The 63721-nt window shown below is 37.5% G+C and overlaps 2 protein-coding genes and 1 long non-coding RNA gene across 3 annotated transcripts; 2 read left to right on the top strand and 1 right to left on the bottom strand.

The window, feature by feature from the left end:
• Positions 1–4448: 4448 nt before the first annotated feature.
• LOC100888086 lies at positions 4449–6958 on the top strand. Its single transcript, XR_143734.3, has 3 exons — positions 4449–4706; positions 6033–6097; positions 6661–6958. It is a non-coding gene; the product is annotated as an uncharacterized LOC100888086 (long non-coding RNA).
• A 12541-nt stretch (positions 6959–19499) lies between these two features.
• LOC578140 (cytochrome P450 1A5) lies at positions 19500–22659 on the bottom strand. The gene has a single exon (XM_003729978.3). The coding sequence runs from the start codon at positions 22416–22418 to the stop codon at positions 20847–20849; it is 1572 nt and encodes a 523-aa protein (XP_003730026.2). The 5' UTR covers positions 22419–22659; the 3' UTR covers positions 19500–20846.
• A 2948-nt stretch (positions 22660–25607) lies between these two features.
• LOC100891729 lies at positions 25608–41723 on the top strand. The gene is made up of 15 exons (XM_030984353.1): positions 25608–25752; positions 27771–27878; positions 28716–28797; positions 29768–29819; positions 30670–30777; positions 31758–31806; positions 32745–32803; positions 33902–34051; positions 34887–34958; positions 35589–35645; positions 36733–36914; positions 38428–38473; positions 38927–38995; positions 39949–40091; positions 41515–41723. The coding sequence occupies exons 1-15, from the start codon at positions 25716–25718 to the stop codon at positions 41618–41620; spliced, it is 1320 nt and encodes a 439-aa protein (XP_030840213.1). The 5' UTR covers positions 25608–25715; the 3' UTR covers positions 41621–41723.
• The last annotated feature ends 21998 nt before the right edge of the window (positions 41724–63721 follow it).

Raw genomic sequence — 63721 nt, 5'->3', positions numbered from 1 at the left:
TGGGAGCATAAAGGAGGTCTAGTAAATTTTGATGCCTCGTTTAGTGTATTATAGTAGAATGGGTAAAATACGGCCCAATTGCGAAATGGTTTATTCCCATTTACATCTGACCCCTGGGTTGCTCAGAGATAAATTGGAGATTGATTTATTGCAATATTGGCAATAATTGAGCCCTGTACTATGTAAAACCAATAGATCTTAAGGTCAATCAGTCTACATATCGTATCATCAATTACTAAGCCTTATATGGCAGTGGTGGATGGGAGGGGGATGGGGGAGGGGGGGGGGCAAATATAATTTGCAAAGGTACATCATTAAGCGAAAACAAATCTGAACTTTTGGCTGCCTTACTAAATTGCTCAACAATATATTCTCCTGGGTTTTGAGTTTTGAGCATCTATTTAGTGAACAGAAAACTGTTTAGCGAAATTCGATTGAAGTTCTCCTATGCAAACTTTCCTCCGTGAAATACATAATAAATTCGTGGTCGAGGGTTGGCAATGAAAATAGAATAAATAGTAGGAACAGACCCTAAATAATGAAATAAAGCATGGTCGATTTGTTTTGAAGCATTATCTCCAAAGACCCAGACAGCTTAATCCTTATTATCCATATAAATAACGTCTAAAACCACTGAGATGGAAAATAATGCCAATACGAAACGCATTAGGCAACGTCTAGACATAAAGGTCGAATCTCAACGTGATTTTTCTTATTCTTCTTTTACATTTCGAAACGTTTCATGGGATCTTAATCCTGTTTTTTTCTACATACATCAATGCCCCCATTTAAGCATACTTTGAATCTAGTCACGTTTCGCAAAGTTCGTGGCCTAGAATTTTGTTTCTGTTGATGATCTAATAAAGAAAGCACCCTTTATAGATCAAGGAGAGTGCGAAAAAGCACACTATAGGAGCAGTGCAATTTTGATATCAAGGGATGGATTAGAGTTTATTACTAAAATAAAATGAAAGGGCTATTTGACTTTCGAGAGTCCTTTCATTTCAGAGATAAACTCTCTTTCTCTCTTAATAAAAAAAGTCAAATAAACTCGAGAGCATCCTGGGGCTCCGCCCCGGAACCCGCAGCATGGGCTCTGCCAGGCCCCTCAAGCTCTGCCATATTGTACGGATGCATTAGAAAGCAAAATAAACCCACTAAATACTTCATATATATCTATAACTCACTTGTAACTCATGGGATGGATTAGAGTTAGGAAACGAGGTCAGTATAGCTCATGCTTATTATCTTCGGCCTTTACCAACCCCCTTCAGTATTAAAACTGTTTTGCCATAGAGGCCCCGTACAAATTATAGGTTTAAGAAAAAAGAAATGGAACAAATTTTAATTACATACATAATATATCATATCTTGGATTATTATCATTCTTTTTTTATACACCATGATATCAACACAAAAAATAGTCGTTTTCCAGCTTATACAATTATAATATACGTCCTTTCAAATCGAGTAATAGAAAACTAAACGGGAAAGCTTTAATACTTTTCAGGTGGGCTGTATAACGTACAGACCACCTTATAATTTCGTTAGAATTGCCTTTATTTATTTATTTATTTATTATTATATATTTTTCTTATTTCTAACCACTTTTTTGTTGGCAAGATAACTTGGAAATGGCTCAATCAAATGCCTTGAAATTTGGCACACATATGTATAGGCATATGTACAAAGCACAATAAGGTTTTCAACATTGACCTTTACTGATGACGTCATCTAGGCGCCATTTTGTAAAATTTTACGAAAATCAACTCATGATCATATCTTCATAACCAAAAGGCATTTCTCATTCATATTTATCATGATCAAGGTCAATATCCGTCCGGTCAATTTGAGGTCAAATAACGCGCGCGTGCGCGTATGTCCGCGCGTCAATGCGCGCGCAAAATTTTGAAATGCTCAAAATCGTCTCAAAATCATTTTGCATACGTTTTAGGCCATTCTAAGCATTTTATAAAAAATCGCGCACGCGCGCATGCGCGCGCGTTTTCGCGCGTAAAACTATTACACAACATAGAATCGCCATTTTTTTCTTTAATAATATTGCACCTATTTTTACAAACGAATTGATACAAAGTTTATTTCTTTATGACTATTAATAACGGAATGATCAACCGTTTAACATAAATTTCTGTGCGCGCGAGCTCTTGTAATACATAGCATATATGGGCAAAAACATGCCTATACAAAATCCATTGTGGCTCTTTAGGATGCAAGGTGACCCCAATTTGTTTTTAATATCCTGATAAATTATAAGTCGGAGATATGATTTCATTTCTCATTTGGCCATTAAGTGTATCGTGACATCATCATATTGGCCTTGGAACTCAAAATACGAATTTGCATATTATGAAGTCAGCATATTTATGGAAAATTGATTGTATCTCTGTAAATATTGATCGATTTTCTTCCAAATTTTGATATGTTCTAGCTGAGACAATTTTCTACAAATGCAGTTTTAATCATTCATCATTTTGATAAAGGCATCAGTCACTTTTTCACATTTTGCGTGTATTTTCTATGGGACATGATTTTTTCTCAAAACTTGATTCTACATTCCCATCTTTCGCGAGCAATATCTACGTTGTTTTAGTTTCGTTTTCGCTGAACTTCGAGTATGTTGTAGCTGAGACGAAAAGCTATCTCAAATGAACCCTTTATTTTCTCTCAATTTTTTGTTGGATCAGCCCACCTATACTTGTTCCAAACAAGTATTACAAATCTAGTTTTGGTTTGTTACTACTGAAAAGAACAGACTCTGATATTTCTTAAATTAAAAATGTAATTTTCTCAAGTACAGATTTGGAAATGACTGTTTAGACTGGGCCTGTCTAACACTAAATGGGGGAGTTGGTTTTATAGTGCGGCACCCTCATGAGGGAATGAAAGTTTGCGTTCGTTATTAATAATCGATGTTAATAATAACTTTATTACTATTTAGTGGTAGTAGTAGTAGTAGTAGTAGTAGTAGTAGTATTGTTGTTAATAATATTATCAACATTATCATCATTACCTTCTTCATCTTCTTCATCATCATTTCATCCCTTCCATATAGTCGTCCGGTTTGGAGGAGTAGATAAGCAAGACAATCTAGGGTGGGGCTTAGTCAAGGTCTACCGCGATGGAGAGTGGGGAACAGTGTGTGGCATTGGATGGTCGCAAGAGGACGCTAATGTCGTCTGCAAGCAGTTGGGCTTCACTGACTTAGCCTTTTATCACCCTTTTTTTAGCAGATGTTTCTGCATTTATTGATAAATCAAATATAAAACATTCAAATAACAATAATAGTATATAATATAATTGATTTACATAAAGAGTGACAACTGAATACACACAAATAAAAATGTATAATTGAAAGCTTGAAAGTATGGGGGTAAGTAAAAATAATCAAGATAAATGCAGAGGCCAACTATCATAAGCAAATATGCTTGAGTCGATAGCAGCCGGGAAGAGGGGGGGGGGGTACATGGCGCTGTAATAGGAGTATGTAGGTTAATAGAGAGTCACGTATAAAGATTTTGTTCAGAAAGTATCTGAATAAAAGTGGAAAGAAATTAAAGAAAGAAAAAAATGTGCAAGTGTGTGCAAGTGGGTGTGTGTAGGTGAAGTAAGTGTTCGATTCGTATTGTTAATGAACTGGTCATCTAAAATTAATTTAAATAAACAATCAAAACCTCTGAGACCCTTATGATGTTTTTGAATATGTAGATAATAAATATTTTTCATCGATGCTTTGAATGAATAAAGAGTTGCAGAGTGTTTAATAGTGTCAGGTAAAGCATTCCAAATGTCTGGACCTTGATGTCTTATCGATTAATTTTAGGGTTGGTTAAGTGGAAATCGGATGAGTGTCGTGTGGGATAAGAATGTATATCACTATTGTAAACAAAAATATGCAAATGTTGTTAATATGACTATTCCAAGTTAGGTTTGAATCAATCATTACACCTAAGAATTTTGTAACTTCTTTTTCAATTATGGGCATGTCATCTATACAAATATCATAATGAAGTACATATAATAAATACAATTAGTCTTATTCATATTTAAAGAGAGTTTATTGGATTTGAACCAAGACGATAATTTATTTAATTCTAAATTGAGGGTTGTAATAAGAATGTTTAAGTCTTTATGCGAATAAAAATATGTTGGTATCGTCTGCGAACAAAACATGTTAGGAGTGGTGATGCATTAACAATATCATTCATATATACTAAAAACAGTAGGGGACCTAATATGGAGCCTTGTGGTACTCCGCATTCTATGGTGGAAATATTAGATGTTGTAGATTTAAACATAACATATTGATGTCTATTACGCAAATAGTTTTCAAACCAAGAAAGTACAATCCCTCTAACTCCATATGCTTTTAATTTATATATTAATATACGATGGTGCATGGTATCGAATGCTTTCAATTCAATAAAAACACCTACAGTGTGTTCTTTTTTAGAAAGGGAATCAGTTATTTTGTCACATAATTGTAGAATAGCATAATCAGTAGAGTGGTTCTTTCTTTGATGTTGCTGATTGGAAGCTCTTTGGCTCAGGAACTGGATCGACTCTGCTTGCCGATGTTAATTGTACGGGCGACGAGCCCTCAATCATGGACTGTCCGGTCCGTTCCTCCGGGATTCCTTCCTCCTGCACCCACGAACAAGACGCCGAAGTCCAGTGTTTAGAGTACGGTATGTTCATGACAGGGACCCCCACGACAACCATTCAGACAAAAAGTCGGTAAACCTTTACAGTCAAATAGGTTCAAGTTCAAGTTCATTAATTTTCCACATATTGGTATTTATCTTTCATACAGACATAACATAACTTCTGTGTAAAAACTAGCCTAACAAACTAAAACGATACAAATGGTTTTGTCGTAATAGTATTACTAAAGCATACAAGTCAACTAATTCAATCCAATTCAAATCAATTTGTTTCTGGTTTCAACAGAACATTACAAATCAATTATAAACATTTACAAAAATTAGCGAATACATAACTGGAAACAGAGGGGTCCACTAAAAAGCAATGCTTGTACAAATAGGTTGAAACACTTCATCATTTTCTATAGCGATTAGTGGAGGGGCCTACGGTAAAGCAAGGCTTGTTGTGAATATGCCCGGTGAATAAATAATTTACAGACAGCTAATTGAAACGAAAATAATAACAGATGGGAGAAGGGATGAATTATATATAAAGAGGTGACGGGAAGCGATCATTGGAAGAAATATTTATAATGGGAAAATGGAGAACATTACAAGACAAATACTTAAAAAACGGCGATTATCGCACGATGAATATGAAGCCCTCAACGAGGCAATGTGTACAAAAGGTATAAGGAAGATTATGTAAAATCATCGTGCGGCCGGTAAATATTTTTTGAAAATGAATACTGTAGGTCAATTGCCTCCAAATTCCTGAAATATGTTCATGTAAAAGTACCCTCCTAAATGTAATCAATGTATACACAACATTATTTGTTAAAAATATGTTTAAGCTATGGCCACAACACCTAAAAGTAGCCTGCTCGGCGGCCGGGCGGCCAGTTTTGAGCCAATTTCGCCTGGGCAATTTTTTTCGGATAAATATTAGAAGTACTTTCGTATTTGTCTGTTTTTGTAACTTTTCAATAATATGCTGTTGTTTTTTACGTAGTGTTTTGTTTGTCGTATTTTTTTCTTTAACCTTTCGATAATGTGATTTTTTAAATTCACTTCTAGAATTATTTTATCGTCATCAAAGCTGAGATTGCCTGGTTAGACATTTAATAAAAAAATATGTATAAGTATAATGATTGCTATAGGGTATGTAGAAGGTATTGATGGATATAAACAAGACTAAGGTAAAACAACAATTACCACCTGATCACTATAGACGGAAAGTAGTTCTCATTCAGACGCAGGCGTTATGCATATTCGATGAAAGAATGGAATCTTTTTTTAAGTATAAATAATGCAACAGGAATGAATTGAAAACGTTTTTTAATCTCCCCTTTTCTGTAAATATTTTATCAGATTTTAACAGGAAAATGGAGGATTTGGAGTTTTATGAAAAAGGAGACATGACAGAAGAAGAAAAGGTAAGGATCATCCTCAAAGACAGATAAGAATGGATGTGACAAAATGATGTATTGCTTTCAACTACATGTAGTAAATGCACCATGTTTGTGTGTGTATGTATATTATGTACAGTACATATCAAAAAGGTGTGATCAATTTTAGTAGCTTCCAATTCAAAAGTTGTAACCTATGTGACATTTAACCATATTTAATGGTAATGGGTTACAAATACCCTGTCTAATGATACTCTATGCTGCCACGGATATTATCAGGCTGTTCCTGTATCGGGTCAGAGAAGAGAAGATGATAAATAGAAAAATGATATATGTGTGAATAATTTATTGCAGCATTTTGAATTTGACCGCGTTGTTTTGTTAATAAATTGGTCCCATTTTACAAGTCATGTAAGTACGTCATACATATGGTACATATGGTTATGTGTTATACTCGACTGCAAAGACCCTCAAAAAGATGTTGAAACGTAAGCTCTTAGTGAGCTTTGCTCACGCTGGCAGAGTATCATCATCTTTTTCATCATCATCATCATCATCCTTATCATCGTGTTTTATTTTCTTACAAACAGGTGGCTGCTGAAGAACGATCCAATGACAAAATGGATTCTAACTTGAAGAAGAAAGATATCCTCCAGGCTCTAGCTGATCTCCTGGCCGAACTCAAGGACAAATAGATATTATAATGCAGCGGACACACTGAACTTGGGGCGGACTGGGAGCTAAGATATTATATAGAGGCTTTTTCTGCACGTTCGCTCGGCCGTTTATTCATACACGGTTGGGTTTGGCCGAGCTGAGACTACAGGTGGTGTCACTTCATATTGAAAGGTGTGACGCGTGATCGTTACAGCCGATTTGAAAATTTCCCCTTATTTTGCATACTTTCAAAAACATTTTCCTCAACAAAATAGAAAACATGATCACTATTGAACGAGAGTTGGTACACATATTAGGCTCTAGATAAAATAATTGTGTTAAACCTATCGAGTACAAAGTCATAAAAAGACGCATTCACATGATTGCGACCAGACATCACCCCCTTTTTATCAAATGTTATGCTCTTAAACGATAATCCCTTTGTTCCACTTCAAATCCCCGAATATTCTCTCAAATTACCCATTTTACGCAAAATTTGGAATGACCATGTCCCGCACACGATGCCAATGAGAGGGATACCACTGCGTATAAAGATTCGACACATTTTGACTGAAGTGGTATTCCAGGGTCGTCCCCGAGTCTATACCCCCAAAATGATGGACTGTCTAAATTCTACTAACCCTAGGTTTCATATCACTGTGCTAACTTCTTTAACCCAAAACTTATTTTCTTTGAAGAGATATCATCTTCATTAGGCCTCGTTAGGAAACGACGCGGCAAAACCGGATGTTCTTTATGATGACGTAAAATAAGAAATAAGCGTCACTTTTCTGTACCTCATAACACGTAGCTCAGTAAAAACGCACAGCAATTTTTTTATATTTTTGCTGTTTTTTACCGTATCATATCTGAACGAGCCTTCATTAAAAGAGAGATAGAGAGTGAGAAAGAAATTATTACTCAGTATTCTCAATCCACCTGGGGTGGGGAGCACATGTCTCAAAAAGTGCTAACAAGCTAGCTCCCACGTTCTTTCTGTCTCTCTCTCTCATCCTTTCGCCGTTTCTTTCTCTCTTTTTTTAAACCTTCATCATACAGTTGTATAAACACGGTTTTATCGTGGTGATATTTTTGCTATATAGATGATATCATTCTTTAATTTGTATTTGTAGAGGTTCATCTCAAACGCACATGCTTATTTAACTGAGCAAACTCTCCTACCCTGTGTTTACGAATTCTTTCATTAAAACATATATTCATTGCAAGAAGAACAATTGTTTGGTTTATTATTCTCTGTTGTCCTCACATGCGTAATGACTGATAAACTCAAAGGCATTGAGTTGATACAAGTGTCTTTTTATATTCTGATTATATGTCATTATTTGTTTATTATCATTATTATTTATCTTTACTTTATTTATAATTACATGATAGCAAAGACTTATACAATAGACTTGTGCGTCACCTGTTGATGCGTTCAATACAGCTGATTGAATGGAAAACCGTCACGCGTATATTTCTCCCTGCTTTAACCGTGAATAGGGAGTGCCGAAAAAAGCAAATTTTGCTAACTGCAATGTCTTACACAAATACCACTAGAATTAAAATTTCCTACCCGAAATGTATGATCTTGGCTTCATCTTAATGGGGTAGGATTTAAGTTTCTCAGGAAAACAAATGTTTATGTATTATATACACACACGTACGCACGCACACACACGCGCAGGTCTTTCGTTGTCTCTGATGACATTTTAAACCCTCTCCAATTGTATATGTTCAATTCCTGGTTTATCATTCACGGCATTATTTATATAACAATTTCATAAGACCCCCATGCTTTTTTACGCAATTCTTTTTTTTTTTAACAATGTGGGCTCGCTAGTCCTACTCCCAGTCCGTCATTCGATGTTTTCGAAGCATTTGGGGGTTCTCGGTTTTTATAAGTTTTCATTTCGCTGTTCATGCTATTGGAGACGCCGTACGCGTCACATTTCTTGGCACATCGAGGTGAAACACGGAGCGTTTACAGCGAAATGTGATCTCAAGATGGCCCTAAGCAATTCGGTGTGAGCTCTCCCAACGAATGGACAGTGAAACAAAGACACCACCATTACTCACAACCCGCTCATCTGGTTCCATGACACATGCTCCGCCGACGATTGCTCCGCCGACATTTACTCCGCAAAACGCGATAATTGCTCCGCGACATTTGCTCCGCGACAGTTGCTCCGCCGACAGTTGCTCCGCCGACATTTGCTCCGCCGACTTTAGCTCCGCCGACAATTGCTCCGCCGATATTTGCTCCGCCGACAATTGCTCCGCCGACAATTGCTCCGCCGACATTTGCTCCACCGACAATTGCTCCGCCGACAATTGCTCCGCAAAACGCGACAATTGCTCCGGTGACAAATGCTCCTCGAACGACAGTTGCTCCGCCGACAATTGCTCCGCCGACATTTGCTCCGCAAAACGCGACAATTGCTCCGGTGACATTTGCTTCGCAAAACGCGACAATTGCTCCGCCGACATTTGCTCCGCTAAAAAAGTGGCCCGTAAAATACAAAGGCTACTACGACAATAATTGTTGCTCCTCCCTAAAAGTACCCCCGGCCCCCCCACTCAGAGGTCGGAATGACCGCATGCGTGTTGCCAAAATGTCCGGTAAAGGGGTACTTTTCGTGCGACAAAGTCCGGCCCGAGAATTGTAAAAAAAGGGGTGTATTTGACTTTTCACCCGGAGATTTCTTTAAAAAGGGGGTGTTTTTCTTTTTTCCTCTCATCTCTTTGGACCCCTGAGAAATTATTCCGAATTTAGGGGGGTACATTGAGCATTTTTCCTGATTTAGGGGGGTCTCCAAGGCAGGAAAAGCCCGCGAAAAGCCCGCGAAAGGGGGTTCGGAAATGTTGGCAGTCCTCAGATAGGGGGTGCTTTCAAAAAGAGGGTACGAGCATATGCGTACCCTAAATAACACTGAGTGGGGGGGGGGGGGGCCGGGAAAGTACCCCAAAAAAGACAATGCTCCACCGACAATTAAATTGCTCTCTGATCCAAAAGTGCTGCCTCGTGGAAGACATGAATGCTCCTCTGGCAATTAGTGCAATAAATGCTCAGCCGTTTTTTGCTATTCCCCATAATGTTTGATTTAAAAAACATCAAGTTTTAGCTCCTTATGCAAGTTCTCCGGCGAAAGATAATTAGTCCGCTCAAAATCTGTTTCATTTATTACTCATTAGCCGATCAAAAGCTCAAGGCTATCTCTCTCTCTCTCTCTCTCTCTTGCACTTCCTTTTCCTTTTCCTTTTTACACCCTTTTCTTGTCTTCTTAGCTCTTTTCTTTCCTCTCATGCTATTAGTCTTCTTTCATTTTCATCACTTCTTCTTTTCTTCCCCTATCGAGTTCTAGTTCTCTCGTGAAATTGTAACGTAATGTAGTACATGTAGTACATTCTTGTTTAGAATAGTATTTTCAATAATATCCAGTCCGTTTTCTATAGGTTTCTTTCCTTCAGTTAAGTGTATGTAGCTTTACTCTCTCTATATATACTAGTGAGTAAAATCTTTTGAGCTAGTGCTATTCGGTGTGGCGTACACATGGCAATCACATGGTAGATAAAATTATGATCATCAGTACTGGGTCAAATAAATTAAAGAGAACTGAATTTGAACCCGGGCCATAGGCTACCCCCTCTCGTTCTCTCTCCCTCTCTCTCTCCCTCTTCGTCGCCTTACTTTTCCCTCTCTTACCTCCCTGTGGATTTGTATGCCTCGATAATACAAAAAATAAACAATAAGATTCTTCCTCTTCCCCTTCTTCTTCCTAGTACATGTAGTAGGAGTAGTACTAGAAGCAGTATCACAATAATAATGACAACAATTATTATTATGGTTGGTGGTGTTACTAATGTTATTTTTGTAATTATTATGTTTGTTTTTGTGATTATTATCCTTATCATGATTATTATCGTTAAGATAAGTTATTATTGTAATTATTATAATCATTATTATTGTTATCATTATGATGAATATGAACATGATGATTTTGATGACGATTAGTATAAGTATATAGTATTATTATAATTGTTATCATATCATTATTATCATTTGTATTATCAGCATAATCTACAATGGTAGTAGTGTAATATAGTACATGTAGCATTAGGCCTTATAGTAGAGGTATCATTCTGATCATCATTATTCTGATTATCTTTTGCAATACGTCTAGACGATAAACTCATGACAATTGACAATTGTCATGAAGCATTGTCTTTAAGTTTACCATTTAATGCATCTGGTTCGAATTTTGCTCAGGTATTTGGTACTGGATGATTTAAATGGTAGAAATTAACTTGTGTCCTATTCATTCTAGTCTTATTCATTTGCATTATGTTTTATTCATTCAAGTTCTAATGTTTCTGACTGTTTTCAAGACAATATCTTATGTGTCGATCATTATTCTATGTAGCTTGATATCTCACGGTAATTTTGAGAGAAAAGCAATGCAAGCAATGATTTCTGAATTGTAGCGACTATCGCGTTCGCCTTTGCTGTTCTTCAATAATATTTGACAAGCAGTATTAATTAATTTTTCAAGGACTCATGATAAATTCGTTTAACAGTTGATTACCCTCGGTTGATTCTTTTGTTCGGATTATTTGGCGGGGAAAATAGAAGTGAATGTATTATTATTATTATTTGTTCATCGTCTCTACGATGCTCTTTGAATCAAAAACAGCTTTTAGTGTTAGGCTTCCTGAAAGAAATTTCAATTGTTGTTAAGAAATTTTTGGTTGCACTCTGTAGATTATGGTGATGTGTTTGATCTTTTTTTCAATACAAGATCAAACACATGATGAAAATCTACTGGCTGGATGCCAATAAGTTCTTGACAACAATAACAAAATGTGAGCTAGTGCTATTCGGTGTGGCGTACACATGGCAATCACATGGTAGATAAAATTATGATCATCAGTACTGGGTCAAATAAATTAAAGAGAACTGAATTTGAACCCGGGCCATAAGCTACCCCCTCTCGTTCTCTCTCCCCCTCTCTCTCCCTCTTCGTCGCCTTACTTTTCCCTCTCTTACCTCCCTGTGCATTTGTATGCCTCGATAATACAAAAAATAAACAATAAGATTCTTCCTCTTCCCCTCCTTCGTCCTAGTACATGTAGTAGGAGTAGTACTAGAAGCAGTATCACAATAATAATGACAACAATGATTATTATGGTTGGTGGTGTTACTAATTTTATTTTTGTAATTATCAGGTGGGCTGTATATCGTACAGACCACCTTATAATTTCGTTAGAATTGCCTTTGTTTATTTATTTATCTATTATTAGGTGGGCTATATATCGTACAGACCACCTTATAATTTCGTTAGATTTGCCTATATTATCAGGTGGGCTGTATCTTATACAGACCACCTTATAATGTTGTTAAAATCGCCTTTATTATTCTTTATTGTTAGGTGGGCTGTATATCGTACAGATCACCTTATAATTTCGTTAGATTTGCCTTTATTATTTATTTATTCATCAGGTGGGCTGTATATCGTACAGACCACCTTATAATTTCGTTAGAATTACCTTTATTTATTTATCAGGTGGGCTGTATATCGTACAGACCACCTTATAATTTCGTTAGAATCGCCTTTATTTATTATCAGGTGGGCTGTATCTAATACAGACCACCTTATAATTTTGTTTAAATTGCCTTTATTATCAGGTGGGCTGTATAGCGTACAGAACACCTTATAATTTCGATAGAATTGCCTTTATTATTTATTTTACTTATTTCAAACCACTTTTTTGTAAGCACGATTACTTGAAAATGGCTCAAATTTGGCACACATATATGTATAGGCATATGTACAAAACACAATTACGTTTTCAACTATGACCTTCACTGATGACGTCATCTAGGCGCCATTTTGTATTTTTTTCTGAAAATTAACTCATGATCATATCTTCATAACCAAAAGCCATTTTTGATTCATATTTATCATGATTAAGGTCAATATTCGTCCGGTCAATATAAGGTCAAAAAAATGCGCGCGTACGCGTACGTCCGCGCGTCGGTGCGCGCGCAAATTTTCAAAATGCACAAAAAAAACTCAAAATCATTTAGCATACGTTTTAGGCCATTTAAAGCATTTTATAAAATATCTCGCACACGCGCATGTGCGCGCGTTTTCGCCCGTTCTGACATTTTGCAAAACAGAATCGCCAAATTTTCTTCGTCATCATATTTAGCACATTTTTTCAAGCATTTTGATACCTTGTTCACCTTTTTCTGACCATTAAAGGTAATACAAAGTTTTGGGAAATTTTGAAAATTGGGTGGATAGTGATTCTTTACAATTTTGTTATATTTGGATGCCCCTGTGGATGTATTATAAGCACTAAAAAAATTAGCCACTAAAACTCTTCTGTTTTCGAGAAAAATTGAATATAAACATTTACCGGTGCTCCCGGTAAATTTTGATAAATTTCAAATAGCGCCTATGGCCGTACAATGGTAGCTGCGACCATGAAAATTTCAGAGTATGTAGTTGTGATATATAATTTCCAAACGGGAATAGCTAATCGGTCGATTTCAGTCAAGAAACATTGTTTAATAGCTAAATTAATATCTTGACCTTGAGAGGGAGCTATACAACATTAAGAGTTTATTATTTATAATTTCATAACTTTAGACTCGATTTCAACCGCGACAACGATCAATGAATATTGTAGGAACACTATGCTTCCGAAATTGTTAATTTGAACCAAATTCATGACCCCATACCAAAACTTTGTAATACCTTTAATAACGGAGTGAGGGTCCGTTCAAGATACATGTCCGTGCGTGCGAGCTCTTGTAATACATAGCATATAAGGGAAAAAATCATGCCCATACAAAATCCATTGTAGCTCTTTAGAATGTAAGGTGACCCCTATTTTTTTCATATGTTGATAGAGTATGAATCGGAGATATGATTTCATGTCTCATTTGACCCTCAATTAACTCACGACGTCATCATAATGGCCTCCGAACTCATAATTTCAATTTGCATATTATGACGTCAGCATATTTTTTGAAAATTGATTGTATCTCTGTAAAATTAAAAAAAAATATTGATCAATTTTCTCTTCAATTTTGATATGTTCTAGCTGGGACAATCTTCTACGAATGCAGTCTTCACAATTTTTCATTTTGACAAAAGCATCATGGCGTATTTTTGCGATTAAAGGAGGAATATCAGTTTTTCACTTTTTGCGTGTATTCTCTATGGGACATGACTTTTTTCAAAACTGGATTCTACATTCCCGTCTTTCGCGAGCAATATCTCCGTCGTTTTAGCTCCGTTTACGCTGAACTTCGAGTATGTTGTAGCTGAGACAATAAGCTATCTTAAATTTGCCCTTTATTTTGTCTCAAATTTTAGTTAGACCAGCCCACCTATACTTGTTCAAAACAAGTATTACAAATCTAGTTATTATCATTATCATCAACATTGTCACCGGAGCAAGTGTCGCTTCAGGCGGAGCAAATGTCGGCGGAGCAACTGTTGGCGGAGCAATTGTCGGCGGAGCAAATGTCACCGGAGCAATTATCGCGTTTTGCGGAGCAATTGTCGGCGGAGCAATTGTCGGCGGAGCAAATGTCGGCGGAGCAATTGTCGGCGGAGTAATTGTCGGCGGAGCAAATGTCGGCGGAGCAAATGTCGGCGGAGCATATGTCGGCGGAGCAAATGTCGGCGGAGCAATTGTCGGCGGAGCAAATGTCGAGGAGCAAATGTCGCGGAGCAATTGTCGCGTTTTGCGGAGTAAATGTCGGCGGAGCAATCGTCGGCGGAGCATGTGTCGGGTTACCGCTCATCTATCATACATGTGCGCGCGTGTGTGCGTGCGTGTGTGTGCGTGTGTGTGTGTGTGCGCGCGCGCGTTTGTGTGTGTGTAAAGATTATTTTTGCAATGATATATTGGATATATTAATATAGAAGCAGGGGATATTATTGTCTTTGGGTGATTTTTAAAAAGAACTTTTGGAATTTAGGGAAGAAGAAAAGAATATTGCAGGGAGGGCAGGTAAATAAGCCTTACATTTACAGAAATGGGAACAAGTGATTTTTTTTTTAATGAACTTATAACACTGGGCTATTGTAGCCTCGTTTGTATGATTTATTCAATTTGTATTTAAATAGATTATTTCTAATATTCTTTCGCTCCAATTTTGGGTATTCTGAGGAGGCTAGGAACAGTGTGTGGTACATGTGACTGTGGTCGGGTGGTGTGTGTGTGTGTGTGTGTGTGTGAGTCGCATGGACGGGGTAGTAGTGTGTTTGGTTGGAATGGGTTATTTGTTTTATGTTGCAACTGATGTTTTTTTTTTCATCAATCGTACGATCTATGTAATGAAAATGTTTTGAATCATGTCAAGATGAAAAACAACTGTATCATATTTCTAAGATTGATTTATATTGTTTGGAATCAATACAAAAAAACTATTGACAAGAAAAAGTGTGTGTGTGTCTGGTGAAAGGTGAGAATGTACATGCCAAACAAATGTGATAAAACCAATGATTCAATGGCTAAAAAGATTGAAAAGTCATAACATGACGGTTCATATAAGCGAACAGGGGCCAAAATATTCCATTTGAACATTTTTCAACCGGGGTGCCGCGTGAGAAATATAGCTTTATTACAAAAATAATTTGGAATGACGTCGATTTCGTGAAAACCATATTTTAGAACCGCTAGACTAATTCCATGAGGAAATAGAATTTCCAATACAATAATGAACCCTTCATCCTCTCTCGCTCGCAACAATTATAATGTAAAGCGCTTAGAAACGTAGTATTAAGCTATATACAATGACTTAATGTGACTATCTTTATACTTTAGAAAGAGGAAGATTTCAGGCAGAAAAGTATTAAAATAGCTCCATATTTAGGCAACGAGGTGTCCGAATATCCTTATACTTTTACATTATAATTACATTTGTACCATGTTTGTTTGCTTCAATCACTAGCAACATTTAGAAACAGGATAATTCTGGACAACGAGATGCCGGATCATATCCTCATTATTCATATATCAAGGTGACCGAATAAATGATTTCTGTCTTCAGTATATTCGGCGGCGAGTTGTCCAGAATTAAAATGTCCTCTTACCCCCCCCCCCCCCCCCCCCCGCTTATTCAGCGGCTGGCTGAGTCGTTGCGATTTTTGGGGACCAAAAAATATATATATATATATATATGTCCTCTTACCCCCGTGTGCCCTCCCGTGTGCCCCCCCCCCCTCCCCCGGAAAGAAATTCCTGGAACCGCCCCTGATATTTAACATTGGATTGATACGCCTCGCTCGCAAGGTAAAGACGACAAAATATGTCCGTATGTGTGTATATGGCACTTGACGAGTGCCAGAGCGATACAAAATGAATCTTCTGTTATTAATTTGGGATTGGGGTGACGTGAAACTTTTTATTTCCTAAAAGAGTGTCTTGACTTGCCTTGAAAAAAAGTTTGAAATCGCTGGTCCAAGATATTGATTAAATATCATACTTTGCAGTTTGGTGTGATGGTCTGAATATTCGTTTGCGAGTGGGCAAAAAAATTAAAGATTTATGAGGGCGCATTGCAACCAACGAGATCTTATTAAGAGAGAGGAAGAGAGTGAAAAAGAAGCACAAAAGCTCACCATCAAAAACTGAAAAGACATTTAATAAGTTACATAATTACATCAACTGTAAATGCGAGCGAGCGTAGCTAGCGATGTTATTAGAAAGGAAAATAGGCATTTATCGAAGGAAAAGGGGCTCCTATATGATTTTAACGAATAGGGGCATTTACCAGAGGTGTGAAAAGGTATTTATCAGAAGGGGAAGGGGCTCTTTTTAAAAACGGGAATGAGCTTTTATCGAAAAGGAAAAGGGGCATTTATCAGAAGGAAAAACGGCACTTATTAGAAGGTAAAAGGGGACACGTGTCAAACTAAAAGGGGGCCCTTATCAAAGATGAGAAGGAACACTTGTAATAGGTGAAGAGTCACGTATCAGAAGAGGGAGGGGGCACTTATTTCAGGTGATACGGGGCACTTACAAGAATGTGGAACGGGCACCCATTACAAGTATTAAAAAAGAGGCACTTATATGAAGTTAAAGGAGCACTTTCGGGGGTACTTGAAAAAGAAAAGTGGGAGCACTATGCCCTACCCCCATCCTCTACCGTGAGCTATGTCACCGATGCACTTCGGAAACTAGTGTCCACCATGACAAAATATTTTCTTGATTGTACCCCTTTCCCGTTCTTAGTCAACCATTCTCTTTCTACTGATCACCTCCTTTTTAATCGATCGCTTTCCCTTCTCTGATTTCTACTCCTTGACTTTTACATTATTATTTTGTGATCTCTGCTCTCAGTGGCGTACGCAGGATTTTTTTCAAGGGGGGGGGGGGGGGGTTTTTAAAATCGGGTCCAAAATTTCGCAACGACTCAGGAAAATTTGAAAATCGCGCCGGCCAAAAAGTCGCTCAGTGGGGGGGGGGGGGGGGGGGGGGGGGGGGGGGTAAGCGGACAGTTTTTTTTTTTTAGGAGTCCAAAAAAAAATCGCAACGACTCAGCCAGCCGGAAAGTCGCTCAGTGGGGGGGGGGGGGGGGGGGGGGGGGGGGGGGGGGGGGTAAGCGGACATTTTTTTTTTTTTTTTGGTCCCAAAAAAATCGCAACGACTCAACCGACCGCTGAATAAGCGGGGGGGGGGGGGGGGGGGGGGGAGGGTTAAGAGGATACTTTTTTTTTTTTTTGGTCTCAAAATTTGAAAATTTGACATTTTACTTCGCTGGGGGGGGGGGGTAAGGTCACCTTTCTTAGGTCAGCCATGGGGGTCATTTTTTTTTTTTTTTTTTTTTTTTAATAATTAAAAAAAAAAAAAAAAAAAAAAACCAAAGGGGGGGGGGGGGGGGAGGTTTAGATTTTTTTTAGGGGGGTTTACACACTTTAAAATACCAAAGGGGGGGGGGTTTAACCCCCCCCAAACACCCCCTCCCCTCTGCGTACGCGCCTGTCTGCTCTTTATAAATAATGCGAAGAGAAAAAAGAAAACAAATCAGCCATTTACATTTCTTGTTATATCCGCACTCTTTATTTTTTTTTACACTCGTCTGATTTCCCAATTCGGTGTTCGAAAACCGTTGACGATCTGAGGGTTATAATTGTGTTTGATTCCCTCCACAATTATAAACTTTATAGTATGTCATTATGAAAGTAATGTCATTATGTCTGTCTATTTCCCCGCAATCAAAGACGGAACCAGGATTTGCAAGGGGGAGGCAATTTCTTAAAAAAGACTACACGACTTTAAAGGTTTTTGTTTTCTTGTGGCTTTAAGATATGCCGATTTGGTTTGTAAAAAAAAAGGACACAGGCATGTTGTGCCCCCCCCCCGACAAAACCCCACCGCTACTGCCTTATTTCTATTCTGACATTTTTTTTGTCATAATTATTTATTTTGGGTCACCTTGAATTGGAGGAAATATAGGAGCACTAAACAAACCAGAACATTAACCTTTTATGATTACGCTTCATTAACCGACAATATATATTTTTAGCGATACATGTAATGCCATTCACTCGAATTTCCAGAAGACATACGAATATACCATGTAAACTAAGTAAAGGTTTTATAATAATGCGATTAAATGTAGAATATATAGTGATTTTACGGCTATAAACTTTAGACTTTGAATTACAACAGTTTTACGACAGTATACAACAATATACATTGCTTAAATCAACTACATATCTGAACCGACAATATATATTTTAGCGATACATGTAATGCCATTCACTCGAATTTCCAGAAGACATACGAATATACCATGTAAACTAAGTAAAGGTTTTATAATAATGCGATTAAATGTAGAATATATAGTGATTTTACGGCTATAAACTTTAGACTTTGAATTACAACAGTTTTACGACAGTATACAACAATATACATTGCTTAAATCAACTACATATCTGAGCCAACTACTATGCACTACTACCATTGCATCACAACCATGTGTTAATGTATGGCAGAGCGAGGAAAAAGATATTAACCCAACATCTTATACGGAATTATACGGAAGTATTCTGTTGCCTCTGAATTTTGAATTTGTTGATAAATATTCCCACAAGTTTGTTTGTAAAATCCTGTAGAAAAAGACAGGAATAAAATCGATGAATTAACGGACTAAACAATATTTGTTTATTTTGACATTCTCCAATTTGAAAACAATTTTGAGAACATGTTCTGCACAGAACACCTTTATTTTTTAAGGCCCTAAATTTTGGGACACTCTGCATAACGATTTGTACACTTCCCCTTCACTAATTGCTTTTTGTTTTAAGTTGAAATTTTCCTCATTACTATCGTATATTATTAAAAAATTTATTGTGGTAGAATTTCTCCTTCCAAATGTTTTTTCCTTCTCTTTTCTTCTGCCCATCTCTAAAAATCCATACTACTTGCCATCATGTTCTTGCTCTTTTTGTTTCAGCTATATCAAGGATTTTGTGCGCTCCCTATTTCGTGCTCGATCTCTACAATTTTCCTTTTCTCTCCTCTCCTTCCCTCCAAACGTAGCCCACATTATTTTTCTGTTCTTTCTTCGTCATGTAATTGTTTACGTCTTCTTGTTTCCAGTCATTACGTGTTTTAATAAATGTTGTCTCTGTTGGCCGTTATTCTTCTTTTATTGTTTATGTATTATATACTCTTTTCACACTCACTATTATCTGAGGGGTCCACAATTCACAAGCTTTGCTTTTCAGTGGACCTCTTCATCTCCTAAAAATATAAATGCAGTTAAATTTATAATTCAATTTTTGTCTTCCTCAAATGCATAAATTACCGTTAACTATGTTTTGTATACATTTTACATTGGATTCGTTATTATGTATTGTATTTTGTTGGAAATGAAAAAATAATAATGAACTTAAATTAAATTTGTTTTCGACGCATTCCCAAATGGTATATAAAGTTTATCTACAACTCACCGCACTCACATTTAAATTTTGAATTACTAGTTTATCATGGCGTCCTATTATCTTGATGATTTTCACCAATACACACAGACCATAATTGTCAGTGACATAACGTACTAATGGTTACTTTGAATTACTACAGTACTCAACAAAATATATATCATATAAAGCAACTTTAGGCGATGATATAGCCACAGCAATTTTACATCTAATAGCAAAAACAATACCAATGGTATCAGAACGGTAATTCTACTTTCCCTGAAACTTATCTATCCCATCCATATCTGTCTAGATGTGTGTACACCAGATAAAAAGTATGATCATAACAAAATATTTACACACACACACACACACACACAAACGCATATATATTTAGACAAAAACTTGATGTTAAAAAAGGATAGAGAAAAGGGAAGAGAGACGACGTCATCAACTCGCTAATTTGCATACAGCCTTGGTGATGTATATCACTTTTTTGTAAAATTATGCGACCGTTTTAAATTCCATAACTGTCTTTTTTTCCGTCCAATTTTGATGAAAATTCCACTGTTTTGTTTGTTTAATTTTACCCTATTATTCTATTCAACTAACACATGGGCCGGACTTGCCCTTTAACTGGGCGTCTTCCCTAACAAGAAGTTAAAATTTGTTTGCAAATTATGCACAATATTTTCGCTTTGCCTATGAACAATAGCTTCTTCAAGCCCAATTTGCTGGACTATCTGTATACGAATTCGTACATTTCGAATTAATATTTAGATTCTAAGAGTATGTACAGATACTTTCTACTTTAAACCATTAACGGCTATGCAGTCTTACATTTCGACAGAATAATTAATTTTGAAGAGAATAACTATTCGTACTTTCATGTAAAACACTCTGGAAAATCACCAGGACCATGTAAGGGCAATAACAAAGTGAATTTAATTACATGTTTTAATCCAGCAACTAACCTCTATAAACACTATGAAGCTCGTGGTTAGATTTTTTTCACTTCACATCACAAACTATAAAGATATTCAGTTACAATAATGTTAAACTCAATATTAAAAAAAGTCAGGTAGATAATGTAATAATCAAAGAGTCAAAAGAAGAATTGGGTTGTTACAATGAGATTCATAACATGCTGCATCGTCTTCTTCTGTTGCTTATCTGGATTCAATGTGCACGTTTAAGTTCTTGGGATGTAAAGTGATCCCAAACTGAAACTCCAAGTTGACTTCCCCACCTTCTGGACAACTGAACCTAAGTTGGTGTAGGAGTGTGCTGAAGTAGATGAAAAGATTAATACTCGCCAAACCTGATCCGACACACCGTCTGCGACCGAGACCAAAGGCTTTCAACAGTTTCATTTTTTCGTCATCAAGTGCCCCGTCCTGAGCGAGGAAACGACGTGGGTTGAATACTTCAGGCTCGTCCCAAACCTCTGGATCAAAGTTAGCTGAGTAGAGGTTGACGAAGACTACCATGTCCTTAGGAACGAAATACCCGTCGAGAATGGTATCCTTAGTCGTGCTGTGAGGAATGCCGAAAGGAGTGACTGCTGCGTAACGCTGGATTTCAAGAAGGCAGGACTGCGTCAACGGTAGATATTCACGGTCGTTTAAAGTTGGCAGACGATCACGACCGACAACCTTATCAATCTCGCATTGGACTTCATACTGAGCTTTTGGGAACAGAGCCATGTGTACCATTGCCCACTCCAAGGTTGCCGAAGTAGTTCCCAATCCTGCTCCAAAAAAGTCAAAGGCATTTTGTAGAACTGTACGTCCTGCCAAGCCCAAGCGTTGGAACTCATCCTCTTCACTGACGTGGCCGAGAGCAATGATTTCATCCATGAAAACATGTTGCGCAGATTCTGGATCATAAAGTTCATGGCGTTCATCAATGAGCCCACGTACGCTTTTGTTGAACCTCTTTTGTGCCTCCAAAAATCCTGTCGATGAATCGAGAGAAAAAAATCTCAGCCAAGGTAGGAAGTCTACAAGGTTTCCACTTCCGGCCTCCGACAATCCGTCCAAAATGTTGATAGATTCGATGAACTTCTTGTCGTCGTAGGAGGCACGCTTCCTGAACATAAACCAAAGCATTAAATTACTAACGGACAGACGTACAAGACATGGAATGTCCACGCTTCTTTCACATTTAGGGACTTTCAGATAGCGGACCAGCTCTTCTGCTTCGCCTTTGGCAACACTTTCAACAAACGGGACCTGACTGCCTGCTGTAAAGTGCCGGAGGGACGTCTCGGTAATCTTTCGGTGGAGCTTCCATTCCTCGCTGTATTGACTAAAGCTTAGGCTTGGACCGAACAAGTTGGCACTGTTAATAGCTTTTAGTGTTAACAGGTCAGGGCGACCAGCAAATACAACTGCCTGTTTTACTAATGCGTTACGGATAGCCTTTAGACCGTTCAAAACAAGTACAGGTCGGCTGCCCATCTGAATCTTGAAGACATGGCCGTAGACCTTTGCTAGCTTCATCAAGGATAGATGTGGGCCGCTTGGATCCAAGGACAGCATGCTACCAAAGACAGGGAGTCCCCAGGGACCAGGGAGTGGACGCCCTCCACTTTTAGCCACCTTATCACTCTCTCGTTTTGCATTAATCCAATATCGAGTAAAGAGAATCGATGTGATGATCAGCATTAAATATGTTGTGACTGAAACGGCATTGATGAGGACATCATCAGTCAATACGTCGGGCAAATTCTTATCCATGGTGACAGTTGAAACAAACGAAAACTTCGATTAATGTGTAATAGCGCTTCACATAATATCGTCGATTGCAGTTGATCATAAATGGCGGTTTGCGGTTTGTGCTGTACTATGATAAACTCATGAACACAACTGAACCGTGACGAGTTGAAAGGATTTTTTTTCCCTCTGAGGTCGCGACCTTAGACGTGACATTACCGACAACCATTTGCGCTCCCGCGTAGCCAGGATTTGGTTTTAGGAGGGGCGGTCTGTGATCTATTGCGCACCAAATTATGCACTCTTGTTGCGGGGGAACCTCCTCCTCCCCCCCCCCCCCCCATCTCGCGCGAAGTGAGGAAGCTTAAATATCTGTTTCGATACATAACTATTATTGCTGTGGTTATTACGTCGAGCTAACTTTGGAACTATATATAGGCAGTGGCTTGATGAGGAAAAGAAGAAAAAATTAAGGTGTTGATCGAGCCAGTATTTTTTTGTAATAGAAATTGAAATAATCTCAGAACGTACATGATTACGTACACAACTGATATACTAATAGCTAATTTTCGACTGCGGGGAGAGTGGCATTGTCACTAGTCTAAGATATAGTAAAGGAATTGAACGTCTTCCTTTCCTTTCTAATGCTCTTTTTTTCTTCATAAATCTGTTTCCTTCTCTCCCTTTCTTTGAGGGGGGCGACCGCCCCTTTGCCCCCCCCCCCCCCCTGGTTCTAGGCGCCTGCGTTCGTGGTTGAGAGAACGGGAAGAGAGAAGTACGTTAATTTAATTTGCATTATGAAGTCGATACCGATCACAGAAGTGTTTCGTACATTCGCCTCTACAGTGAGTTAAATATGCCACCGATGCACTTTGCGGGCACTTTGCCACTTGGGGTAAACAAAGGCTTAGTGTATTGTATACATACAAATACTGAATAGTCCAAAGTTCAACTTGACAAAATGCATGAGCAGACAAAATGAATGAGCTAGCTAGTCTTTAGACTCACTACATTAGGGTCGGTGATTTCTTTTCATGACCCGGGGGGGGGGGGGAGAGAGACGAAATGCGAAAAGGACGAGGGAACATGGTGAGCAAGAAGGGCCAGTTGCGAAGTGAGCAAAAATGTTGGGAGGGGGGGGGGGGGCTAACGTATTTACGATCAGGTAGAGTAAGGGGATATGTATGGATGTTTAAGTATATATATATATATATATATATATATATATATATATATGTGTGTGTTGTATGCATGTGTATAATTATGTAAACATACATACTTTATATGTATATTTATGTATAGGCCTATATTGTATAAATGTATGTAGGCCTACTTGTAACGATTATTTATATGCAGTCAAATATTTCAACAATATATCCTTCACCTATATCTTGCCATTATGTTGTTTATGCATGCCATACACTCCATTGCTACCATGTTGCAGTCCTCTTCTTTTCCTCTCTTCTTTTCTCTTTCTCCAAGCTCTCTATCCTCCTCTCCTCCGTGTCTATCCCTTTCTTCCTTTCTTCCTTTCTTCTATTTATAATGTATATTATGCATTTGTGTATTCGGGCCTACCCATTACAAGCTTTGCTTATCGAGCATTTAATTACGGACAGAAGAGCATTCAGGAGCCTAGGGCGGATCCCTTGGACCCCATTAGGAGTTTAAGGCTTTTAATAACGGTCAGATGAGCATATTTTGATACCTTATTTGTGATACTGGCAGGTCACTTATTGGAGTGAGGTCTGAGGAGGGGCGCCCCAGAAGCTCAGGGGTTTAGGCATTAAATTACGATTAGACCGATGAAGATTTAGGGGCCCGCCTTAGGGCCCTTGGTGAAGTCCGGGGGGCAGAGCCCCTGGAAACTCAAGGGAAAATAATGCCATTTCAGGTTGTAAAGGTTGTAAATATTTAATAGGTAAATTGTATTGAGTGGGCAGGAAGGGACTTTTTAAAAGAGCAAGCTGAATATTCAATTTGTACGTAGCACTGATCTATTTCTATACCTCTTAATCTTGTAAACATACAGTGTAAAATGTGCTTACGTGATACATGTACCAACAGAATATTTACTTTTACATTTAGAAGGATATTATGTGAGGGAGCGTAGCGACCGACTGGGTTTTGGCATTTTTATTAGTCTAAACGCTGCGCTCTTGCATGGGTCCTCCAGAGCCTAAAAGTGAGTTGCAGTCCTTAGTCAGTATTTGCTATACATTTTTTGTTGCACTTTTTCACATTTTCCGGGGGGGGGGTACGACCCCCCCCCCCCCCCCCCCCCCCCCCCCCCCCCCCCCCCCCCCCCACCAATGATCGGCGCCCCTGCTTTACATACATACTTTTTCTGGGTTTAGTTTAGCAGGGTTCACCGGCTCTAATGACAGATGGGCTATAATGACTGCATATCATCTTTCATGATATATTCCTAGCTGTTTCCCTTTTAGATATAATCTAACATAATTCATCGTCTTCCTGGCTATGAGTGGCTGCATGGTAATAGAAATGATTGGTTTAAGCTGGCAGACATTATTTCCTTGTGTATGTACGTATTCATTATAAGGCCTAATTATCTTATTTGTAAATGTAGATTGGATTGTTTGTATTAACATTTAATTGAATTGGAGGGACACCTTTCGTGATTGTTACAAAATATGGGAGAAGGGTTTCAACCATATCTTATCCGTTGTTGAGAAGTATACTTGAGCCTTTATTTCATATGAGCAAAACAAATAGGCCTATTTTTGTATTGTATTTTATTTATTATATTGATGTACATCAATATGCTCTTTATAAACATATGAATCAATTTACAATTTAATGTAACAAATCTAAATTCTGTTTGTAGACATAAATATATATATATATATATAAATTTACAATGCAGTGTATATAGCAAAACAGAAGGGAAATTATATACAGCAGAAACACTCTTTTTTTTTCTTCTTGTAATAACGTGACATAATTATAATGCATAAAGCAAATAATCAGTGTACAATAATAGGCTACATCCGAAGATTTAGATATAAAAACCTAATATAGCAATTTTCTAAATAAATTATAACTCATGCTATACACAAAAATTAAATGAGTTACATGGAATACCTAAAATAAACGACGTAATAGTACTTAATACATGTATTAAATGTATATTGGACAATAAATCAATAAAACAATTAAATTTTTTAAAAACTTACGAAGACCGGCGTCTGGAATGAGGCTACATTGCAGAAACAAGCGTCAAACGTCAGGGACCCCAAACGTCAACAAAAAGCTGTTAGCTGCTGGTATCTTCTTACTTTGCCAGAGATATTTACCGCCATGTCTATTAAAGATCCATTGCTTACTGATTTGAAAGGTAATGTGTTACTGCTATATTACTTTGAAATGTATATGTGGACAAATTTGGATTGCTAAAACGAGAGCTGGGGCATGCTCAATGTTTTTTTATTTTTTTATCACAGTCCCACGTGCTGTTGTATTTGTTTGTTGTGTAGATTATGTCCCCGCCCACTTTTTTGTCCGTCAAAATATTACTTGTATTATTGTAAACTTATTCAAATTACTGTTTAAAATCAAATGCCTAGATAATTAATCTGTCTGGAGACACAATGTGTGTATCTAATAATTCATATTTTTAACATGCGTCGTAAACCAGTAGGGGCGCTCATCCGAGAATGAAGATCGTCCGCATACATGCATACATGTAGCTTAGCTGCATTACTAAACTATCCTGGCTGTGTATTAAAAGCTGTGTTATTGATTCTCAACATTTCAAACACCATGTACAAAACTGAACTGATGTCACTCAAAATCGGTACTTTAGTGACGATTGATGACACCTAAATAACAGTAAATAACAGTAAAATACAGTATTTCCAACTTTCCGATGTTAGAAAGAATAATTTAAAAATTCAAATTGTAAGTCTACTGTCAAACTTGCCAATCAGCCGCATCAGCATGATTGTGTGCATTTGTGTGTTACAAGTGTATTGACTATTCATGTATTCAAATGCTGCCTATTAACACGTAGTGCAGTGCTAGAGGTCTATACGCATTAGCATCAATTGAATCTATGCTTTGCTGGAGTGCAGGATATCCTGGTAAACGCTCGCATCCTGTAAAAAATAAGGATCGTCCGCGAAAATTTTCGCGAATTTTTTTTCTTCAGTGCCCAGCAGGTGTAGGGTTCCCCGATCCGCATGCTGGCTAGGCAATGCAAAAATCAGATTCTGCGTATTAATAAAATACCCCCGGGTCACCGTCTACTTTTATGGGTTGTACAATGTATGTATGTCTTCCCAAGGATTTATCGTTCATTACGTGAAAGTCTCTGTACAAAGTGTGTGAAATGCATCAAGGAGCAAAATTGTGGAATTTGTTTCTCGCATCGCCAAAGCGCAGATTCTTATTTTTTCTGACGCGTCTGTCTGTGTTTATGAAGACTATCCTCGTTTATGTGGAGGATCCAGGGGCCCAATTTACCAAGCACTCAGTGGACACTTGAAGGGCCAGAAGACTGGCAAAGACACTCCAATGTATCACAAATCACAATAGACCAGTTCACGGTTAGCACCTTACTGCAATGACCCCGAATATCCACAGATCTTCAACACATGAAGAGGTCCCACTTTGTACATTTTGAAATAATCACTCCTTCAGCGATGGAGGTGCTTTATAAATAGCCTTTGTTCCCCCTTTTCAAAGAATACTTCCACCTGTGTACAATGGAGTTCACTGAATGTGCATGAATGAATAATGTTACATAACTTTCATGTATTTCGTCTCCGTGTATTTCAACATTAGTTCTGCAATGACCTTTATCTGCTCATGCTCAGACTGCAACCGTGAACTGGCTTATTGAGCTGCGCAGTAAATTTGAGAGGTACAGTATCTTGCAAACAATGTGAAGACAAATCTAAAGGCATTCTGGATATATAATCTACGCTACAGACAGTCTGAAGACAAGAGGTGGGATACCTGACCTCAGAAAGACAGATGGAACCTTCACTATATCAGATAAGGAAAAAGCGGATATCTTGAAGGCTTTCTTTGAGATAATCTTCACTGACAAGGACACTTCTGCTATCCCAGTTCTGGAATCAAGGCAATCTTCTGAATTTTGTCGGCCTGTGACATTACTGCAAAGGATGTACATAGCAACATCTGCCACAGCACTAACGTCCTTTGGCAATCTTCACTTGCCACTCTCTAACCAGGGGATGTAAGTGAGTTACCAATAGGGGACAATTCTGTAATTGCCGTGAAAAGAGTATCACAGCACTATTTAAATTTTACTATTATTATTATTATTATTGTTATTATTATCATTATTATTATCATTAGTATTATTGACATATTTATTATATTTCTCAGGAATATTGCTGAAGCTAAAGGCAGTGACAAGACCAGTTGATGATGCCCATCAGGAGACACTCCAACTTTTCACGACAATAGAGGATATCTTCAAGAAGGGGCTGAAAAGTAGGCCATCACACATAGTGCCTGTTTAGAGCCAGAAGGGCATTAAAGCCCCACTGTCCTACTTGTAGCTACTTGCTCCCTCTATATAGAAAACTTCCCCAATCGGTGCCTGTTGGTCCCCCATGATCCTCTTTTTCTTATGTTAGTTGAGAGCTGAGTTAATGAGATAGCCACCTGTCAGTGACCTCGCTGTGTGGTCTAATTCCTTCTGGCCCAGTAGTATTGATGCTCTTTAAATGAATTAAATCATATACCTTTAATACCTAGAGAATTGTCCTTCTGGTTCTGAACAAACACTAATTCAAGGTTATCATACAGACATTGAAAGCTCTTGCATGTATTTTTAAGCGGCACTTATAAGATAACAAATGGGTCCCTTACCACAAGTTGATATTCCATAAACATTCATGTTTCCACAAACTGCTGGAGATCTGGAATGTCAAGAAAGGGGGGGGGGGGGGGGGGGGTCACCAGAAACATTAGGAAAGTCGCCATTTGAGAAATTCATATACTGCAGTTTTGTATGTGCAAATTTTTTATATAACATACCTGATGTTTTTTAATGACATTATAGTATTCTAAATATGTTTTCCTTTAAGCAATAGTAATAATAAATAAAAATTAAACAAATGACTGAGTGCTAAATTATCACTCAAGACCCTTCTTTCATTTGGTTTATATGTAATTGACATTGATTTCTTGCATTGACTTCTTCCGGTCAATGAAAGCCAGCAATGTACATGTATGAAGTAAAGGATGAGGAACTGGGCTTCCCTGAACAGCTACATGTAGAGGAAACTATAAACGTACCACAATTATTTTCTCGATGATATTCAGGTGTCAACACAGTATTCGGGCTGTCTAAAAAGGACTACTGGAATTGGATAGAGCAGATTGAACAGCATTTCAAACATGGCAGGTGCGGTATTCAATGGATACTTAATGTATAGGTGCATAATAATTGCATATTAAACTTCAAAGAACATAACCATATTTGGTTTCAGTGGCTTTTTCAAGCTGCTCTTATGCATATTGTACATATGGAAAAGAATACAGTATATCAGAACATTCATTTAGGAAGGCATCTACATGTACCAGCAAGTATTTCAATTCAATTAAATTCCATGAAGGTTTATCTAAACATGTCTCGCAGTCACAGACTGAATTGTACATGTTTGTACAACTTGCAAGTAAACTAAAACAATAATACAAATTGCAACAGTAATACAACATGTAAAATAGAATATAAATGATACACAATATAACTAAGTTACACTAATATAATTGAAATAGAAATAATTCATTTATTCTCAACATTAGATTGTTGAATATTTGCCATTTTTACAGTATTGATGCAGGTAGTTTAGCAAAATGTAGCAGTACAAAAGGATGTGCCTGAAATTCAAAAGACATAGTAGTCAGAGATGTTTGTTGATTAAAAGTTCTTTTAGTTGAGGTAAAATGAAAACTAATTGAGATAGTAAGTGTATTTACCAGCTCCACATTGTAACAATGTAGTTCTATCTCTGTGTGATGAAATCATGATTTTCAAAAACTATGCACTTTGCATTCAGGATGCATCCTTTTGTGCCAAGCCACCTTATATTAATCCATCAATTCTAAAGGTTCAGTGACACAAAGACCTAACTCCATTTTGAGAAAAAGTGGTTTATGTGTCACTGAGCACTTGGGCCTTCAGATTTAAGTCTATGTTTCACTAGCCATTGAATTCAATGGGGTATTGGGTGGAGTTAAGTCTTTGTGTTTCCTGGAAAGCCCACATTTTCCTGAACATTTTGATATCAAATACTCATTTTGGCAAAATATGGAGTTACGTCTTTGTGTCACTGAACTCTCGAATTGTACTTCTCTTAACTCTTTTCCATCAGACCGAGTGCAAAATTTTCACACATGCTGGATGCAGTCCGGAAATCAAAGAAGGTAAGATAACTGATCTTCTGTTCAACCTCAGTCAAAAGGGACTTTTAGATTTGCACGGCGAGAATGTGGACTGCTACTTGTGACATCCTGGCGGGCACTGCCATTGCCTTAAAAGGATGTCACACCTAGCAGTCTACGTTCTCGTTGTGCAAATCTAAAAGTCCCTGATGAGAAATCGTCATTACTAGATTCAATTTCTAATTTACAGAGCTAGATCTTGTAATGTTTGCATAGCTTTCACTTAGAAGACAAAGTCTGAAGTCTCACTATGTGAAGTCGCTGGTAGCAAGATGACCAAGTGGTCAGATCCTGGAATTCATCAATTGAACAAGAAGGTTTAAGGAAAGATCTTGAATCTTATCTTGTCTCATCCGGGATCATATCCTGTCTTGTCTTGAGAAAGAAAACTTGTCTGCAGAAGGTGACTTGACAGCAGGCGCGGATCCAGGATTTCTTAGGGGTGGGGGCCCAATTTTTTTTTTTCCTCCCAAAAATTTGGAAAATCGCGCCGGCCGAAAATGCACTCAGTGGGGAAGGGGGGTAGTGAGCACTTTTTTGGGGGGGGCCCTCAAAAATTTGAAAATTTGAACCCCCCTCTTGAGCGCCAGGGGGGGGCCCAACTCCCCCAAAAAGTTAAGATTTACGTGTTTTAACACATTTTTTTTAACCCACCCCCCACCCCCCCCCCCTGGATCTGCCACTGCTTAACAGTACATAGAGTGTTGTCCTCTTGTTTTCTTGCTTCACAAAAGTCAACTATATAAGAAAATCCTCTTCTTATCCTGAAACCATTCTCCGCGTAATGAATTGTCTTTTAATAACACGTTTTCCTATCTTCTATTGGATGTAGGTGAAGACCAATCTCGGTAGGGGGAGACTGTTTATTCGACTGGCCCTCAACCAGGGGTTATTGGGCATTCCTATTGAAGTCATCACCAGCAACACAAGATTATTAGAGGTAGGGAGAAACTTACAACTCCAAATCCAGGAAATTTTAGGCTTCCTGTTCAATCAAATTCATCACTGAAAAAAAACTGAATTTCTGAAGATAGAGACACATATGGTATGTAGAGGTATCGTGGTATAGTGGTTCACTCATTTGACTCTCAATCCAAGCGTTGAGAGTTTGAAGCCCAGCACCTCTAAATGTCTTTTGGCAAGTCATTAATCCACATTTGCCACTCTCCACCCAGGTGTTTAATGGGTACCTGGCAGGATATATTCCTAGCAATGCACAGTGCGCCGATTACCGCTGCCAGGGCTAAAGCTAGGGTAATAATAATTAAAGCTTCTTTGGAAGCAACAGGACATTATATTTTTATGTGGTACATGCTGTACAAGAACAGTTTATTATTATTGTTTAATATTATTACATAATACCTAGATATAAATTGTGAGAAATACATGTATGATTACCACTTTTCACGATGTATAAGTTGTGAAATGATAACAAAGAAAGCACTACTCTAAAGTCCTACAAGTATTAAACAAAAAAATTCAAAAAGGAGGGGGGGGGGGGTCCTTGGCACTCCCACACCCTTTAAATCATTTCTACTCTCAATTGTTGATTTGTTGTCGTATTTTTTTTACAGAAATATGTTTTTATCAAAATAGCCCTTATTAATATTTTCATGGTTCGTGGAATTACCAACTGTATGCATAATACTGTTTTACTTTAAGCTTCATCGGTAGCATAGAAAGAGCCTATCATTCATAATGTAATCTCACACATTTATTACATTCCACCATTATTATGCAAATCAACTATGTCATGATTAGATCAAAGCGAAAAAGCCTCTTTTTTAATACTTCAGTCTGAGAAAAATTATCTTGATCCATCTACACCTCATATGAGGATCGTTCCTCTGTATTGGTGATCACTAAGCCCTCTCTAAATTGGCAAGACATCAGTGAAGATAACATTCTTGTTCTCTCTAGACATGTTATGATCCTCTGGAGTCCATCATTGGCAGTGAGTTATTAGTTGGTAAGTAGATACATATTAGGCCTGTCCTTTGTCCTTATCAGCTCAAATCAGCCAAATAACCTGCTATTTTAACTATCCAAATCGCCATAATTGGCCAATATCCAGAGAAATATTGGTTTTGTTTCCAAAATAAATGATCCCTCTATTTCCCAAATAGCGGGCTAATTTGCCTGTCCTAGCTAGTTTGTGATGAGCGAATCGGTTTGGTGAAATCAAAATTTCCGAGCTTCGGGATAATATCCCAAGTCTGAAAAAAGCGGGTTATTTGGCAAACTCGAGCTGATGAAGACAGGCCGATAGTCTTCTCTTTTTTCCAAATACATCTGGGAAATGTGGCTTTATTTGCAACTTGCAAAAATTTATCTGCAGAAAATGGATCTGCACTTGACTGTATATCTCAAGTTGTTAAAGCAGGTTTTTTGTTAAATTTTTTTCTTTCTTAAATGACTGAAGTTGTAAATTAAATATGCCTAGGTAAAAGTTCTGCAACTTCACACGGGGTATGTTGATAAACATTGTTTGCTGTAGTGTACATATAGTAGATGCGCGTGCACATTGTTGGCCCTGGTTTTCACCAATGAAATTATATAAAATTCCATGAAACAGAAGAATCAAATTCAATTAAATGTATTTAAACACCAATTGGTCTTGGAGTCTTTGACATTCATGGAGTAACGGTACTAATTCTGCAATTTTGAGATCTTATTCTTAGCATATCACTTGGCCTAGACTAAATAGTTATTTCAGTCGGTCAGAATTTTAAATCACTGTTCACCTGTGATAAGGCCCGGACTGTTTTTATTTTATTCACACCAGCCTTTCTTGATTTAAGTTTATAGAGAACGAGACACTAACAATGTAATATTAAAGCTGTGTAATTCTGTTCCTCCTTTGGGGAGTAATATTTGCTTCATTATCTGATATCGTTCATCTTGCAGAGAGTCTCTCATCGCTTCTCTTCTGGGCATCAGAAATCAAGTTTGACCTCAATATTAAAGTAAGATATTTAGATTATTCTTATGGTTTAAAAATCAATATTATAACCCAAAGGCTGAAATGCTCATGATTTCTATAGTGACATAGAACCTGGGGGTAAGATCATAACTACTAAAATTGCTTTCAAAGGGTCAGTCAAGACTTAACCCTAAAAAGACTGGGAGGGTGCTATAGCCCCCCCCCCCCTCCTCTATTTTTGCGATAACTTTGTAATGCTTCAATATACAGTGCCACTTCATGACTACTTTCCTTAGAGTTTTGCGCATCTTATGATACCAAATTCCAGGTCAATGGTCAAGGTGTTATATAAAACAATACAATATATAAAGAATAATACATAAAAAACCAAAAAAAACAAAAAACAAAGAAAAAAAGTAATTCAATTTTCATGATTACTGGAAAGACAAAAAAAAAAACAGCACTCCAACATAAGGAATTAGAAATGTCTTTCATGACTTCACGTGAAAGTATCATCAAAACATGTGTTGATATGACATCATAATTATACATAAGTTGGATATTTATATCAATTACCTTTTTTTAAATCAAAGATTGTGTAAATATAATGTTAGCATGTATATTGTACCACGAACACAGTTTTGTTTCATAAGAATCATCACATTTAAAAAATAAAAAAAATAAATAAAAAAAAAAACATACACAAAAATACAGTTTGTGCATAATTAATTAGCTCTAATTAGCATATTCTAATTTAACAAATATTTTAACTTTGCAGTATTGTAGATCTCATAGACATCTATCACCATGCCAAATTTGGAGTCAATCAGAGTTTCAATTGCCAAGATCTTGGCAAACGTGTCTCTATAAAGACCACCCCAAGGGAGACAAGAAAAGTGGTCTTTATAGGCAGGTGGTCTTCTAATACAGGTTCCTTTAGTACATGTTTCAATAAGAAACCACTTTCAAGGGAAACACAAAATGTGGTCTTTGTAGACAGGTGGTGACTATTAAAAGCAGGTTTGGCTGTATATAAAGAAGCACTGTCTTGTATATAAATCAGGGTGTTTTCACTAAGCATGTTCATATGAAATAAGGTACATGTAGTTGTGACTTTTTTTTATACTCTTCACCCCTCAAGAATTCAAGTTTCTTGGACGAAACGTGGCTGATACCAATTTACCGTCCCTTTGAGCTGGTCCCCAGTGAGTCTCTCGGGGTCGTCGTCAGACATATCTGGGATAGGATCATCGTGGCAGAGGTCAAACCCGGGAGTGTCGCAGCAGATGAGGTAGGATTGGATGAAAGTAGTAGTAGTAGTAGTAGTAGTAGTAGTAGTAGTGATAACAAAAGAATAAAGAAGAAGATTGAGGAGGAGAAAAGTAAGAGAAGAAGATGAAGAAAGGAGAAAAAGAAGAAAGAAGGTGAAGGAGCATAAGGAGATAAAGAAGAAGAAGATGAAGAAAAAGAAGGAGAAGAAGAAGAAAAAGAGGTAGGAGGAAGAGGAGAAGGAGAACGGGGAGAAGGGAAATGAGAAGGCTATAATGCGGATAACTATCCAATACACCTTCAAAATATTGCATTATTTTCCGGAATTTGGGCAAGTGCATAGAAAAAATAAAAATGAGCTGACTGAAAACCTTGAAATTGCTATCAATCCAGGTTTTCTCTCTTTGGTATTGCTATTAAAGTTAGAACATTGTTTTATTTGAAACAATAAAATCCCTTGGAATTGAAAATATTTTTGACTGTGTCTTTTACATCTGCTAAAGAACAACGATGGACCAGACCATGTCAAGACTGTTTTCATTTCATTTAAAGCCCCACTGCACTAGTTGGGACAGGAGGGATTAGACCTCCCTGCATGGTCACTGACAGGTGGTTACAATGTATCTCGTCAAATCAGCTCTCAATTAACATAAGAAAAAGGGGATCATGGGGGACCAATGGTCACCAATTATATAGAGGGCGCAAGTAGCTATAAGTAGTGCAGTGGGCCTTTAAAATGCTTTTCAAGGTACATGAAGTTTAAAACCAGGTGTACTAAGGCTTTGCCACTACAATATTTTGCCTTTGTTTTTGTTTTGTAATGGTTATTTTACCTCAATTTGTTTAATCGTTTACAGAACAAGATAGAGCCCGGAGATGTAATGGATGAGTTGTATGGTGAAAGCTTGTACGCTACCGTGAGAGGAAAGGTAAGGTATACATGTTCACAAACTCTGAGTGACCAATATTGATCCACAATGTACTTATTTTTGTATACATGTCAATACGATAATAATAATATAATGATAATCATAATATGTTACATTTATAAAGCTCATTACATAACACATTTCAATGTACAGAAGGCTTGCAGGTCCACCATGTGAGAGAGAGAGAGAGGATTTGGGAGTCCTTTTCAGGGCTCCTCAATCCTCTCTCTCTCACATGGTGCACCCGCAAGCTTACTGTATATCTACATCGCCATGCAAGCTGACACTTACAAGCAACATTTCAATGTGCTTTACATTAGATATATAATAGTACATGACTGTGAATTTCTTTTATACACATTGAAAACAAATTGAGATAAATTCTACAATACTAAATTACTTTACAAAGAATTCATATTATAATGTCAGTGTTTTTACTATTTTGTGGAAAGTTAACTTTTATTTTCATCTCTTAAACACTGAGAATTTTCTGTTATCGAAGTGTTAAGATGGAACATTTCAGTGTTGCCAGCACGAATATCCATCTTACATCTAGCATTTTTTAAAGCAAGGTTTGAATTGTTTTCTTCTTCATATTGTGTTTTGTATGTATACATTTTTTTTCTGTAGATACCAAGTTTACTGAAGGACCATATTGGCTGGCCGATCAGTTTAGCCATTGTCAAGGTACAAAAGTCATACTACATTTCATGTTCACTACTTGTGTATGTAATGAGAATAATGATAATTAATGAGATTTTTAAGGTGCCAATACCACTTTAAATCAAATGCTTAATTGTTACAGAACATTTAATTATTACTAAATGTCACTAGATGACACAATTAACGTTGCAACCCAATGAGAGATTTTAGTTATTTGCAGGAAAACCATATGAAGTTTATTAATAGAAACCTCCAATCTCCAGGCTAATTACTATCGAGCAATCTGTGGCACTGTCTAGGTTCAGCCATAGAGGGCGCACTGGTGCCATGAAGATGGAGGGGATGGGGTATTCATGTTCACCTATCTCTTGATATAATAATACTGGAAAGTGCTTATATAGCACACAATTCATAGAATTCTCTATTTGCTTCATATCTTTTATTAAAACAATAATAGATTAACGTACAACTTAGGCCTAAAAAAAGATGTTGTATTGCCCCTTGCGACTGACCCAAAATCTTGAAATCTACGGTCGGCTTTTTAAAAAAGTTTTTTTAATTTCGTTATTTACCGTTTTTTAGAGAAAAAATGTTAATAAATGAAAAAATGACCGACCGACCCATATGTTTTGGCACCTAATGTAAAGGGCTTATACAACATCTTTTTTTTTTAGGCCTTATCAAAACATATAATTTTTGGATATACATTAGAGGCCAATTCAATTTTTATGTGCTAGATATGAAGTACAAGAGAGCAAGGCTGTCAACAAGTGAGGAAAGGAAACGGGAGGGGGTCAAAATATCTCTCATCTTCCGGTACTGCCTTCGCTCTTCCTTTTTCTTTCTCTCTTTCTGTCTGTCTGTCTTCCTCTCCCTCTCTCTCTCTCTCTGTCTGTCTCTCTCTGTCTGTCTCTTTCTCTCTCTCTCTCTCTATCCATCTCTCTATTTTTCTGTCTGTCTGTCTCTCTCCTCTCAGTTTAAATGTTTGATTGGGGAGTACATTTCCCCCTCGCTTGCATGTAGCTTCAGCCGATGCTGCAAGCTTGTTGCACGTCTTCTTAAGATCTCAGCTACTAATGAACACCTGTCAATCAATCAATCACTTCCGCAGTGTCATCTACCGACGGGGAAGGTCTATCCTCCTCTGAAGGCAAGGTTTGATAAGATGGCGGTGGAGTACCCAAGCTTTGTGGCCCCCCAGGACAGGCATGCCAACGGGGACTGGTCTGGGTCTATACAGGGTCTAAGACCGGGGGAGGATGAGGAACCGCCCATGGAGAGTATTTCAGGGAGGTGAGATGGACAGAAACAGATGGAGAGAAAGAGAGAGAGAGGGAGGGAGGAATAGAGAGAGAGAGAGAGAGAGAGAGAGAGAGAGAAGGGAGGAGAAAGGGGGAGATAGAGTAAGCAAGATAGAAGGTAGAGAGTGTGATAGGCACACCAACAAGGTTTGGTTCTAAATCTGTTCCAAGGACTAAGACCAAAGGAGGGTGAGGACCAGCTAATGTAAAGTGAATCAGGGAGGTGAAAAGGACAGAAACAGAGAGAGAGAGGGGGGGGGATGGGGGGGGGGGGGGGGAGTGGAAGGTTGAAGGGGTTAAATAGAGTAGGTAAGATAGAATGCAGTTAGTGTGGTTCCTTCAGATAGACCCACCAACAGTGACTGGTCTGGGTCTGTACAGGGACTTAGACTAGAGGAGGATGAGGAACCTCCCATGGAGAGTCTGTCAGGAAGGTTAGAAAGACAGGAACAGAGAGAGAGAGTTTGAGAGAAAGAGAGAGAAAGGGGGAGTGAGGGAGGGAGGGAGAGAGAGAGAGAGAGAGAGAGAGAGAGAGGAGAGGAGAGGAGAATGTGGGGGAGGGAGGAGAAAGAGTAAGCAAGCCAGAAGACAGAGAGTGTGGTAGGCCCACCAACCAGGACTGGTTCTAGCTTTGCTCAAGCAGGAAGACCAAGGGAGGGTGAGAAACCGCTAAGGGAAAGTTAATCAGGGAGGTGAGAGGAACAGGAACCAAGATAAGGGCTAAAAAGAGAAAAAAAATTGTACAATTAGCACAAGTTTATGGAAATGAATTTGACAGGTAAATATCATCATCATCATCATAAAATATCTTAGAATGTGGTTTACAGAAAGAATTGATAGCTATTGAATGTATACTTGATATTGAAATAATGTATGCAGCTACTGTTTGTCATGTTTAAAGGTAATACAAAGTTTTGGTATGGGGTCATGAATTTCGTTGAAATGAACATATTGGAAGCTTATGCAATCATACAATATTAAGTGATCGTTGTCGCGGTTGAAATCGAGTCTTAAGTTATGAAATTGTAAATAATAAACCCTTTATGTTGTATAGCTCCCTCTCAAGGTTAAGATATTAATTAAGATATAAAACAACGTTTCTTGACTAAAATCGACCGATTAGCTATTTCCGTTTGGAAATTATATATTACAACTACATCTTCTGAGATTTTAATAGGCGCAGCTACCCTTGTACGGCCGTAGGCGCTATTTGAGATTCATCAAATTTACCGGGAGCACAGTAAATTTTTATATTCAATTTTTCTCGAAAGCAGAAGTGTTTTAGGGGCTAAATTTTTAGTGCTTATAATACATCCACAGGGACATCCAAATATATCAAAATTGTAAAGAATCACTATCCACCCAATTTTCAAAATTTCCCAAAACTTTGTATTACCTTTAATCTTGGAACAGTGTAGGACGACACGATTATTCCTATGTTGAAATTGATTCACTACATAAATTCTCCTTATTACCTTTTATCTCCATTTTTTCCTTTTCTTCAGTTCGTTCCACAAGGTGCAGTATATTGGTAAAGTTTCAACAGGAGAGGTGAGAAGAACTACCATTTATTTCAGTCTCTACTTTAAAGGGGAACTTTACCCTGATATGAATTTGGTTTTAATAGAAGCAAAGAAATGAGATAAACAGGTCAGTGAAAGATTGAGCAAATTTCAATCACAAATAAGAAAGTTATGAATTATTGAAGTTGCGATCAATCAAACATAAATTGACGTATGTGACATATCTTACGAGCTCCCCTCCCATTTGCTATGTACTCTGTTCCCTCAAGAAAATTTGTAATCATACATGCACCCTTAATATAATTATTGCAAATATGTTTTCCTGTGTGGAAAAGAAATCTATTCTGTCATCAATTACGCAGAAAATCTAAATTGATGAAAATGATTTACAGGTCAAGATATCAGTTATGAAAAATCTTATTTTGCATACTTGTGGCCAAACTTTTGGTCTGATTTTTTTTCTCTCTTGCTTTCTGCATAGAACGGTGGAACAGAGGTGATACAAGATGCTGTTCTCAAAGTACTTAATGATGCCACTAATGTCAGAAAGGTGAGTATTGTATGGGGCAAGGTTGATGGGCTCTAGATTTTTATTCATTTATTTATTCCGTTTTATTTAAACAGGGTAGCCCCGTCAGTAATCACAGTACTGTTTTCCAGGGGGCCCTGTAAACAAATGCAACATATATGAAGATACAAACTACTTGAACAATATAAAAATCATCAATACATAGTAACATATAACAGACAATAAGTAAAGAATAAGAGTGAATAATGAAACAAAGCCGTAGTAAGAATGATAAATTTCAATGAGCATTTTCAAATTGATAAAAATATACTCTGATTATTATCGATGATCTGTTCAGATTTTAACAAATTAGATCAGTGATTGGTTGAATTCTATCAGGTGACCATGCAGATGGGTATTGACCTCTTAGGTCAAGCTGCCTCTGGGTAGTACCTTCTATCTAATCACTCATATAAATATACAGATAATAACTTTTATAAGTTTGTAAATTATGTGAAAAATTGGTTTGCCCTGTTTTTTGTTTCTTGAGAATGTGACATCTAAAAGTATCAACAAAGGAATTGATTCAACCAGTCCACCTTTCATTCTTGAGATACCAAATATAAAATATATATATATATATATGTATATATAAAATTGACAAGGGGGTATGAATTATTCAGTAGTTAATTGTGTATATGTGTAGAGAGAGAGTGAGTGAGAGAGAGAGAGAGAGAGAGAGAGAGAGAGAGAGAGAGAGAGGATGGGGTATGTAAGATGATAGAGGTAGAGAGATTAGAGAGAATTGGAGAGAGTGGAAGAAGATATAGAAATTGAGAGGGTGATAGAAAGAAAGAAAGAAAAGATACTGAGAGAAAGGGAGAGAGCAAGAGAGACACATGTATTGTAATAAACCTCAATGCCTCTTTCAATTTTGCGACTATATATTTACAATATCAACAATAACCGTTTGATCTTCTTTGACACATATGTAGGATGTAGTCGTGGAGTTGGGTGAGACCCTGGTGATTATCTATGACCAAGATACCAAAGAAGAATTGATGAAACACTGCTTCCCTGAGATAGCATCTTGTGGAAGGCGGATGGACTATGTCAAATGCTTTGCGTTTGTTATTGGGTAAGTTCTGAGCAGGGCTAGGATAAGATTTCTCTTCACATTCAAGTTTGTTTATTCAACGCTCACATAAGAACCAGGGTCATTCAGAATTTACAAATAGATATGGATGGGATATGTGTGTTTTAATACAAGAATAAAAAAGAAAACAAACACTGAACTGTATAGAATAGTTTTTGTGAATCACTGAAAATGGATCGTGTTCCGGGTCTGTCATGGGATGAATTCAATCCTTCAGAAATCTGCCACATTACGATTTAGAATAACTACCCTCAAACATCTCGCCCCCCCCCCCCCCCCTCTCCTGATAATCATCTCTGGACAGTTGCCCCAACGGCAACTTAAACTACCTACTTAGACAGCTCCCGCTTCCTTTGAGTTTGCCTTCTATAAATCAAAATTTATTTGATTTTATTTCATAAAATTTTAAGTTAAGGATTACTATCAAATATTTAGGAAAGTTGTTTAAAAAATATGCAGACTCAAAACAAAGCATCAAATCATGTGTTTTTGTATTTACTCTTTATTTGCATTGGATCAAAACCCCACATAGTTTGTAGTATATGGTACATGTACACTGTAGTGTGCCAACAGTTGACTGTGGCAAACCGCTGCTTGTTCCATAGGTTGAGCAAAGCCAGTCAAGAGTTAAAGCGATCTCTGTAAACTAAAAGAATGGCCAGTTATACCCTTTTCACATCTATTTTTCTTAACCCCGGACTATCCTTAACCCCATACTATCCTTAACCCCATACTATTTTTTTTGCTGTTCACATCTATTTTCTTAACCCCGGACTATGTGCTTAGCCGGGGTTAAGAAATTTCACGCGATTCACACTACGTTCGCCTTAGCCCCGGACTATTCGATAGCTCATGAATATTAATGCTTTTGCTACCGCGCATGCGCCTTTCGACTAAATGAAGGGGAAAAACCCGCGCGCTAAATTTATGCGTAACGTGAACTGCATGCATGCGTAACGTGAACTGCATGCATAGCGCGCGATAAATGCAAATTCACGACCACACGACCACGCTGTCTGTGATTGGCTGTTGCTTAGCCCCGCTTCTCCTTAGCCCGGTTCGGATTCACACTACGCAGCTTAGCACCACAATTGCCCGGCTAACCCCGCAATTGCCCGGCTAACCCTGCTATTTTGCAGGGCCAGATAGTCCCGTACTATTTGTGGGGTTAGCCCACTTTGGCAAAACGTAATGTGAACAGAAAGCCGGCTAAAATTACCCCGGGTAATTGGTGGGGCTAAGGAAGGAATTGGTGGGGCTAAGAGCCCCCTTAGCCCCACCTATTTCCCGGGGTTAAGCAATATTTGGTAGATGTGAAAAGGGTATTAATGTCGGTCACTACTGTATCTTTGACATTTCAACATCCCTATGAGTCTCCTTTTTTCTATTTTTTTGTTAACGTCAGGGATACAACTTGCTCCATATCCAGACAGTTTTCTTGCCATTTATTTGAAGCCAAAACAGAAATAGAGGTAAGTCAGAATCTCTTTTCCCCTTCTGATTTAACCTGATTATGCAGAAATATATCAAGAGTAGACCTAGTTTAATTTGCACCAAACAGACCATGAATTTGTATGTTTTTTTGTGGATGTGTACAAGTCAGTGTGTGAAATGTATGTATAGCATGTTGCTTTAGATGGTTTTGTTGTGATTGAATCTAATGTGGAGTTCTGCAAGAATTCAAAAAGTTCAGACACATGTGTTGCGTATTTTCTATGAAAAAGTATATAAGGCCATGTAAAAAAATATACATGTTTAGCGTCCCCGCCCGCTTCCTTTTTGAGGGCCGTCTCCTATTTTTTTTTTTTTTTTTTTTTTAAAGAAAAAAAACATCAAAAACACTGCTAAAATGGATCTATTTCTGATTTAAAAAAAAAAAAAAAAAAAAAAATTGTTGGTGCCATCTTGAAAAATTGCCCGAATGTCAGGGAAAATGTACCGAGCGGCCATTTTGAGGGGCCATTTTGAGCGGCTTCTGAAAGAAAAAAAAAAAAAAAAAGGGCCTCCTCCTTCCTATTGTTCGACTTTTATTTGGCCTAAGTGAAGACTAGGATAATTTAGAGTATTAAATTTGTTTTCCCCTACATTGTTCTCAAGTCTGTGAAACTGAAATATTAACCATAAAGACATTTTCAAAATCTCAGTCATTAACTGTGTATTATAAATTTCATTAAAAGTATCATGCAAGGGCTACAAAGATATTTATGGAACATTATATTTTTTCATTCATTTATTTTCAAGTTCAAGTTCAAGTTCATTTATTCAAAACCACACAAAACATGATATACCGTAATCTTTTACATAAAAAAGAGACTGGCAATAGTACATTAATCAACATATATCAACTTGATTACATCATTAAATGAATGGTTTTAGGACCCCTGTAGAAGCTAAGCTTGTGAGCGGGGCCCTATAGTCAACAAAATGCATACATTAACGATATGGCAAGGTGAATAAAAAGAATGTAATGTTTATAAAAGGGATGGAAAAAACTAAGCTACAGAATATAAATTCATTTATTTATTTCCACGTCAAGTTAAAACAATATTATATAATCTTCAAAATACAAACATTTAAAAAATATCTGAAGTGGAAGGATGATGAATGATGATGTCCCTGATGAGCATGATCTTGAACTATAGATATGTCATTAACAGTACTTTCTGTACCTGGTGCCTGGTGGTATGAAAATGCTACCAAGACATTTATGCAACATTATAAACTAGATGTCCCACTTGTGACATATTGAATTCTTGACCGGGGTAATAATATATCTGTAAAGCGCCAAGGCACATCCTTGGATTGGTGTATTGAGCGCTATATAAAAAAACAGATTATTATTATTATATTATAATAGCTTCTATGGCAGGACCATCAATCTACTTGATAGTATTTTTCAATCATAACTGGTAGATATTTTTATGGCTTGATACAATGTATAGACCTTGGCCCTGTCTTACAAAGAGGTGCAATTGATCCAAATCAGTCGCAAGTCCTCCAATTAAATTGGAAGTTTGCAGTCTCCTATCTCTTATGTACATAGTTGCGATTTATATTTATCGCAAATAAGTTGCGATTGATATCAACTCTTTGTGAGACGGGACCCAGATGAGCATCTTGAACTAGAAATATGTCATTAGGGACTTTTAGATTTGCGTGGACTGATACGTGTGACGTCCATTCACGGCAGTGCATTAACAGGACGTCGATCGTAGCATAGACCTATTGTCTTTGTGCGAATCTAAAAGTCCCTAATAACAGTGCTCTCTGCACCAGGCGCATCAGTGATATGCCTTTGATATTATAGATGTTTTTTTCTAAATGCCTCTTGCACATACAGCACATATGGGATTGTAGAAATGGGGTATGCATTAATGAGGGTTTAGCACACCTTTCAGTGGGCTCAGTCATAATGGTAGAGATTAAGGGTGCAGAACTACTCCAGATATTAGACGTAATATGATAAAGGAAAAATTGTGAGATCCAAGTATTCCGAGGATTATCCTTTTTCCTGGAGGAGATGATTTTGTGGTTTTGGGGCTCAAAATCTCACTTTCATTTTTTATAGGTCAGTAAACGCTATTTCTTGAGTGCCATGGGAGCAAGTAAGTCCCTTCCAAGAAGTTTAATGCAGTTGAACTTTGATTAAGACTGGCTGAATATTACCCTTCTTTCCTGATGTAGAAATAAAGTGTTGTGAAGTTTGGTTGATGATTTCAAAGGAGGAATTCCATATGTGCGAAAATTTGAACTCTTCAAAGTTTCTAGGACATTCATTATTTTTGTTGTGTGCTACAATTTTTTTTTGTCACTTAAAGAACAAAGTATATTCTTTCATTAACTTCATGGGCTGAAATATTAAAATCAAACTTATATGAACAACAATTTGAAGCACAAAAATTCCACATTTCTCTTCAGGATGAATGCTGGAGTTTTCCAGATGCAAAAAGTGTAATTTTTATTAGTATTTTATTGTTTGATAGCAAGTGCCTTGTGTGACATTGTAGTGTTGATGTTTATGCTCTTGTATTTGAACTCTCTTCTACACCATGTAGTAGTTGTGTAACAAAAAACAAAAACATAATAATAATAATAATACAATACTGCCTATGTGGAAAAGCCCAAAGGACTGAATCTTGTATTTCATCCATTGAAATTTCATGTGTAACCATATTGCCTGTAAATCAAGCCACGCTAAAGGGCTTAAAGGGATCTGGTAACTTTGTCTTAGATCCTTTAAAAAAATCTTTGATTTAGCTCATGCTGCAATGATAATTATAAACCTTTAGGTCAGTCAGAAACCCCATGACTTTTACAAGCCGATTGCCTGTCTGATTATCAAGATATTTATGATTGGAATTGAAATTAAATTTTTGCACCGGTCACTCAAAGGTTTTTACTTTTTTGAGGCACTTCTTGATCATGTTGAAGCCCAATTTTTTTGAAGGGCTTCACTATAATACCATATCACGGTACTGATAACACGTAGGGCCGTGCATCTCAGATTTAACATTGTTAAACAATCCCTTGAAAGTACAAGAGTATTGTAGGAGATGTATCGTATGTTTTGACATTAAGGTCGTAAGCGTTTGGAGTGTCAGTGAACATTCTCTCTTCAAAGATTTTTGCTTGATTTGGAAAGAGGCTAACAAGTACATACCACAAATCACTTGACTGTGAACGGTTATCAATTTGGGTCAATTATTCACTGATAAGATGCTTTCGCAAGAAGTGTTTCCCCACCATGAAGAAAAATAGTCTGCCACAGGTTACATGTACATTTATAGGAAACTCCAACCTTAATAGACATCTACTCTAAAAGGAAGCAGAAAATCGAAAAGAGGAGAAGGAGAAAAATTGAATAAAGTGGGACAAAAAATAGGAAAAAATGGATTTGTTAAAGTTGTGATCATTATATGTATTGTCACTTCAAATTGGCTGAATCAGTAATGTCACTGTGAAGTAGTGTAAGACAATGCACCCATTTTTTTCAAAAACAAAAACCGACTAAAATGTCAATTTTTGTCAAAAAGTATGACTGAAGAGGGTCTTTTCGTTTTAGATTACCCATAATAATGCTATCCATAATATATTTTGAGTGGTGTCCCAATTAGGGAGAATGCACTTAAGAGAAAAACAGAAATTAATGATATTTTCGTGCACAACAAACAGGAGAGTTTTCTGTGACAATGTCATAATCCACTGACTACATTACCAATTTCAGATTCGCATGGATTTAGTGATCTCATAATATTCAACCACTCATTTCTTTTTTAGTATTGACCTGAATTATTTCCAAATTTTCACCATTCTGTTATTCTCTCATTCGTATGCTTTCATACAATGATCTTATCACAAAGGCTGGATTGCCCTTAAAAATTGATCTAGTTTTAAACTTTTAAACAGATCATTATCAGCAGTAATACATTTTTTTACTGGTAAGAAAAAAAGCTGAAGTCAAGAAATGAATGATCTCTTATTCCCAGTATACCCCCCCCCCCCCTCATTAACAAAAGCACAACAAACAAAGACAAGAACTGGACCCTCATTCTCTATCGAGTTTTCATTAAAAAATACATACCGTAATTAATTTTTGTTTTTTTTTTTTGTTTTTTTGGCCGACTTAAAAAACAGTAGAGGACCTACATGTAGGATAGAACCTTGTGGTACGCCGTGTAATAGAAGAAAAATTGGAGGAATTATTATTATCAACTACATATTGAAATCTATCCGAAATATTACTTTCAAACCAAGATGACAGACAAATTTGAGTGTTGTTCTAGTTTCCGAGTGGTGAGTCAACACACCGATTACTGAGCTGGGAGACATTGCCAGGCATAGCGCCAGGTGGAGGGGCATAAATCAAAACTTTAAAAAAAGGTGCGGTTAATACATCGTTAATTACGGTATATGCTATAATATGCTTTTTATTCTCGTTTTGCTATACAAAAAAAAAATTACATACAATAAGTTTGGGTAGTCTGATTGGGGGGAGGGGTGACGTCTCAACAAGCTTTTGATGAATATGTTGTTGTCAGCCCTTTTGTATGAGCCATCATGTACACAGATCTATACTCATATTAATATTTTGATACTCTGCGATGTAGACCAGTGGATTGATATAATGAAAGTGGATTAATGACGAAAGCATTGGTAAGTGAAATGAGTAATGGATCTAGACAATAACAAAACAAAAGAGTTCAATGTAACGACTGATGTATAAAATCAATTTGTAAAAGCAGTCAACCTGCTTGCGAGTGCAATTTTCCGGGATGGTTTCAGAGATAATGAAAATGAAATAATGGATTTGTGAATGTGGCCATGTCTAGACAATGGATGTGTGTACTGTCATACATGCATCACCTTTCAAGTTAGCATCATACTGATTAGGAGAGAGATGGAGTGGAAAATGCCATATAAATGTGTTTTTATATTCTGCCAAGTAAAATGAAAGTACATGTATGATAAGAATTGCACTTTATTACTATTAGGTGTATACATAATTGATTCATATGTACATGTAGTGTATTCCCAAAAGAGCCAGAGAGGGAGAGAGAGAGAGAGAGAGAGAGAGAGAGAGAGAGAGAGAGAAAGAGAGACAGACATACAGACATACAGGTTGTAGATGGAGAGAGAGACACACACACACAAACTCAGAGGGACAGAGGAAGAGAGAGAGACAGAGAATGACAGAGACGGACAGTCAGACAGAGAGACACATAGAGACAAAGAGAGAGAAAGAGAGACAGACAGACAGACATAGATGGAGAGAGACACACACACACAAACTTAGAGGGACAGAGGGAGAGAGACGGACAGACGGACAGAGAGAAACAGAGACATAGACAGACAGAGAGAGAGATAGAGAGAGACAGAGAGACAGAGGGAGAGAGATTTTGTTGGATGTCTATACACTATGTCATGTGAGAAAGATTGAATACATCAGCCTACAAACCTAGTCAAATTTTCATTAATGAGATTTATGTACATGTAGAGAAGCAATAAATATAGGGTAAGATCAGCTATTGAAAGCTATGGTAAAGATAAGTTGAAGAGTCTGAAAGTGCACATTTCCTATAATTTATTTTCAAATTCTTTCCCAATCAATGTATTTCTTTTCTACATTCAATCATTAAATCGGCCGAGAGCATATTTGTAAGTTATGTTCGCACTAACATTTCAGTATTTCCAATATTTATTTGAACCAGATTCTTCAGTCCAAAATAGCATTCACGCAAGTCAAAGACCTTGCATGGACTTTTTCCATAATCTGTTTTAGCAATTTTCTAGCATCTTTTCTGATAAATTTATTTCTCTTTTGATGATGGTATGCGCAAGTCCAAGACCTTTTTTGGATTTTTTTTCCTAAAATTTGATATGGCGATTTTGTAGCATCTTTCCTGATCATAAATTTCTCTCTTGTTGCAAGACAACTTGAAGGAATACACATCTCATTGATCATTCAACTACCTAGCATGTACTTTATCCCCAGATTTAAACTGACAACTTCATACAGACGTGTAACTCATCAAACTTTGTTTTTTTATTAAACAAAAAATGGATTGAAAAAATATTATTTGATATAAATGTCACCCATTTGTAGTGAAGTATTTCTTCCTTATTGTATTTCTTATTGCATTTAATGGCAGTCGTCTCCAACTTTTTGCAAAATGTAAATGAATGTCAAAATACTTTAAATCTCCTATGGGCACATTTCCTGTCAAATATATCTACATGTATTTCGACTTGACAAAAAAGAAAAAATCAGTTTAAGATTTGTCAAGACACATGATGTATGAAAACAACCACTGGCCTGTCATTTCGAAGGTGATGAGATGGATTCATATATTATTTTTCTTCTGGGGACAGAATTTCATTTCATAGATTTCTGAGCGATGCATCGGGCTTGCTCGACAACATGCCCGTGAGTTGTGACCTTTTCCTGACCTCTCCTGTCAATGTTCACGCTAGACCAGTTTGATTCGATTGGACTGAAAAGTGTTTTTTGTTTGGTCTTCAAGCATTTTCTGGGTCCTTTTTTTTCATGAGAAACGGCATCTTAGAGGAAATGTCTTCTTTTTTTTTTTCAGCTCTGAAAATGATTGATTATCCATGGATGCATCATGCAAGTGACAGGAATCTGTGTGGATGGATGGCTTTTTTCTTACCTGTTTTGTTTTGTACTCTAGCTGTAGTCTGTGAGAGCCATTTTTCTGGTTTGAAAAAAAGCTAGCTAGTCAGCCTGCCTTCAAATATCCCCCCCCTTCCTCAAGAAAAGCTAGCTAGCCTTAGTATGAAAACTCCCCCCCCCCCCCACCCCCATCCTCAAGAACAGCTAGCAAGCCCCAGTATGAAAATTCCCCCCCCCCCCCACCCCCTTCCTCAAGAAAAGCTAGCAAGCCCCAGAATGAAAATCCCCCACCCCCTTCCTTAAGAAAAGCTAGCTAGCCCCAGTACAAAATCCCCCCCCCCCCCACCCCCATCCTCAAGAAAAGCTAGCTAGCCCTGGCCGGCGGATACGAAATCCCCCGGAATCTACTGTTAAAGACCTGAGATACATGTTGTCAAAACTGACCTAGCCATTCATTCCCTTTTAGTCTTTCTCATTCAACTAAGATCCTCATTTCCTTCTTCTTTCATCTTTCTTCTTTCATCTTTCTATCATTCCATCTTTCTATCTGTCTGTCACTCCATACATGTCCCTCTCGATTAGCTGCCAACCATTCCTTTTTTGGAGGATTGATTCCTATTTTTTGGCCTTCAAGCCATTATTTTGAACCCTAGCTTCCTCTCTTTTTCTCAAATATTCTGTCTGAAAAGTATACAAAATAGACTGTAATCCTAATTTTGCCTTCAGAGATTCCTAATTTTTGCTGTGAAAGGTAGGTTGGTATGTCTCCTTATCATTGAATGCATTTGTCATTTTATTTTGTTATTTCATTTTTTTTTTTTTTCACAAAAAGTGCTGTCAACATGATTTCTGCCAAGTGCCATACATTCTATCTCGTCACCTCATTCTATCCATCTAACCATGATCCATGCTGCCACTGCCAGACTCTTTCCATCTACCCATCCATCTCTCTGTAATTCAATCTATCCCGCCTTCCACGTGATTGTCCTTACGCCCAAGACGAGCGAAGTCCTGAGCGAACTCCATTCCTTCATGTTTTTCATGAATATAAATCAATGTTTTTTCTCGGCGTTCAGTGCTGTAATTGAACTTGACGGCCGCAGAAAGTGCTTTTTTGTAATTCTGTCTACTTCAAGAAGTAAAATAAACTCCTGTTTTGGATTAATGCAAAGTTTGGTGCATATCGTTTGCAAGAAGATCAATTCCCTTGTTAATTCAACTGAGGAATGTGGATAGTATTTGGCAGAGTAACAGTCTAATGCTTTTTTTCAAGTATACAATTACTGCAACATATACTTCAGAGAAACTTTACATTGACATTTGGTTCCCCTATAATTTGGATAATACTCACAAGGGGGAAAATGCTATTTGGCAGAGACAGTAAAACTTTAATGCTCTTTTTTCATGTATAAAATTACTGCAACACATACTTCAGATAAACTTTGTATTGACGTTTGGTTCCCTATAGTTTGGATAATATTCACCAGGGGGAAACAATGGTATTTCGCAGCTAGAGTAATATTTTAATGCTTTTTTCTTCAAGTATACAATTACTGTAACACATACTTCAGAGAAACTTGCCATTGACATTTAGTTCCCTATAGTTTGGATAATATTCACAAGGTGGGGAAAATGATGCTTACTGATTCCATGATGAGATTTTTTTTAAACAACGAAATCGTAAATTGTGGTTTTATTTGATAATCAATATAAATATGGAAATGACAATATTAAGCCTATTATTTGCTGTCTTTGCGCCATCAAAAGGAATACACAGCATCAACCAATTTTTTAATATTTGTTTAAGTATAACAAAGAGACTGCACTGAGAGATAAAATACAAAGCTCTGTAGGGTTGTCAGGCTGTTAGGTTAGTAGTTAGATTCAAGCGATATCATATATTTGGAGAGTTATTCTTATTTTATATCTAAAAATCATTGGAAATCATATTTCAGTTTATGTGATCAGAGAAAGCTTGTTAATGATATTAATTATTAATTATTATATATTATTTCTCCTCCCTAGTAAAAGCAGCTACTTGTATATAATGTGAGTTTTATTAAAGCTAAAGACCAGTTATGGTTATGCGATTGCATTGTGAAAGAAACATTGAGAAATCGATCAGAAAAGGTTGATCATCTAGCATAGATGTACTGCAAGGTTCTGGAATCATCAAAATGATAAGAAATTTGGCCAAGTCTTCATGAAGTTAGAATCACTGTACACAGAAAGATGTAAATGGGACTACACACACGTGCGCGACACATGCATTTGTATCTCTCAACAGGCGAGAGATACACTAATTTACCAAATATATCAATTAGTAGGCGGTTTCCCGTCAACATTTTTATCATCATGTATCATTCAAAAACATATTCTTTCACATGATTGGTAATAAGAGCTTGCATTTCATTTTTTGAAATTGGGGCATTTCCAATACTGGTCTTTACCTTTAACATACTACGTAATCAATACGTCTTCCTTAGATGTCAATATACCGGCGGAGAAACAGGCAGAGTCAAAATGAGGATGACCGGGGATTGGATATGTTATAAAACTAGAAGACTACGACTTCAAAATTTGTACGATGTTACAGTGGATTTTAAACAAATCATTCATTATCAAATGTCTATGCCTGAAGAGCCCGAACAGGTAGCTTTTAATATTGATCCAGCTTTCTCAATAAACAATAGGGCCATTTTAAATAAACATATTTAAAATTGCCCTTTTATTGTATACAAATGATATTACCGTATTTTGAACTGAAGTGAAGCTAACCAAATATCATTTTTTTTCTCCACCCCCTGTGATTAAACAGATGCCAGTTATGGATGCCACGTAAACATGCTGGGTTTACTGATGTATGTTTGCCCAGGAACTGGATCAGCCATTTTTAACACGTTCTTTTGCTGATTGCAAATTGAATGACAATTAGAAGTGTGATTGAATATTTGTCATCCAGCTGCTTTATAAAAGTTATTGTCTAGAAGCAGTTGGAAAGGGTTTATCATGCAGTACATAAGACTTCTGTGAACGCGATCACTATTTTTGAAATTCAACTCGAGGGCAATTTCAATAACAATAATAATAATATTTGGTTCTTGTATGTAGCATATAAACATTATAACGTCTCTATGCGCTTCTAAATAGCTTTAAGATTTATAAAACCCGGCTTTAGCATGATCTATGGTATGTCCCATAAAAATCATTTTCAGATTATGTAATACGTCATCGTAATTAATGCTTACAAATTTCAACATTTCAACATTTATGGGAATGAGGAGAAGGAGAAAGCTCACAATAAAGGTTTCACCTGTCCAAGAACTCAACCTTCTCTTTAATTGTACATGAGAGGGGGCAAGAGAGAGAAAGAGAGAGAAACAAAGAAACAGAGAGAAACAAAGATAGAAGAAAGAGAGAGAGAGAGAAAGAGAGAGAGCGAGAAGGAGAGGGAGAGAGAGAGAGAGAGAGAGTCCATATTGCCTATTTAATTATTGTTCTGAATCTGAACTGTAGTGAACTCGACCAAATCTCATCTTTCCCCACTGCCTTAATTACACAGCTGTCCATAGCATGTACTCTGTAAACATGGGCATATTGATCCGGTAGCCTGATCAACATATATTACACATGTTTTAGTCAGAGCATAGACTGGGTTCAATCAATCGACTCTCAATCGCAAGGTTAAGGGTTCAAATCCCAGTCTGATGAGTGTGTCCTTGGATAAAGCATTTCATCTAAAAGCTGCCTCTCTCCACCCAGGTGTAAATTTGTTACTGGATAGGATTTATCCCTTGAATGCATTAATGTGTGTTGATAACACCTTGTCAGACCCACTGAACAAGCAATAATTTCCAAAGTGCTCTCAAATCTTATATTACAGGTACATTCATGTGCTATAAAAAGGGAACATTATTAGAATCTAAAAATTTGAGAACAATATTGCAAGAAGAAAAAAAGTCATTCTAAATACTAAATCAGAACTTAAGTTTATTAAACATCTTTCTTCCCAGAAGCAATGTATATAACTGTTGAAAATGTTAGCTTTGTTGCATTGTACATCTTCTTTATTCATTTAGTAATGTAGTTCTTATTGTTATAAGTCTTGCAAATTAATATTACTTAATCTGAACTGAAGCGAATCAGTCAGGCTTTAAAAAAAAAAAGTTGTTGTATTGCAACCAACCCCAAAATCTTAAAATCTATGGTTGGCTCTATAATAAAGTGGGCTTTTTTACTGTTTTTAGGACAAAAGTGTTTAATGAATAAAAAATATGTTTGAAGCATTCAAAACTGAAAAATATCAGCCCAAAGAGGTGGGAAAAAAGGAGAAAAAAAACAAGGAAAAAAATCAGAAAGAAAATTGACCGACTGACCCAGGTGCTAGCGCCTAAAGGCCAATATAATGTTTTTTTTCTTTTTTTTTTTTTTTTTTTTTTGGGGGGGGAGCCTCATCTCCCTTCTCGATCCCAGCTAATTAAGCAGCTGTTGGCAATGTTTGCTCAGTTAACATTAGGCCTCTTGGTCCAGTATTGCGATCAACACATTAAACATGTTCTTAATCCATTCAAGACCTGGATTTTAATTACAATGCTCACCACCAATCATGCTTCTTTGCTTTCGCTCCATCATCACAAGGACATCATTGCACCTACATGAATGACTGTTTGGCAAATCTGACAGAGAGAGAGAGAGAGAGAGAGAGGGGGGGGAGGAGAGAGGGGGGAGAGGGGGGATAGAGGGAATGGAGAGAGTCTGTATTGCCTACTTAATTAATGTTGTTGAATGAAGCTGCTTAAAAGGGGTTATGTTCACAACTCAAAGGAAAGATAGAGATAGTGGGTGGTGGAGAAAGAAACAGAAAGAGAGAGAGAGGGGAGGGAGAGGGAGAGAGGAGAGGGGAAGGGGGAGAAAAGACAGGAAGCAGGGAGGGAGGAGAGAAGATTAAGAAGAAGAAGAAGAAAAAAGGAGAGAGATTGAGATCACAGGTAGAGAAGCAGAGAGAAAGAGAGAGAAAAAGAGTGGTACTAGAGAAGACATGCGCAGAGAGAAAGGAACAGTGAAAAGCTAGTTAAAAGAGCTAGGACAAAAACATCCTCAGCGCATGCATGTGGGTCAGATGCAAGGAACATCAACAAAGAGCTAAATTGATGAGAGGACATTGGAGCGAGATTTTACAGCTGCCTTGCAATCAGAGAACTAGTTTTTTGAACACTTGTCAACTGCTCAATGAATAGTTGATGAGCGATGTTGGTATTACAAACGATGCACTGATGTGGAGTGTGATAAATACCAGCAAGAAATTGTCATCTCAATAGAATATTGTAACGAGCCGACGTCTGGAACTGGAGGGTAGGAATTGTGAAGAGGAGACGTTAATGAGCATTTCCAAATGAGAGGCTTGTGGAAACGGTGTCCGGATGAGAAAGAGAGGGGGAGGATAGAAAGATGGGAGAAAGAAAGGAAAGAGAGAGTGAGAGAGGTGGGGGGAGAGAAGGCAAGGAAGGTGGAATAGAGAGAGAGAGAGAGAGAGAGAGAAGGAGAAGAGGAAAGAAAGGGAACTAGAGGATATTGGGTAAAAGTGAAGGTGATTAGGATAGAAATTGTGATGAAGTAATATAAGATCATTACCAAATTTTGAAAAAGATGCTTGTGGAAATGGTGTCTGAATAAGAGGAAAGTGGGAGAGAGTGAGAGAGAGAGAGAGAAATAGAGAACCAGAGAAGAAAAAAGGAAAGAGAGAGAGAGAGGGAGGGGAGAAAAGAGAGAAAGGGAGCTAGAGAGCTAGAGAATATCGGGTAAAAGTGAAGGTGATTAGGATAGAAATTGTGATGAAGTAATATAAGATCATTACCAATTTTGAAAAAGATGCTTTGTGGAAATGGTGTCTGGATAAGAGGAGAGAGAGCAAGAGAGAGGAGAGGAGAGGAGAGGAGATTAGTTGAGAGTGGAAGAGAGGGAGAGGAGAGGAGAGGAGATTAGTTGAGAGTGGAAGAGAGGAGAGGAGAGGAGAGGAGATTAGTTGAGAGTGGAAGAGAGGAGAGGAGAGGAGATTAGTTGAGAGTGGAAGAGAGGGAGAGGAGAGGAGATTAGTTGAGAGTGGAAGAGAGGGAGAGGAGAGGAGAGGAGATTAGTTGAGAGTGGAAGAGAGGAGAAGAGAGGGAGAGGAGAGGAGAGGAGAGGAGATTAGTTGAGAGTGGAAGAGAGAAAGGAGAGGAGAGGAGAGGAGAGGAGATTAGTTGAGAGTGGAAGAGAGGGAGAGGAGAGGAGAGGAGATTAGTTGAGAGTGGAAGAGAGGGAGAGGAGAGGAGAGGAGATTATTTGAGAGTGGAAGAGAGGGAGAAGAGAGGGAGAGGGAGGGAGAGGAGAGGAGAGGAGATTAGTTGAGAGTGGAAGAGAGGAGAAGAGAGGGAGAGGAGAGGAGAGGAGATTAGTTGAGAGTGGAAGAGAGAAAGGAGAGGAGAGGAGAGGAGAGGAGATTAGTTGAGAGTGGAAGAGAGGAGAAGAGAGGGAGAGGAGAGGAGAGGAGAGGAGAGGAGAGGAGATTATTTGAGAGTGGAAGAGAGGAGAAGAGAGGGAGAGGGAGAGGAGAGGAGAGGAGATTAGTTGAGAGTGGAAGAGAGAAAGGAGAGGAGAGGAGAGGAGAGGAGATTAGTTGAGAGTGGAAGAGAGGAGAAGAGAGGGAGAGGAGAGGAGAGGAGATTAGTTGAGAGTGGAAGAGAGAAAGGAGAGGAGAGGAGAGGAGAGGAGATTAGTTGAGAGTGGAAGAGAGGAGAAGAGAGGGAGAGGAGAGGAGAGGAGAGGAGAGGAGAGGAGATTATTTGAGAGTGGAAGAGAGGAGAAGAGAGGGAGAGGGAGAGGAGAGGAGAGGAGATTAGTTGAGAGTGGAAGAGAGAAAGGAGAGGAGAGGAGAGGAGAGGAGATTAGTTGAGAGTGGAAGAGAGGAGAAGAGAGGGAGAGGAGAGGAGAGGAGAGGAGAGGAGAGGAGATTATTTGAGAGTGGAAGAGAGGAGAAGAGAGGGAGAGGGAGAGGAGAGGAGAGGAGATTAGTTGAGAGTGGAAGAGAGAAAGGAGAGGAGAGGAGAGGAGATTAGTTGAGAGTGGAAGAGAGGAGAAGAGAGGAGAAGAGAGGAGAGGAGAGGAGAGGAGATTATTTGAGAGTGGAAGAGAGGAGAAGAGAGGGAGAGGGAGAGGAGAGGAGAGGAGATTAGATGAGAGTGGAAGAGAGTAGAGGAGAGGAGAGGAGAGGAGATTGGTAGAGAGAGGAAGTGAGATGATATGGGATGAGAGAGAGAAGGAACAAAAGATGAGGTTAGAGGGGAGGGTATTTATAGGAACTTGATCCTGATCCGGATGGAGAGGGTAATGCAAACATACTGTAACATATTACAGAAAGACAAGGAAGGGTGCAAAGATGGGAAAGGGCTCAAGGAGTTAAGATGAGGTGCCAGACTGCATTATGCAATTTCCAATTAATAACATTTCTTAGACAAGTCATTAAGGCTTCATCTTGAAAACAGGTGAAAAATGCATGATGTATGTCATTAATGACAAAAGACTCGTCAAAAACATCTGCAAATCACATGATAGGAAACACTTTCACAGACAACAGCAAAATGTAATTCACAGTGCGTCGGTTTTTCCATGAATTACCGCGGCTGTGTTTCTCGTTATTTTCAACGAATGTACGTTTCTCTGAAGACACGAAGAGGCGACAAGACAATTGCGGCGGGTATGAGCTCGGTAGATGGAAAATGGCTTTCCAAGGTTGAGTGTCTGGGATGTAATGAGAATACAGTGACCATCCTGTGAGATACGTCCGGAACTGGAATATTGGCAGCATAATAAGGAAACTAATTGATCATATGGTTCGATTGCTGCAGAAGTAATATAATCATTATGTAATAGCATGATGATTGTGCCATTATATTTAATTGCCAACATTGCTCATTTTTAAACAAACCCCAGATGTTAGCTTGTTAGGAGCTTTGATCATAGAATAATTATGCCATATATATTTACATGTGTAGTGTACAATTTTCTTATACATCTGTATTTTTTTTATACTGAAATAACTTTAATATGCAAATGCTATTTTAATCTCCGCTATGTTTCAATGTTTGATAATTTGATTTACTTGACTGCTAAGAAAGCATGTGTATGCTTGTTAAAGTGAGCAACCAGGGGACCGATGGCTTAAGTCCTCTCCAGGGGACTTGATAATGAGGACTAATACCTTACCAAAGGGCACGAGCGCCAGTGGCGGATCCAGGCCCCCCCCCCCCCCCCTGGAAAAAAAATGTGTAAAAACATGTGATTTTTAGCTTTTTGGGGGTAGCAAATTGGGAGCAAAAAAAAAATAGTGCTCACCACCCCCCCCCCCCCCCCCCCCCCCCCCCCACTGAGCGACTTTCTCACTGAGCAAACATCCTTCTAGCAATGAAATGAAGAATGAAATCCAACAGACAATGAAATAGTATCATTTCTATAAAAAAAAATTACAATGTAATTCTTTCTATTGCCCCTTATGATCTTTTAATACCAGCCTTGTACATTTATGAATGAAAGCATCACTTTGAAATTCCAGGTAGCTAATAATTGGTCTCTGCTCGTATATCACCTTCCCCTGACGGCCAAAACGATAAACCAAAAATCTATACCTATCCTTGCGTGACCTCTTGCATGCGTCATATATGTTTTTTAATCAATGGGGATCATAGCATCGCGGAGTCACGTAGATGAAATTTCTTCGAAAAGGAGATCCTTGTTTTGTGCAGTACAAAGGGAGGCCTTGCACTGCATCCTGCAACGTTGTGTGTTATTACATTGTATTTGTAGCTCTTGTCACGGTCAAGAATTTTTTTTTTTTTTTTTAATTTTTTTTTTTAGCTTTTTCATAGATTTGTTATCGAAAAGTGACATTACCTGCAAGGTGATATTTTTATTGTGCATTTTTGTATGGGCTCTTCGAAAGCTTTACTGAACCAAGTTGTTCTGGATGACAGTTTCTGTCTTTCATTGCATCCCTATCTTATCAATTTGTACCTCTCAATCTTTGTACTCTTAAAGGTAATACAAAGTTTTGGTATGAGGTCATGAATTTGGTTCAAATGAATATATTGGAAGCATAATGGGATTCTACAATATTCATTGATCGTTGTCGCGGTTGAAATCGAGTCTAAAGTTATGAAATTGTAAAAAATAACTCTTTATGTATAGCTCCCTCTCAAGGTCAAGATATTAATTAAGCTTTAAAACAATGTTTCTTGACTAAAATCAACTGATTAGCTATTCACATTTAAAAATTATATATCACAACTACATATTCTGAAATTTTCATGGTCGCAGCTACCATTGTACGGCCGTAGGCGCTATTTGAAATTAATCAACATATTCAATTTTTCTCGAAAGCAGTAGTGTTTTAGGGGCTAAATTTTCCAGTGCTTATTATACATCCACATGGGCATCCAAATATATTAAAATTGTAAAGAATCACTATCCACCCAATTTTCAAAATTTCCCAAAACTTTGTATTACCTTTAAAGCCAAACTGCACTACTTGTAGCTATACTTGCGCCCTCTATATAGCCAACAATGCCTAAGCATTACCCAGTGATCCCCCATGGTCCCCTTTTTATTATGTTAATACTTAATTGAGAGCTGATTTGATGAGATAACCACCTGGCACTGACCATGCAGGGAGGTCTAATCCCTCCTGGCCAAACAAGTGCAGATGGGCTTTAAGACTTGCTTAAATCTGACCGAGACGATGTGCTACCTTTTATTTTTTTCATATTAGGTGACTATTGTCAACATGTTAAAATCACTAGTTTTTACAGAAGCTTTTTCTTAGAGTTCTCATTCAAAAGCGACATTTCCTGGAGTCCGATTTTTGTGTTGTTATATTTTTACAGAACTATTTTGAAGCTTTACTGAGCCAATTTGCTCTGCATGACTGTCTATGCTCATTCATTGCATCAGTTCTCATAAATTTGGACACTTCACTTTTTATACCATTTAAGATTTGCTTACATATGACCGAGTCGATGACGTCATACCTGTATTCCTCCTAAAAACATACATTCATTTTGATAAAACCAAGCTGTCAATATTGATGAATATTGATCAATATCAGTGGCATTAGCCTGAAAGCATTTATGAAATTCCCCGAAAGCCAAATTGTGAATGGGACTATGAACGTGAGCATTAAGAACTGGTGGCTGCCCGCACGTCGTGTTGCCAATCAATAACAATTCATCGCAGTAATGAGCAGAACTGCCGCGCAGCATTTGGCTCGGTTTTAATTCAATCAGAACTCTAAAAAGTGAGCAGCACAATTAACTGTGTCTCCTGTTTATGACTAAATGTGTTTCATTCATTTTTTTATTCCCTCAATTTATTTATTCATTAACTTAGAGTGTATTGCCTCTTTGGAGCCTAAAGGGCATTATCTTGTTGTAAAATGATAACACTTCAATACATTTAGGCCCTTCTGGCATGCTACGGTCATCGTGATTTCTTGAATTTTGGCATGATTGTAAAGGGTTCAATGGCAGAGATGTTTTTCACTTCTAGAGTTTTCCATGTACATGTAGCCTTGCTTTCAGGTATACTTGTAGGATTTCTCAGCATTAGAGTTTTTTTTTTTTAAAGGATAACTCGACCCAAGAAATAATTTAGTTATTCTGAGAGATTGATTGTATTCTTGCCCAATGCCCATTAATCTACAAGATTCCCTACCAAAGTGTATGAGATAGAGGTATAAAGCAAGAATAATGTACAGTTTCTCGGCACGACATTGGCATCAACATTTTCTTATTAACGTGGCGTACTATGCGAAGTCATTTATCAAGTAAATGTATTCAAATTTATGGCTGCTTCCTTCCCAGGTGTGTGTGGTGATAAAGCATTTCATTCACCTGCTATTATCCTTTGTTCTGCAATAGGCCATTTTCGTAATGTAATCACATTTAATGCACAAATCTCTGAATAAGTGCCTTTACAAATTATTTCATTCACCTGTTACAAATAGTCGTAATAGTCAGAATGTGAATTGCATATATTCCATTTAGTGTTGTTATGTATATAGGACAAGCCATAATGTTTGTCGTACCTAGCAACAATTAATGTATACAACATCGCATTTGGACTACCGATATTGAAATAATATTATTTGTACAAAAATCCCTTGGAGGAAATCTTAAACTAAAATAAATGAAATTACTGTAGAAAATCAAAGCATAGCTGTGATGAAAAAGTAGTATGACGTTCAATAGCTACATTGTATACATGTAGGGCAAATAAAATCTTTAATTAAGAGAATTTATCAGTACAGCGTTAGATGATATTTGATTTCAGCCTTTGATGTGCTAGTATAGGCATTTGTCCTTTGATGTCATTTTATGATCTATGCAGGAACAAGATGAATAGGGGATCGAGATTCAATGAATATCATTTTCATTCAAATGATTCTGTAAATCTCGTTTTCATTTCCATAGCAGTGCAGATAGCACATATGATATTGAATATTTGAAAGATTTAGTAGATGATAAGACTTGTTGTCTTTCAGCAAGGGATATATATAATCATAGGCTTATTGTGGAGCTGTGCACATTTGAATATCAGGTGCATCTTTTTGTTAAAGCATCCCGTATCAGCCATGCAAATCAAAATATATCTTATCTTGCGTGTTTTCTGATTATGGAGCTGTGTTTCCATAGAAACTAGCTGTAGGGAATTCTGAGTTTGTTTTTCATTATCTCTAGGGGGAAAAAGCAACTGTATAGTGTGTGTAAGAATGCATGAGATGTCGGAATGATCAATAGGAAATAGTGGTATAGTGAATTCCAACAATAGTGTTAAAGTATTGTGGCAGATATAATGTACCAAATCAATATCTTATCAAAGGCCTCAGGGTATATATTTTTTCCTGAAAAATAGTGTGCATTGGAGAGCTGTGTTGATATAAGTTATTGAGATATATATATTTCTCCTGCCAGCATTTATACAGGACTCCCATGCCAAAAATTTGAATCAGGATCTCTAGGGATACAGAAAAAATTGCCACAACTACAAAAGAGATATCTAGGATTACATACCCTCGCTGAATAATTGCCATTACTCGCAAAAACCAGATCCATAATCAAATAAACCTATTTTTATTGGAACAGGGAGAAAGGGTTCTAGTGGAGATATGAAGAAGATGTCAATATTTCATTTTTGTTGTGAATTTATAATGGGAAGCATGGGTTTTCAGAGCAATCCACTTTATGTAGCTAATTCCTCATCTCAGTCTTCCTTTTACTGTACCTTCTCTCACTACTCCATCCCCTTTCTCCCCCTTTTCCCCACTCTCCTCTTCCAATTCCCTTATCATCATCCTCTTCCTTTCTCTCACTTTTCTGTTCTTGTGTTCTTTTCCTTGTTCTACGTACAACTTTTCAATTTTCCTGTTAAATCTCTGTTTCACCTACTTGTCTCTCGCTCTTTTTTCAACCTCTCTGTCTCTCGCTCTTTTTTCAACCTCTCTGTCTCTCGCTCTTTTTTCAACCTCTCTGTCTCTCGCTATTTTTTCAACCTCTCTGTCTCTCGCTCCTTTTTCAACCTCTCTGTCTCTCGCTATTTTTTCAGCCTCTCTGTCTCTATCCTCAATTTATCCTTTTGTGTCTCGTTCGCTTCCCTTTACCTTTCTTTCTCTATATTGTTCCATGCAACTTTACCCATCCCATTTCATTCTCTATTTTCCTGTCTCACTGTCTCTCTCTCTCTCTTTCTCTCTCTCTCTCTGGCTTTCATTGTGTTTACCATTTTCCAATTATCCTCTTATGTTTGAATACTATGCTTGTTTTGTTTTTTATCTTCTTAATCGTTTGATTAAAATGTCATAGTTTTATAATGTTTTTATTGCCCATTGACTGTTTTTTTACACATTGTTTTTAATTGATGTTGGAATTTGGAAATAAATGATTTGAATTTGAATCTCTCTCTCTCTCTCTCTCTCTCTCTGTCTCTCTCTCTCTCTCTGTTTATTCATTTCTCACTATTTTGTTCTCTTTCTCTCATACTATCATTCCTGCTTCCTCATTCTTTGTGCCATTCCGTGCATAATATACAAATTCATCATTCTTTTTCATCAATTTCTGATGATTTCCTGTCTGCTCATTACCTCCTGAGATTGCTTTTCAACAATTCAAATAATAGAAAAAAATATTCGCCAACACAGAAGCATATTGTTCATTTACTCTGAAGGCAATATGGGGTACTTCAAGTGAAATTGCATATTGAGAAATTCTCTGAAAAGTCTATTGTTAAAAATGGCTGACTCATCATGTATTTTTTTTTTTTTATTGTTTTTTTTTTACAAGAGCTAGTTGAAAATGAAGCTAAACAGTTTATTCTTAAAAAATACACTCACAATTATGCACACGTGGGACTGAGCATTGAACCACGCTACCTTTGCCATCCAGTTTTGTCAAACAAGGTTTTAATGATTTGTCGGCTGTCTGCAGGAAGGTGCTTGTATACATCTTTGTATTGTCAGTAGCAGTAACCGCTTTTCCGCAGACAGACGAGAAATTTGCTCTTTGTGTATCTCCATCCATCCAATGTTTCATGGCATCTTCATTATTTCCAGACACCTTTTTGAATTTCGAGTAAACGCAAGGTTTTTTTTTGTCTGAAACACACACTCACTTCTCTGTCTAAAATATACACAGTATTGATATTAAGGTGGTATAAATATCCTTTGGCATTAAGATATTTGACCAGGCCACTACCATTTCACGCTCCTTCTTTGTCATGCAGTAAGTATGCTTGGTGGTACTCCATGCATGCAGGGACTCTATTGAATTAGATCATCCTGAACACGATACTGGGGGGTGTTTCACAAAGATCCTAAGTTGAACTTATCTCTAAGTTGGACTCAACAATTATGGAAAGCCATCAGCATCTATGAAAATATTTTGTAAAAGTTATTTTGAAAGGCTTAAAATGTTGGTTCAAATCATTCATATTTTCTATGAACAAGGAGAATTCATGCCCTTGATGTGGAATTTATAAAAAAGTCTAAAGTACTTGAAGTTTCGCTTTTTAATATATCCCAATTAAAGGCTATTATACAACACCTACGTGGATCCCTGTCATTTGATTGGAGGATTGTTGGTCACATGATATTCAATAGATGGTATATTGCACGGTCGTGCATTTTTGGTTATATGCGCCGTGCATTTTTGGTTATATGCAGACTGCGTACCTCTCTCCCGTGCGCGCGCGTATCACTGCGTGTATCTGACGCGAAGGCAATCTGAATGTAATCGAGAAGGCTTGAATCCAACTTGAATTTATCTTTAATATAAGGAGTAAAGCATAATTTGTTGATTAACGTTCTATTAGATCTTCTTCGATGTTGTATAAAACAAATAATGAATGTTTTTCATTCGTTCAATGGTGCGAATATTTTCATTCGTTGAAAGATTAACATTAGTTCTATTCAACTCGGCTGACGCCTCGTTGAATAGAATGTTAATCTTTCAACTCATGAAAATATTCGCACTATTGAACTCATAACCATTCATTATTTGTATACTAATGGCTCTCCATAATTTTGAAGTCCAACTTAGAGTTAAGTTCGACTTAAAATCTTTGTGAAACACCCCCCTGAAGTATTAATCTAACCCAGATATGAACACATTCTGTCTACATCAGACACACATTTCCTGCCTTCATATTTGCAATGGTGCAGGAAGTATCATGTCAAAATCAATTTCTACACGAGCCTTTGCATGTGTCACTCAAATAAAATTTTCTATGAAAATTTGTTCTTGGTCACAGCAAATCTTTTGTTTGCATGTTGGGTCTTATATTTGCTATAAGCTTCATGGATTTTCAGTCACATTACCAAGGCTTTACTCCATCAGCTTGCGTAATGTGATATTGCGAAATTCAAATTTTGCATGTATGTTCCTTCTTTCTGGCCTAGCTCTCTCCCTGTCCCCCCCCCCCTCTCTCTCTCTCTCTCTCTCTCTCTCTCTCTTCTCTCTCTCCCTTCTCTCTCTCTCCCTTCTCTCTCTCTCCCTTCTCTATCTCTCTTTCTCCCTCTCTCTCCCTCTCTCTCTCCCTCTCTCTATATATCTCTATCTCAATCTCTCTCTTTCTCTCTCCCTCCCCCTCTCTCTCTCCCTTCTCTCTCTCTCTCTCCCTCCTCTCTCTCTCTCTCTCTCTCCCTTCTCTCTCTCTCTCTCCCTTCTCTCTCTCTCCCTTCTCTATCTCTTTCTCCCTCTCTCTCTCTCCCTCTCTCTCTCTATATCTCTATCTCAATATCTCTCTCTCTCACTCTCTCTCTCACTCTCTCTCTCTCTCTCTCTTCCTCTCCCTCTCTCTCTCTCTCTCTCTCTCTCCCTCCCTCTCTCTCTCTCTCTCTCTCTCACACTCTTACCCAATCTTTTTTTGTCTATATAGCCATACATACCTAGCTTTACTTTTT

The sequence above is a fragment of the Strongylocentrotus purpuratus genome, unplaced genomic scaffold (assembly GCF_000002235.5).
Source record: "Strongylocentrotus purpuratus isolate Spur 01 unplaced genomic scaffold, Spur_5.0 spur5_scaffold_14, whole genome shotgun sequence".
NCBI lineage: Eukaryota > Metazoa > Echinodermata > Echinoidea > Camarodonta > Strongylocentrotidae > Strongylocentrotus > Strongylocentrotus purpuratus.
Note: the sequence above shows the minus strand (reverse complement) of the source record. Positions and strands in the feature narration are given on the sequence as shown.

What these genes read in the sequence shown, in the direction of transcription:
- LOC578140 (XM_003729978.3), bottom strand. Translation starts at nt 22,418, where the DNA reads ATGGATAAGAATTTGCCCGACGTATTGACTGATGATGTCCTCATCAAT.
- LOC100891729 (XM_030984353.1), top strand. Translation starts at nt 25,716, where the DNA reads ATGTCTATTAAAGATCCATTGCTTACTGATTTGAAAG. An exon ending in ACGCTACCGTGAGAGGAAAG is followed by an intron (nt 34,959 to 35,588) that starts GTAAGGTATACA and finishes TTTTTTCTGTAG; the next exon opens with ATACCAAGTTTACTGAAGGA. An exon ending in ATGGAGAGTATTTCAGGGAG is followed by an intron (nt 36,915 to 38,427) that starts GTGAGATGGACA and finishes CCTTTTCTTCAG; the next exon opens with TTCGTTCCACAAGGTGCAGT.